General features: G+C 39.2%; 3 protein-coding genes across 3 annotated transcripts; 2 read left to right on the forward strand and 1 right to left on the reverse strand.

Moving 5' to 3' along the window:
• Positions 1-14813: 14813 nt before the first annotated feature.
• Positions 14814-16841, forward strand: LOC113336089 (39S ribosomal protein L23, mitochondrial-like). Its single transcript, XM_026582077.1, has 3 exons — positions 14814-14959; positions 15898-16054; positions 16168-16841. Exons 2-3 carry the CDS (start codon positions 15932-15934, stop codon positions 16615-16617), a joined length of 573 nt encoding a protein of 190 aa, XP_026437862.1. The 5' UTR covers positions 14814-14959; positions 15898-15931; the 3' UTR covers positions 16618-16841.
• A 2-nt stretch (positions 16842-16843) lies between these two features.
• LOC113336090 (BTB/POZ domain-containing protein DOT3-like) lies at positions 16844-20155 on the reverse strand. Its single transcript, XM_026582078.1, has 6 exons — positions 20019-20155; positions 19872-19941; positions 18599-19494; positions 18080-18332; positions 17769-17897; positions 16844-17379 (listed from the first exon to the last, which is right to left on the reverse strand). Exons 1-6 carry the CDS (start codon positions 20111-20113, stop codon positions 16993-16995), a joined length of 1830 nt encoding a protein of 609 aa, XP_026437863.1. The 5' UTR covers positions 20114-20155; the 3' UTR covers positions 16844-16992.
• A 968-nt stretch (positions 20156-21123) lies between these two features.
• Positions 21124-24861, forward strand: LOC113336088 (ras-related protein RABH1e). Its single transcript, XM_026582076.1, has 7 exons — positions 21124-21712; positions 22578-22756; positions 22860-22930; positions 23178-23266; positions 23643-23754; positions 24012-24102; positions 24382-24861. The coding sequence occupies exons 2-7, from the start codon at positions 22640-22642 to the stop codon at positions 24520-24522; spliced, it is 621 nt and encodes a 206-aa protein (XP_026437861.1). The 5' UTR covers positions 21124-21712; positions 22578-22639; the 3' UTR covers positions 24523-24861.
• Positions 24862-51107: the final 26246 nt, after the last annotated feature.

A 51107-nucleotide genomic window follows, 5' to 3' on the forward strand; every position in this document is an offset into this window, starting at 1 on the left:
GTATAATCCTTTCTCCAGTTGGGGTGATAATGACAATACCTATTCCTGCTCCTTCCTTATTTTTAGATCCGTCGACAAATACTTCCCATTGTCTATGACTCGCAGGTTCGAGGATATCCATTGGATCCTTGATTTCTTCCTCGGCTTCTGGTATTCCCTTAATCTCTTCGTCGTTGTCAAGGGGGAGGTCTGCTAAGAAATCTGCCAGCACTTGGGACTTCTGAGAATGTTGAATTTCATGAATGATGCTGAATTGGTCCAGATGGGTGTTCCATTTGGCTATTCGGCCCACTTTTCCCGTGCTTTTGAGGACTGCTTCCAATGGTGCTTTGCATGGTACCCTGACGAGGTGAGTTAGGAAGTAGGTTCTAAGTTTTTGGGTAGCCCATACCAGTGCGAGGATGAGTTGTTCAATCTTAGTATAATTTCTTTCCGCGGAATTGAGTGTCTTGCTGACGTAATAGATAGGCTGTTCTACCTTTGTATTGGTTTTGACTAATACCGCGCTGACTGCGTCCTCCGTTGCTGCTATGTACAGTGCCAAAACTTCATCAGGGTCTGGCTTCTGCAGGATCGGGATTGAAGCTAGATGTTCTTTGATTTTTTTGGAATGCTTCCTCGCATTCGGCGGTCCATTCGAACCTGCTCCCTTTTTTAAGAATATTGAAGAAATGTTTGCATTTGTCCGAAGACCGTGCAATAAATCTGCCCAACGCTGTTATGGACCCATTGAGCTTCTGCACTTCCTTCAGATTCTTTGGGGACGACATCTCTATTATGGCTTGAATCTTCGCTGGGTCTACCTCGATGCCCCTTTTCGTCACCAGATACCCGAGGAACTTCCCCGAGGTGACACCGAAAGTACATTTCTCCGGATTCACTTTCATGTGATGCTGTCTCATTGCTTCGAAGATATTCCTCAGGTCCTGGTGGTGATTTTTACGCAGCTTGCTTTTGACGAGCATGTCGTCCACGTAGACTTCTAGGGTTCCTCCAATCCATGGCTTGAAGATAGCATCGACCATCCTTTGGTATGTTGCCCCTGCGTTTCGGAGCCCGAAAGGCATTCTGGTATAGAAATAAAGGCCATGTGGGGTATAGAACGCTGTGTGTGGCTGATCTTCTTCTGTCAGGGATACTTGGTTGTAACCAGAATATCCGTCCATGAACGACAGCTCTTCGTACCCTTCAACTGCTTCAACCAGTTGATCTATGATCGGCAGGGGATAGCTGTCCTTTGGACATGCCTTGTTGAGATTAGTAAAGTCGATGCATATTCTAACCCCTCCATTTTTCTTAGGAACAATGACCATGTTGGAGATCCAGGTAGGGTACTTGACTTCCTTTATAAATCCTGCATCTAGTAGCTTCCGAAGTTCTGTTTCTACCGCCTCATGATATTCTGGAGCCACTTTTCGTATTTTCTGCCTGAACGGGGGCGTGCCCGGTTTGATGCGTAGTTCATGTTGGATTACTTTTGGGTCAATCCCCGGAATATCTCCTAACTTCCAGGCGAACACATCCGCATATTCCTTAAGTAATTTGGTTAAGGAATGTTCTCTTCCTTCGTCCATGATGGTCCCAATTTTGACCATCTTCGGGTCTTCTTCCGTTCCTATGTTGATTTCCTTTACGGGTTCTACTGGTGTGAACACAGTCTTCGGGTTTCCGAGGACTAGGGCGCTCTTTAATTGCTATTTAGCGTGTTTCTGCTCTTCGCTGGTTGTTGAGGTACTTGTTTCCGAGCCTTGGACATTACCATCTTTCGTCAAGCCTTTTCCTGTAGTTTCCTTAAGGAATAGGTCTACGGCTTTCTCTTTCACGGTTTCTTGATTTCTTACTTTTCGGATTTTTCGCTGCTCTTCTTGCTCATTGTTGATATGATCCTGAGTGGCCTGGCACTCTCGCGTAGCGATTCGATCTCCCTTGATCTCCATTATTCCCTCAGGTGTTGGAAATCTGAGGTATTGGTGGTATGTTGCCGCAACTCCTTTGAGCTTGTGTACCCATTGTCGTCCAATAATGGCGTTGTAGGGGGAAGGGGTGTCCACCACACTGAATCGGGTATCCAGTTTCATGGGCCCTGCGTTAACCTATAACACGATGTCTCCCAAGGGCTTCGTGGCTGCTCCATTGAATCCGTAGATGGTGTGATAAGAGGTCATCAACTGTTCATCATGGAGCTTCATCCGTTTGAATGCATCATAGAATAGGACATTTACAGAGCTTCCCCCGTCTATGATGATCTTTTTGAGGTTACATCCAGCTACTGGTAATGTTAGGACCAAGGGATCGTTATGGTCTTCCATATCTTCTTCGATATCCTCGGCATCGAAGATGATAGGAGATTCCATCCATTCTTCGTGTTCGTCCACCGCTATCCCATCGAACTTATAACTCGCAGCGGTCTTCGAATTGCTTCCGTAACCTTTTTCCAATCTGCGCTGTGAGTGAGGGTCCTGTGGCTTCGGAACACGAGATGGTGTTGATTGTTCGGTTTTCTTCCGGAAGTTGGACTGGTTTGGTTCGTTTGGATCTGTCCTCGGTAACCTCCTTTCGTATGTAATGTTTGAGCTCTCCCGCATCAATTAATTTTTGGATCATTATTTTAAGGTTCTTGCATTTTTCGGTCTGGTGTCCGTTGAAACAGTGATACTCACAGTAATCTTTAGACTTCTCGGATCTCGGGGGCTGCTTTCCCTTAGACCATGGCCACTCTAAGTTTTCCCTCCCTTTGATCTCTCGTAGGATACGAGCATAGCTAGCGTTGAGTTTCGTGTAAACTTGATCTTCGAATTTTCGGTCGCCTGTTCTTCGTTCATCCCTCCGTTCCTTCCTATCTTCGTGAGGTCTCTCATCTGAGCAACCCCTTTTGGCCCCATTGGTTTGTTCCGCTGAATTGGTGCGGTGAGACCTCTGAGGATATGCCCTCTGGTTTTCCCGTTGAATTTCTTCAAGTCGAGCGTGCTTCTCGATAATTATTCGGAGATCTCCTTCTGTCTTGGGCACGCTCCCGTGAATTTCAACAAATAGGGGACTCATTCGGTCTAAGCCCCATTGGTAGCAGTTGATGCTTACCACTGGGTCCACGCTCCCTATGGCTTGGCAGATCTTATGCCATCTGTTTGTGTACTCCCTCGTGGTTTCCTTGTAGCCAATTGCTAGTGAAAAGAGCTTATCCGTCCCGGTGTTTACAGTCTTGTTGTACATGTATGTTCTTAAGAATTTCTCTGCGAGTTGGTCGTATGAGTGGATGGAGTTTGGTGGCAGATTATCAAACCATGATAACGCCGATCCCTTCAATCTTGACGGGAAGTATCTACAGAGTACGACGTCGTTCTGACCCCATCTAGCTAAGACACGGTTGTAGTACCGAACATGTGCAGCAGGGTCGCTGGATCCATCATAGCATTCGAACGTCGGGACAGGGCATTTCAGTGGAATAGGGGTGTTGGCCAAGCGATGCGTTAAGGGCGTGGAGTTAGCTTCTCTCATGACCTCTTCTAACCTTCCCCCACCTTGTTTATTTTTTAATTGCCTGATCTCTGCCATCATCTCATCTCGTAGTTCCTCCATTGCGCGTTGGTGCTCTAAATTCTTCAGCTCATTACCGTCTGACTCTCCATCGTCATAATACGGGTCGGATACGCTACGTCTCCTTGTCGCGTCTTCATTAGCCGCTAGGACGACTCTACAGTCTTGGTTTGGCTCTGGTGCTTTGGAGCTTGCTTCATCAAGTTGTTGGCTGGTCTTCGTGCTTAGAGCAATCCTCTTCTTTAAATCTTGATTTTCTCTGGCCAACAGAGCTACAGCTTCTGCGTAAACCTGCTGGTTCTTCCTCAGTTCCTCAAGCTCAGCCATTAGTCGGTGTGATTGGTTGGACCCCTGATTGGGAGTCCCAGCGCGTGCTGCTACAGCCGTGGTGCCGCCCTCCTCCATGGTCTGTACTAAAGGTGGAAGGGGTTCAGCTTCGGTTGCTGGAGTTTCCAAATTGGAGTGAGCGCCCCTCTGCGGTGCCAGAGCCGCCGGTATGGTTTGATTCTGATTATTTGTTAGCGGCATTCCAAAGGTTAGAAGGTGCGCGGGTTGGAATGTTCTGGATTCATCCACCCTTTCTCTTGGTTGATTAAGTTGACTCATGGCGAAGGTATCGCTAGCCTCCGCAGCCTTCGGGACTACCGCAGCCTCCCCGTACTTTATCGTTGCTGCTCTGAGAGCCGCCGCTGCAACTGAATTAGCGTTCATGGGTGAAGTGATTTCTGCAGTATCTTGCCTTCGATTGGTCATTTTAGCTTTATCTCCTTTCTGCTTGCTTCGGGTGATGATCGGGGTTGTCCTGGGTGTTTCTTTTGACAAAGCTTTGGATTTTCCTGCTTCCTGCGTCTTTTCCATCACGTGCCCTTTTGTTGATAATGAAATCTCGCGTAAACTTGCCTTCTTTACTCACAACACGTTCTCTCTGCATAAGTTATTTCAAACAACAGAAACGGGAATATCCACGTGAAGCGGGTTAGTTGGCGAAATACAATTTTTCAAGAGGGAATTAATACCCGCAGGCTATAAAATACGGGTTAGAGTTTTATTAAAGGAGATCCTTAGTATAAAAACTACGAAAATTGTAAATCCGATGGATTAGAACAATAACCCGCTTAGAACAATAACTCTTATCGAAGACCAGAGGTGGGTTTTTGAACATAATACAGTTAACGAATGATCTATACGGTCCGAGCTGATAAAATCAGAGCAATCATATGCCAAATTAAAATGAAATCACAGGACAAGATAAATCTTTTACCGGGACGAAGTCCCTGTTTCTAGCGCCAAATTGTGAGCACACAAACCACGAGGGGGTCCGAACGCTCACAATCAATCATTATCATCTAAAGAGATTATGATGATGGTACCCTGGTGTTGATTCATTGGCTCAAAACCTTCGGGTTTATCATGGCCTCATCCAACAACTCCATGCGTGGAGTTTGTGCATGGGATATAAGTATTAAGGAAAACAAAACATATAAGTAAACATGCACGGAGCTAAATGAATATAAAGTGCTGAAATGTAAATAAGACCAAGGTTTACGTGGTTCAGCACTAAGGCCTACATCCACGGGGTTTGTTGTTTTACTATGTTCTTCACGGTTACACGAATAGTTGAATGACTTTTGGGGTTTACATCTTTCTCTCCTCTAAGGGATTAACTTACCCTTACTATTTCTCTCTCTCTCTCTCCTTCCTTTCCTCATATTTTCGATCCCCCTTCCTCTTGGTGGAGATTGGGTATTTATAAGGTTAGAACGTGGGACCCATCTCTGAAGACCGTTGGAACCTTATCTTCTTGTGTCCTTGCGTCCATCACGCGGAGGTCTGCGTTTTCCCCTTGATCCCGCAGAGGCATCCTCGCTCGTTCCACAGGTTGGTCGACACGTACACTGCTCAGAGTGTTTAATGTGGGTAGTTGAGGGGTCTGCTCGTGTCAGACAAGTGTCTTCTGCCCCTGTCAGTCCGTGTCAGCTAACTTTCTCTCCACCGTTGATCTTAGCTCCTCTTTTGGGGATGAGATAAAGTAACTCCTCGGGGTTTATTTGGTGTTTCGTGACGCATCATGTTTTGATGTTTTGGCCTGTATGCTTTCCACGTACCTTTTTATATACACGTGTCTGATAGTGAGATATATGTGTACACAATTAGGAACTGAATATTTAACTTTTTTTTAATATTTATTAGGAAACACATTTAACTTTCTGATACTTATCAAAAACATTTTGATGAAGACTATCTCTTAAGACTTGGTTAACAAGCATAAACATTAAATATTCAAATACATTAAGTCTAAGATTCAGTTCATTTAGTTATCCATTTTCTCGAAGATTACATTTCCATTACAATCATATAAAAGTAACATTATGATCAAGTTTTCAATATTTATTTAAATGCTAATAATAATAAAATACCACATACAATTTGCTACAAAGAAAACGATGTAATTATTATCAAATTTTTGGTCTTCTTCGTAGCTTCCGAGATGGGAGGAAAATTGCATGGAGGAGGATGATGAGTGGAAGGTGGTGATGTGACGATCTTTATCTTCAGCCCGAACATGCAATGTCCTTGAGTACGGAAAATTAAATACCTAGTGATCAATGTATCGAGGGTGATGATTGTAGACTTCTGATTATGAATTTTCATCAAATTCTCCAAGTTACACGCCTCATAATCTTGCACACTCACCTCAAGCACATTGTGTATTGGCTGATACACAAATACTGCAATTTGACAAGTATATAATGAAAAGATTAAGAGATTTGATTAATAATGAAATGATTAAGAGTTTTAGGAAATACCTAGTATATCTCCAATAATGAAACTGTGGGAGGATCTCCAAGATTTCATATTAGATTCAAGAGCCCAGCCAGATACTCCACCAACAATAAAATTGGCAGCAGATGTGGGGTTAATCAAAAAACATAATGCAATCATCATTATAACCATTTTTGAAATTGAAATTTGTGTATTCATCTTCATTAGTGGCCTCTGTTGGGTTTTTTTGTTCTGAAATTTATAATATGTGGAAAGGCCTTAACTAGAGTGTAATATATATAGTACCCATTGCAGGTACAAATCACAATAACACGATGAGCGCAAAAGTTCCAGGCACACCCAGTGGAGGGCAAAAGTATGAGTTTGGTACAAAACCAACTTGACTAGAGAAAAAAGCTTATTTTACCGTGGAAATGGTCCCAATGACTCATAGGGGTTGTTTGGTAAATAAAAATGATTACAAATAATCAAAAATCAAAAAGTGATCACTTTTTGAAACTAATGATTATCTTAAAAGAAATAATGATTATAGACTATCAAGAACAGATACTTGAATCAATTCATCTTCCTCTCTGACCTTTCTCCTCAACACGAAAAAAAAAAACAAATTTCATCAGCCATTTTTCCTGTTTAGATTTCCTGCAATACAAACGGGACAATAATGTTAGCAATATCCCCATTCCCATTCATATATAATCCCAAAACTAAAGGAGACTTTCTATCTCTCTCTCTCTTTATTTATATATATATCTTATTCGTCTTTGTTGTTACTCCACTGTCCTATTGAAGCATATAAGTTATTTCAGCATGAACGCCAAATTGATTAGTGAAGATCTCATTTATTTGACTGTAGAAAATCATGTCTATTGGATTGTCTAATAAAACTACAAAGTACAAGGTATAATACAAACTTTTATCTTTATCCATTACAATTATGAATGAGAAATAGCTGGCAGACTTCTTTGAAAGGTTTCCGAGCTCAAGTGTCTGCCGAAGGTGAGTGAAGGTCGACAACTTACGCACTTTATAAATGGAGGAGTTTATTACTTATTTTTTTGAAATGAAAAAAAAAATATTATGAAACAAGAGTAATCTACTGACTTGTGTCTAATCTTAAGCCAAATGGGGAGGGGGAGAATCATGATTCAAACAGTTTGCTCATTAGATTAATGATGTTTTGGAGAAATCAGGATTTTGAATTTTCTTTTCTTTTTCTTTTTTCTGTGTCTTTCAATTTTTCTTTCTTCTCCTTTCAAAAACTATTGTTTTCAAATTATGGCTCTTGGTTAGAAATTATTAGCTATTTGATTGTTGCTAAAAAAAATTTTCCAATAGATTTGAACTATCTTATCTTTGCAATTTTTATGTTGTCTCATCTGTTTTTCTTAAGAATGCTTTTGGCCTTCCTTTTAAGTGGAATCACAGTCAGTTTTTAATTCTTGGAATAGTAAGGTGATTCTTATTTTCTAGGAACTTATCACTGTTTTATAGAAGGTCGGACTAGTAGTTAAGATGTAGATACAGATAAGTGACTTAGGATTAGTATAATTTTTCTGGAGAGGCTGTCCTTCCTTTTGACACATCATTTAGGTGAAAACATAGATTTTCAACATCAAGATGTAACTGATTTAAATGTTTAGTCTTCGAAATTCCAAACTTCCTTACTTAATTAGTACTATGAAATAGAAATTACATCTTTTAACATAATAACTAGATATTGACATACAACTTAATGAGAACTTAGTCTGATTCTTAATTAAAGAAAGAAAAACATAGTTCATAACATCACAATTCTATCTGTGATAGAACTTCGTATCTTCATCCATCGTACCTAGTAATACTTTGCATTCTTCTTAGTGATGAGTTAGATCTGATGAAATTACTCTGCGACTTCTTCCTCCTCCTCCTCCTCGTCCTCCTCCTCTTTCTCTGTTTCTTCATACTGCCCCTTACCTCTTTTGCAGAGATATATTTCTCCCTTCTAACTGCATATGTATAATCCATCCCCGGAGGCATCTATCCAGAAAGATGGAGGCATATATTGGTAAATATTTTTCCAATTTGACCTGAACTAGCCTCTTAGTGACGACGCTTAGCCTTTCTTTGTCTTTCTTCTTCGTGTTACAATAAGATAGAATCTTACACTGTTCAAGGTAAAGAAAGGCCTCTGTATTGCATAATCTGCATAAATAATAGTAAATACGATGCAGGTGATTATCTCTGCATCGCATAACCTTCGTTGAAGTTATTCTTGCATCCTTAGGAACAATTTTGAAGTGAGAACAAGTCTTTCCTTTGATTTTTTTTTTATTTATTTATTGGTTGAGTTTCTTTTTCTGCTATGTTTTCTTTGTATTCTTTGGCTGGCTTAAATAGAAATCTCTAAGATAGCATTTACTTTCCTGCATTTATGTTTCAATGAATTCATACCTATTCTTCTGTTTTTTATTTTCTAGTACGACAAATCTTTTCTTCTTCCCGTCTTTTGAGTTCTTAGTGACTAGTTGCATTGGGTTGCAGTAGAAAATGGGTTTTAGTCCTGCTACACTTCTTGTCTTTAAAACAGAAATTAATCTTACTGCTTAATAATAAGTTTAAGTAAATCCTTGGGGTCATAATAATTGACTTAGTATATTTTTAAGATAAAAATATCGTAAACCTTTCTTTAAATATATTATTTTCTCTGGCCTAGTAAGAAACAAAATTGACTAATATAGATTGATGGTTTCTTTGAGTGAAAATTTTCTTTATGATATCTGTTTTTTAATTTAACAGATTAGTATTCAAACTTGGTCAGTTTATCCACTGCTTCTTGTTAATCTCTCTTCCCAAAATTCTTGTCTTGTCTTTCATCCTTAGCTGCCTATTTGTTAATCTTTCCCCAAATCCCTGCATTGTCACCTTTCCTAGCCAGCTGAATCTTTGATATAATACATTCTTAGAAAGCTTTATAATTGTATTATACTAGGTTGTCGAAAATATATTGGTCCAAATTAGTTAGTATATTTCTCGATTCTTGAGATGATTCACGGGTGTTTTTCTTCCTATATTTAACTTAAATCTGTGCGGTGGTTTTCTCTTCTAAGTTTCTTTCTTGTTTGTTTACCCTCTCTAGAATAACTCTTTTTCTCTGATAATGGGGGATTCTTCAAACCTCTATAGACACCTTAGTGGTCTGTCGTTAATTCAGCGTTATGAAAATCATAGTAATGCTGGACTTCTTCCTACTCCTCCAAACTTTATTAGAGATTATAGGATAGAACAACATAGTTCTTTCTAAGATCTTATCTATTGATGTTCTAACTTCTTGTGAAGTCAGAGGTGTGCTATGTCATTTTTGGGGAGCTAATATGGTCTTTCAGCTACGTGAGGTTGATCCAAACCTTTTTTGTTATTACTTTCTGGTGTAAGGATTTCACCTGGATATCTCTTAATGGTCCTTGGTATCCTTATGTAATGTTTTAGCTGCAACTACAACCTATCAAGGAATGAGTATAACAACTGATGCAGTTAAAGAAATACCTTTCTCTAAGGCAAAACATGAACATAGGGGTCGAGAAATGTTAGGTTTGATTTCTAGTAAACTAGTTCAAGTTCAGAGAGTGTGTACAACTAATGAAGTTTCAGCTAATGATGGTTTACCAAGGGTTCTGATTTGGTTTAACATAAAAAAAACCCTTACCAACACGCTGGTAGTTAAAATGGGAAAATATCCTGTTACAAAATTACATTTTAACTACCTTAATCTACTTTCAAAGTTCCCTACTCATTGCTTAAGGCTAGGTCATAAAGTTACTAGCTGTGTTGTTAAACATGGTCATCCTTTGGAATATATATATGATATGTCAGTGGATTCACCTTTTCCAGGGGATGATATCTTTTGGATAATTGATGAACCAATCCAGATTTGGAATCCAAAAGATAACTTAGATTGTTATAGAGTTACTATACAAGTTGAATTTTACCTGAGCCAGCCTGGTGTGAGAGAAACTTATAATGAATTGTTTGGTTTCTCCGAGCCTATAAATCAAGAACTCCCTGTAACTATCAGCCAACAACAATATGACATTTTAGGGCATGTTTTTATTGATGAAGATATGCCTCAAATGTTTAATTCTGTCTTAGGAAAAAGAAATTTTCCTTTCAATCTGCATGAATATTATATCCCATTCTCTTTGTCTTCAGCCGTTTCTTTCTGATCTGTTATCTCAGAAACACACCAGGTCTTGGAATCGACCCGAGTCTCTGAGCCAGAACACTTAATTGATTCTGGTTTACTCCAAGATATCCCTAAAAAGATAACATATCTAGGTTAGAATTGGTTTCTCCTGTTTCGGGGAGAAGACTTTCTTTCCCCCCAATGAGAATGCTAGGGATTCGTTTAAATACCCTATTTTTGTCTCATCATCTTCTCCTTTGCATTTTTCTTCAATTCTGTCCATGCCTTCGATTGATTCTGAGAATTTTTCTTTAGCTTTTAAAACCCCAATTTCACAACCAAATTCGTCTTTTAAAATCTCAGTTCTTGATTTTCCTTCATCATCTTCATCGTATAATATTTGTACTATCTCCTCCAAGGATGACAATTGATCAATACAACTCTAATTTGCAAGAGCAAGGTATCACAGCTGAATCATATCTCCCAATTCCTTTTCCATCTCTCACCTCATCAAAGCTTCATGAGGAGACACAGGTACTTCACTTAATTATGCCTAAATATTTGTTTCAAATCTTAATTTACATCCTGAAACACAAAACCCTTGCTAAATTAGTCCATGTTTATCTACCATATATTAACTTAGTTTAATCTAGTTCTTAAACCTCTCCTGTGATGAAATCTTTTTAAGTGCTTTCTTAGTGTCAATTGTTTCTAATTGCTTGTTTGACTGTCTGGTTTGCACAATTAGGATTTCTAAATATTGTTCCACTTTTAATTTGAAATTTATCTCCTCTGCTTCTCTTTTATTATGAAAATACTTACTTGGAATGTGCAAGGGTGAAGAAACCCAATAACTCAAAACCACATGAAAAATCTAATTAGTAAGGAAAAGCCTGAGATCTGTTTCTTTCTGAAACTAAAAATCAGAGACCCTTAGTCAAAAAATTAGTATCATCCTATCCTAATTATCATATAGTGGATCCTATAGGTTTAGCAGGAGGTTTAGTTGTGGCTTGGATTGATAATTTTCACTTTGAAATAGTCCATTGGAATATTAATATGATAAATATAATGGTAAACACTTTCTTTGTCACTAAGCAATGGGACTTAACTTGTTTTTATGGTAGTCCCTATCCCTCTTATAGGAACATAGCTTGAGATTTTTTAGAATATGTAAGTGTTCAAAGATCCCAAAAGAGTATGCCTTGGATTGTCATATGGGACTTTAATATGATTTTCAATCAAACTGAAAAACAGGGAGGAATACCTTTTAACAAAGTCGATAGTGGGTATTACTATAAAATTCTTGGAAGAGATGGTTTATATGATCTAGGTTATATTGAATATGATTTTACCTGGGATAACCATAGAGAAGGAAATCAAAATATATAAGAAAGACTTGATAGAGTTATCACTAATGCAGAATGACACTTACAATTCCCAAATGCTTCCTTTTCACATTTAATAGCTGTTGGTTCAAATCATTGTCATATAATTCTAACTCTAGACATCAAAAACTCTAAATCAGATTGGGTTTTTAAATTCTATGATACATGGTTAAAATAATGGCGCCCTAAAAAGAAATCTTGTGTTCGAGTTATTAAAGAAACATGGAAAACTTCATCCGAGGAAGATGCCTCTAATAGTCTAGTTCAAAACTTAAAATCTTTAGGAATTAACTTGTTAGACTGGAAAAAGAATATCTTTGGTTTTCCTGCTAAAAAGATAAACATGCTTATAAAAGAAATTGAAAGGATAAAGACAAACAGAACAACAAAATATCAACATAAAACTAAAGGGAAAATTGAGGGAACTAGAGACCCTTTATGATACTCAAGAAGCAATAGCTAAACAACAATCTAGGGATAATATAATTGAGTTAAGAGAACAAAATACAAAATATTTCTAAGAAAATGGAACCACATAGAAAGTTTGATTAATGAACCGAGTGTAGCTATTAGAGATAAAAAAAGATAAGTACAATGTTAACTTCCTATTTTAAATCTCTCTTCTATGAAAGCTCTAGTGAACATAATATAGCCGACCCTATTTTTGATAATATCTCTTCTACTGATAACTCAAGTATCCTGAATCCCTCTTCTGAAGAGGAAATTTTCTTAGTCCTCAAAAATATGAAGCCTAATAAATCTCCTGGTCCTGATGGCTTCCTAGTTAGTTTCTTTTTACATACACAACTGGGAAATAGTGGAATCACAAGTAACAAACACTATTCAGATTTTTTTTATAAACAAGATAATGAATCTTGATTTAAACAAAAGATATATTTTTTTGATTCCCAAGATAAAACATCGTAAGATTCCATGGATAAGTCAAATATAAAAACTTTTGCACCTATTCTTGAAAGAATGGAATGGAAAGGTTTAGTCCTTGCTGAACCAAGTCGATCTGTTTTAAACAGAGCTGTTTTGTCAAGTATCCCATCTTATCAAATGAGATGCTTCATTGTGCCAAAACAAATAACTAACAAGATCAATGCAATTCAAAGAGATTTCTGGTGGGGGAAATATGCTGGAGGAAAAGGCTTTTATCCTAATTAAATCCTGGCCAAACCTATGTAAACCAATTTTAAAAGGAGGATTAGGATTCAAAGATGCTGGTAAGTTTAATCTAGCAATGATAGCAAAAGTTGCGTGGAGGTTAGTTAAAAGAACCTGATGTCCTATGGGCAAAAACAATGGGTTCAAAGTATTTTAGAAACAAATCTCCATTTAGAATTAAAACCTCAACAAGAGTCTTTTGGACTTGGAATTGTATTAGTCAAGGGCTAGAACTTATTCAAAAATATAGTATATGGGAAGTATGAAATGGTCACAACATTAACATTTGGAATAATAAATGGATACCTGGGCTAGATAATACTATCTTTAATCTTCGTAACTCAAACAATAGTCATTTAGTTTGGGTCTCAGACTTGATTAATCCAGAAACTTGTTCGTGGAATCTCTCACTTATCAACTCTATTTTTCCAGCTGATATTGTACAAAAAATTAGTCGAATATATCTCTTCAAGGATACATGTCAAAATATTAGAAAAGATCAACTTAGATGGATACTAACTAGATCATGAGAATATATAGTGAAATCCATATATGATAAATTAAATGAAACCGAAGTAGACATAGTTATTTTATTCATGCCGGAGTTTTTCTGGAAATCATTGTGTAAATTAAATATCTCGGAAAGAATAAAGTTATTTTTATGGAAATGCTTACAAAATGCACTGCCTACAAATTCTAAACTTTTTTGAAAGGTTAAAAATGTAGTCCCTTATTGTACCATGTGTAAAATAGAAGTAGAAACAACTGAACATCTTCTTTTCCACTGTCCTTATGCTAAAGAGGTATGGAACTCAGCTCCTAATCCCGTTCCCTTATCTTTGGATACTTCTAGTAAGATTTTAGATCTCTTTAAAGATTGGATTAATAACCCCAGTTAAGAAATTTCTATTGAATTACTTTTTACTAAGATGTGGTTTATCTGGAAAGAGAGATGCGATAGGGTTTTTGAAGATAAAGCTAAAACTGCTACTAGCATAGCTCTAGAAATCCAGAGACATATCTCTTTTTGGTCTACAAGAAAGGGTAAAAACCACAAAAACTAAACAGGTACAACTAAAGAAAACATTTCCCATCTGGAAAGCACCAAGTACAGATTCTCTAAAGATCAATGTTGATGCAACATGGATATTTAAATTATTACCATCCAGTTATGCTTTAATTATGAGGAATGATGCAGGAATTTGTGAAGGAGTACGAGCAGGACAATCAGCAGGCGCAGACCCACAAGAAGCAGAGGCTATAGGACTCCAGGTGACAATTTGCGGAAAAGAGAAATATTTTCAGAATTTCAGTATTGAAGGTGACTGTGAAAGTATTTTCAACTTCTTTCATGGGAAGAACTCAAACATTTTTTGGCGTGCTAAAGCTTGTCTCAATGAGGCAACCAGAACAACTAATTTATGCTCTAATTTTTTGGGATTTCATTTTGTTCCTAGATTAGGAAATAAAGTTGCGGATATATTAGCCTAGTTTGTTAGGCCTGTAAACTCGATTTTAGAATGGAAAAACTTACCACCTGTTTGTATTATGAATCGACTTTTAGTAGATAAATCTAATATTGGAAGTTCTCATGATTCCAGATTAGAGAGCTCTACTCCTATTATAACAATATTGGAAGTTCTCATGATTCTAGATTCGATATCTCTACTCCTACGGTAAAAATTACTTCCTAGCCTTTTTAATGAAATATCTTATTTAAATAAAAAAAAATTGGTGCATGGACCTCGACTCCTTGAGCTAAAAAAGAAGTTAACAAGCCGCCGTCCGGTATATCTTTATTTGAAGGGTGTTTTAGTCAATCTCACCGCAATTCTAAAGCTTTTTCTCTTCTCAGAATCGAAATTTCTATTCCCCAAATTTCACAGCGATTCATAGACAGTCCCCGCTGCCTGCAACTGAAGAGGTACCCAAAACTCCATTAACAACTCTCTCTTCCTCTCTATCTCGCTTGATTTCTCTGTGATCCCGTCCTAGTCCTAATAGGATTAAGAATCTAGGGTTAGTTCTGGTTTTGGAAAAAAAGTAAAATGCTTAAGAAACCAGAGAAATCAAGGTTTTTAGGGATTTTTTTCTCTGATTATGCGGATTTTTATGGTATCCCATATTATGAAACTGTAGTTTCAAATGTAATCAGGGTTTTAGGTGGGTTTTTCGTTTGGGTAGACTTGTCTGAGGCGTTAAGCATCTCATTTTGATTGTTTGATAACCATTTTGTTCCATCCTTGTTATGTGTTTGTTAATATTTCTCAAAGAAATAATTATTGTGAAGTGATTTATAGTGTGGTACTTTCAGTAACTTGAAGGCAGTTCTTTGATAATATGGTTGATTATAGTAGTCTTTAATAACATGGTTGATTATAGTCGGTCTTTATCTGTATTGTTAGCATGGGAGATGAGGGTAACGCGGTTAAAGTTTTAGTGAATTGAAATTTTGCTTTACAGGATTTGATAGTTCAGTAGCTGTATTGCTTATCACTTAAATAGCTGATCTGTTAGTTATCAATGAATGTGGATTACTAAATAAAAGAGATTACCACCTTTCATTTTTTAGATTGCTTAACGGACAATAATGTGATTCCATGTGTCTTTCGTAATCCAAAAATCACTTGAGGTAATGACTAGCTCTACTGATAACAGATAGCTCAAACATGTCTATATCTGGTTTGACGTAGACCTGTGTTATAACTTTTCTTATTATTTACTAGCTTTGATATACATTTTGTTACTTTACGTTGTGTTTGATGTCACAGAGATTGTTGAATTGTGATGTTTACGAAAACTTTACTCTACCTTTACTACCACTTATTTTAAAAATTTGATCTAAACATTCTCCTCCTACAGAGACCGCACCGGCAAGCAAACGTATAAATAGAAGATGGGGAGCAGGTTGGGAAAAAGGGTTATTAATTTTACTAATCTCCCCATTAAGCTTCTTATGCCTTCCTCTTTTGATCACATCAAAGAGATTGCACTCAAGACCATTCCTTCAGCTTCAAAGGTACTGCACTGCACTGACTGTCTCTCTCTCTCTCTCTCTTCCGAACTCTGATATTGCGATCTTATAAGAGTAGGTTATATATTTTGAGGGTTTATCTTTTCTATACTGAGCAGATTGAAATCAGAAGGGTTCTTGAGTCTCTTTATGGCTTTGAAGTCGAAGAAGTTCGAACCTTGAACATGGAAGGAAAGAAGAAGAAGAGAGGAGGGATTTTGATTGCAAAACCTGATTACAAGAAGGCATATGTGACTCTGAAACACCCATTGTCTTTATCTCAAGACTTGTTCCCAATCCGTATGATCCAAGAAGATAAGAAAGCTACGGATAAGCAACCAAAATCAAGCATTGTAGAGGAGGGAGGAGAGGTGAAGTCACATTGGCTTGATGGACAGGGAACTAAGAGATATATTAGGCCAGGGAAGCAAGGCTATGCTAGAGACACCAATCCCAACTTCAAAGAGAGGCGATCCAACTATAGAGGTGGCCAGGGAAGTCGGGGCGAACAAGAAGCCACAAGCAAGTTCCCATGGAGCAACATGCGAAGTGCTTCTCCTTCGAAGTAGCTCTTCGTGCAACTCGATCAGATAACTCTTATTCAGTTACAGTTTAGGTTTCCAAGGAAAGAAGACTTGTCAGAGTTTATTCTGTGCTGTTTGTAAGGATTTGCGAATGCAACTTTTCAAGTTTGTCGACACTGTTTTTGTCTCTGATCCTGGTTCTTAGTCTTATTCAGAAAACTCAGAAAGAAGCTACCAGATATTAATGAATTACATTTTATCTTACTGTTGCCATTTGAATCTTGCAAGCTACAAGAACTTGATGAAAGTTCATTAGAGAAACGAATACCGGCATGGGAATTATACCTCAGTTTCATGGGATAATCTTGTATTTCACTTTTATCTTGTATTTTACAGAGACTGCCGTGTTTAATTGAGCTCTTAAGAAATGGAAAACCTTCTTCGACTTCCAGTGCCAGTACTCTTACCGCCTTGTGTCTGCTGTGAAGTTTCGTCGCTGCTCAGGGTAACATGACTATCCATCCTTGATTGAAAGAACGAGTTTTTTATTTTCTTCCATCCTGAATTCCAACCAGATGCATGTTTTTGCTTGTTACTTAGCTTCTCGAATTCCTGCTGCAAGTCATAGTAATCATTTTGTAACTCACTCATTTTCGTCTTGACCATGTCTAGTTCTGCTTTGATATCTTTAATCTCTTTATTGGTATATAATAAGTTGTTGCCATGCTCAATTGCACTTCCTGTGGGTAGGATCATCTCCTTAGTATTGATTGCCGCCCTCATCTTAACTTGTTCTGATAGCAACACCTGATTAATAAAAATGTATGGTAGTAAGTAGCCTAATCTTTTCCTATGTATCCATGGTTAGTCAAGAAGTTCGATACCGTTGTAATAAACTAGCTCAATGTGGTAGATCCTGTAATTGTTTCATGAAAAATGATCTGTATCATGGTGATGGTCTGTCATGTGTCTGAGAAAGAAAAATCTAAAAGCAAAGTATAGTTAGTTAACAATCTACAATTTGAGTCAAATTTGACTAGATTAACCTAGAGCCTTGGAACTTGCTAGATGATGTGGCTGGTCGACTGGTCTATGGAATATGGTTTTGTATTCTGGCTATTAGGTAACTGGGGTTCAGGGTTCAACAGTTGACCTCTATTGGGAAAAAAAGTAAAAACAACAGTTGTTGATATTACCTGCATTACAGTTCGAAGCGGCAATCGCTCATTCTGTGCAGCGTGAAGGCATGCGTCGAGTGACAGCTTCTCATTGTTCATTACTTTGCACAATCTTCTTTTGTCATGTTCCATCAGGTCTGGATGACTCTGAGAAATAATTATCAAATGTTAGGACATTGTCGTCCTCAATAAAATAGTTTAATATAGACAGAGCTACCAAATTAAACTCCACTTTACTAATTCATGATCATTATTTGTAAATTGCAGACATCCCTCTTTTCGTTGCACGGAGAAGCAGAAGTTAGATACTACATCGAGATTATATTTACCTTCAGATAGGTGTCTATTGCTCTGTAAAGACCGTCATGGCAGTTTCGAGCTTTTTCAGTCAAGACCTCTGCAAGAATTTGAAACTTCGCAATGGTAAGATGCGGATCCCTTGCAATCTCTGCTAGATAACCATCTAACAACTTCACTATGTTTAGTTTCTCGTATGATGTTTCTTGTTGCTGCTGTTGTTCATGCATTATGAAATACTCAACAATTCGGTGTACCATGTCTACATCGTGTATGGTGTTGTCTCTGAAAGAAAAACTTTTTTCAAATTTGGAAGAACCATTTACAGCATTTTAACCAAAACACATCTATTAGACAGAGGGGTTTGAGTGAACTAGATTCCTATAAATCCTTAATTTTTAAGCAGTAGTCGTAGTAAGTAATGTGATATGGACCACATTAGCTGTCTAAGAAGAGAGAAAAATAAAGACTCAATCTACTAAGGAGCTTTAGAGATTAGTGAAACTCATAGACAGTAGAAAGAAAGAGAATACTAGGGTTGGGATACTCACTCTTTTAATTTCCCTTGATCAATTGCATTCTTGTAACTAGGTATCAGAAGATCATTCACATCTGCATCTTTCAGAACCATCCCCACTCTCTTTTCGAGTTCCGAAATTAATGCTGGTGAAGCCGAATACACCACAGCCATCTTCAACAACCATAACAAGAACTTACAGGAAACAGCTTCTCTTTGAGGAGGCAGAATACTGACTATGCTCTCTATCAACAATTTTTTCTCTTTATTTTCTCCGCCACTAATCCCTTCTTTTTTCCCACTCGAGATACTCAGCCGCAACTCGTTTGTTCCATGATACCCTAAGAAGCCTCCTTCAAAATTCTTCACATCTACCTGGATGGGTAACCATTTTTCAGCATACTTCACAATGCAACCACCTAGAATTTCAGCTCCCACTCCTTTTGCTCTGATTCCTGTTATAATTCGAACAAAATGTTCAATACGAAGAGTCAAAACATCGTTGAACCACCATCCTTCATCGTGTACACTTTTTGACGAATTTGAGACCATCCATGCTGTGGAATCACAACATCTTCTGACAATCTGTAGATTTTCTACCCATGGGGAAAGAAATTCACAGGATTTCAGAACTGTTATTGTATCTTTCCAGGAAGATAGAACTACAAATGTGAGAAAAGCTTCTGTTTTTGAAATTAAGTTTCCTTCGTCATACTTTTCGGTCATTTGTAGGTATTCCGATGCACATTTCAATGGAGCTACATTTGCCGGGGTTAGTTCTATAGGTAGACCATAACAAAACTTTAGAACACTCTCGAACGTGTCTGATCCACCAGGGAAGTTATCAAGCTTTAGATCATAGCTGAGATCCGAGTCTGGAGTCTGAATGTTGATCCGACTGAAGTACTCACATCGTGATATCAGTATATACTGCATAATAAACAAATATCGATTGACTGAATGCATAACAGCTATGAGTTCAATGACAGCTTGATGTAAATGTTTTTGCTGAACTCTTTTGTATGGTTTCATATTCTGGTTAAACACCATGGTTAAACTATCAATTTTGTGTCTAAATATCGTTTATGATGATTCAAAGTAAACTTTAATAAGTGGATGTAGAACATTGATTAACCGGCTAGGTTCAGCTAAGCATCCAGCAGGTACGTACTTTCGATCTTTGCGATAGTCAGGGTTAAATATGCTGATATTGCAGTTAAATGGTTCATAATTAAATCTACTTCTGGAACTATTGGGTTTAGTCATTAGTGGTTGATAGACGCCATCTCTCTCCTAGTATACAATACCTTGTGCACATAAAAGCTGATGCCTTCCACTTGAAGGATTAGATCTGTAGGGAGATGAGAATCAGCAAACCTGCATAAGCAAATAAAAAGGTTAATAGTAACTACTATAAACTAACCCAAACTGTGCTTAAATTTTTCTGTACTTACCAACAGTGATCCTTGTTTATGAAACTCTCCTCAGTGGTCGTTGTAAATCTGTCGAAAACGATTGAACTATTACAGGGTACATGATCAGGCGTCATATCATCACCACTGCTGAGGCTTTCTGGATTACTGTCAAATATGAAGTTGTTCATGATGATATTATGTTTATCTTGATACTTCGTATGATAACTTAGTTTCTTAAAATTCCCATTTTAAGAAATGAGACAATTTGTAGTGTTTGAAACTTGAATTTTTTTAGTAGAAAGTGCAGAGAGAAACATGTGTGGACCTAGTTAGAATAAATGTTGTGAAAGGTTAGTGTGTGGTTGTGGTAATAACACCATTGATTAGGGTTGTTGGATTGATGGATAGGTATATAAGTGGGGACGGTCAGTTAATATTCCTCGTAAGTGTGTTTGTTATCTCAGATATATGGTAATGCTGAAGGAGAGAGATGTATCATGAGAATGCCTGCAGGGGTCAAAGAGTAATGTCTTTGGGTAACAATGAATGAATATGCATAAATCGCTAACGATAAAGAGATATCTGATCTTAACCAGTAGCTGCATTTTGTGGTTTATGATTTTTTCATGACTTCATTGCATAACATAATTGATGATTTTGCTTTTGGTGTCGGTCATTTACTGATGTATCTTTCTTTACTCAGGTACTCATCGCTTTGACCTGGGATTAGGTGCAGTCCCTCCACAGTAATGATTTTTCATCCAGGTGATAAAAAAACAATCGAACTCAACCTCTCAACAGTTAGCACTCGCTAATGTTTGTCTGAACCTTTGTTGGTCATTAGCAGATTACTATTGAGCAATGGTATTGCCTTTATTGTCAAACAATATCCTGAGTTTCCAGGGTACAGGAACAACTAGCTAGACATCTCCCTGTGTAGACGGAAAAATAGTACTCCTATGCTTGTTTCTCACCGATAATGTGAGATTCTATACTTATTTCTGCAACCCAAATCTTAGATTCACATGATTTTCCGAGTAATTAACAGGTGGCAGGCAAGGTTCAAACTGACTATTTGATATTGAGTCTGTAGATTTTCATCTAACACATGACTGATGAGACTTACTGCTAGTTAGAAACAGTCTTACTGCAATATATTCAAGAAATACTTAGTACCTACTTTCTTCAACTATACATTTTTAGAAATGAGACAATTTACGGTATTTGAAACTTAAGTGTTTGTACTAGATATGAGAATCAAGGGTGGACCTTGTCAGAATAAATATTTTGAAAGGTTCGTGTGTGGTTGTGACTGGAAACACCATTAAATAGGGTTGTTGGAGTGCTGGATAGGTATATAAACTGGGGATGGTTTGATATTCTTCGTAACTGTGTTCGTTATCTCAGATATATAGTCGTGCTGAAGGATAGAGATGTATTGTGAGAACGTCTGCAGGGGGACAAAGAGTAATGTCTGTGGGTAACAATGAATAAAATGTATAATTGATCAAACAATAAAGTGATATCTGACAATAATCGTGTACGTAGTTGTGTAATCCACCAGTGGCTGCAATTTGTGGTTTATCCGATATTTTCGTCACTTCATTGCATAATTGATGGTTTTGCAGCTCATAGGTTGTTTATTCACTAATGTATCTTTCTTCACTCAGGTTTCCGTTGCTTTGACCTGGGATTTGGTGCAGTCTCGCTGCTAGGAATAATTTTTCATCCAGGTGATAAAGAATCAAAACTCAGCCTCTTAGAAAGTTAACATGTTTCTCTGAACCTTTGTTGGTTAATAGCAAATTACAGTATTGAGCAATGGTCCCTCCTTTGATTGTCAAACAATGTCCTGAGATTTCCTGGGTACAGAAACAACTAGCAAAACTTCTCGGTAAGCAGATGATAAAACAGAACGCTTAGGTTTGTTTCTCACCGACAATTTGCGATTCTATTCTTTCTGCAGCCCAAGCCTCTTTTGGCATGATTCGCCCAGTAATTAAGAGGCGTCCCGAAAGTTTCAGACAGAGTACTATAGCCTGTGTGCCTTGTGGCACTAGTCACTAGACTGCTAGTTGATAAATGAACTAAGGTGCATGCCCATGTGGTTTGTGGACACCTTAATCACTTTAAAGTTGAAAACACTCCGTGTTGTGGGCTTGTCTGGAAATGAACAGTTGAAAACACTCAGTGTCACTATCAGCCAGCAAACGGCATGTTCTCAGGCGTTTTTGTAAGTCGATCAATGGAGTCATTAAAATTTCTCAACACCCAGTTGGCCACTTATGAGCACTAAGTAACAAAAAATCACCCAAATCCAGCGGTTCAAATAGTTTCACCAACATAAACGGCTATCTGATGGTTGTAACAATCACCTACGTTAATAAGTAGGTGAACAAATACATGGTCAAACCGTTGGATAAAACAAAAGACCAATTGTCAATATTTTAATCCGCAAGGACAAAGTCGTCTAAAAAATATTGACTTTGCCGCCTTCATCGTGCTTAGCGGTTACTCTGTCTCTTCTCCTCTCTTTACATAAAAAACAGAAAAACGCCATTTCTGAAAATTTCTCTTCTTCTTCGTTTTCTCTTATAGGGTTTCAGATCTGTAAATTTCTCTCCCGCCATTAGAAAGAGAGTAATAATAAAGAGAATTTGATGGCAGTTGTATCTCCTTTAGCTAAGTATAAGCTTGTTTTCTTGGGCGATCAATCTGTTGGGAAAACGAGTATCATTACTCGTTTCATGTATGACAAGTTCGATACTACGTATCAGGTGCGTGTGCACGGATATTCTTCGAATTTGCATAATGTTTTTCTCAATGTAATTGGTGTTGGTAGAAAATATTCATCTAATTTTGTTGAGGGTTGGATTGTAGGCGACAATTGGGATTGATTTTCTTTCGAAGACGATGTATCTTGAGGATCGGACAATTCGTTTGCAGCTTTGGTAGGAGTCTTTCTTTTTCTGGTTAGTCAATTAATCGTTTTATGTTTTATTATACACAGTCTTGGTGTTGCTGATGGGGGACATTGTTTTTGTAGCTGCATAAATTCAATTACAATGTTTGATAGATGGAATTAGGGGATTTTTATGCAATTAAAATTTTGATGTTCTTATGTTGATGGTTTTGGTTGCCCTTATCGGTTGACATTTAAGAAGTATATGTTTTAAACTTTTGCAAATTTGTATGCAGGGACACTGCTGGACAGGAGAGATTTAGGAGTCTCATTCCGAGTTATATTAGGGACTCTTCTGTTGCGGTAATTGTTTATGACGTATCGAGTGAGTACCATTGTAACTTATTTTCTTGTCAATGTCTATCTATACACATATATATATATCTGAACCTATTAAAAATTGAAAAAACATCAAATACAAGAATGAAATCTAATACTATGTTAGTTTCTGAGCTTACTATGTGCAACTTAGAGACTTCAAAAACATCCAAAAGGAAATAGATACTATGTGCTCCCAGAAACTTGTGTGCATACCTGGATTCTACAAAGACCTCTGCCCTCCATAAGGATTAGAAAGAATCGAGAATAAGAAATATGCCGGATGTTTACCCTTGAGATGCCAAATGCCATCAAATTTCATGTCTCAAATTTCCTTGTAGGTTCATGTGATGCTGAAAATTATTTAATCTGATGTGATGCAGACCGACAGTCATTTCTGAACACTGCCAAGTGGGTTGAGGAGGTGCGGACAGAACGAGGAAGTGATGTCATTATCGTCCTTGTAGGCAATAAAACTGATCTTGTTGATAAAAGGTGGGTTACTAACAAACAGCTAATGTTGGACCAAGTATCTTAGGTATTGGATCACTCTATAGAATCAGTTCCAAAATTGATTTCAAATACTTCTCCATTTGTATATGGTTTTGGGAATCTTGAGACCAGCATGTCTATTATTTTGTTGAAAGATTACGACTTGATGTCCATTGAGGCCTTCAGTTTACATGAGTTTTCCCATTTCTGGATAAACAGTTGTACTCAAGAGTCTATTGTTTTTGTGGTTGAATTTATAGGCAAGTTTCAATAGAGGAGGGAGATGCTAAGTCACGCGAAGATGGTGTTATGTTTATAGAAACAAGCGCTAAAGCAGGATTTAATATCAAGGTAAAACTCCTATTCATAAATTTCGTGACAAGGTAGTCACATGTCTATAAATGATACATGAAGGAGCAAATGAATTGGGTATTTTGGGCCCTGGCAATGAGTCAACCCCTGAAATTTACAGAAGTGGTTATTTGCTCGTTTTTTACATATAAAGTGTGGAATGGGGACATATGGATCTCATGAATGTTTATTAGCTTAGCAAAGGATGTCCTGTTGCTAGTGATTGTCTTTCACAAATTTTGAATCCATTTCTCATGAAGTACAAATACACTTTTGCAGCCTCTATTCCGCAAAATTGCTTCTGCCTTGCCAGGGATGGAAACCTTTTCCTCCACGAAACAAGAAGATATGGTAGACGTTAACCTGAAACCTACCTCAAATGTATCCCAGGAACAACAGGGGGGTGGCTGTGCATGTTAATGAAGTATACATCCATAATAGGAGATGAAGCGATCAGAATAATTATACTGTGCGAGCAGACTCAATTCAGCAAGTAATATTGAGTTTGATAAGCATGAAAGCTTATTGAGAAATGGTTGGTCGATAATCATATGAACAGCATATTTTTTTTTCTTGTAGCTGGACCTGATTGATTAAACGTTTTGTAGTGGTTGCTGATGCAAATTTCTCGTCCTACATTGTGTTGCAAAGCCGTCCCATTCTGTTTATGTTTTTGATTACCTTCTCTTCTTCTTGTTTTCGTGCTAATATTTTCTATTTAGATTCACTAAAGAAGCAATTTGTTTCATTTCTATCTCATCATGCAAGTTGATGTGGTGATGTTCATGTTTTAAATCCATACTTGCGCGCTTGTATATATGGTTCTGATGGAAGACTGCGTTTCCTTGAAGAATGCTATGTCCTATATATATATATATATATATATATATATATATATGACAGTACTATTACTGCCCTAGTTATACAACATATTGTGTTTTATTGCGAAGTGTAAATTTTTAATGCAAGTGGTAACTCCAAAACCTAGCTAGCAGCAAGTAAAGGGAAATCAACCTGAAAGCGAACAGACTTTTTTTACCAGGCGCCTCATGAGAAAGAGTGAGAGAGCAGGAATGGCAATCAGAGCAATTTCAGAGAAGAAACTAAGAAGCATTTGTTATTTTCTCTCTCCGTTTTCTAAAAAAGAGTTACTATCACTTTTTCTATTTGACCTATTTTAAGCTAAAATGAAAAATTGATGGTACCTCTTTTCTGGAAACAGGTACCATACTCCTAGTACTGCAGAAACATCACCTTGGATTAAAACTACGATGGCTTCACAAGGGCATCGAGGAGAAACTAGAGGTGATGATCAAGTTGACTGCATTGCATTAGGTTTTGATCCAACAAGAAGGAAACATAAAGTCGCTTTTCAACTGCATTAAAGAAAACATCTGGTGAAAACTATACATCTGATGCGATGGTTGTTGAAGTCCTGACTATTTACAGGAAAAGTTTACGTGTTTGTTAAATCGTCAGAAAAAACTCTTGTTTGGACTGCTAACCCTAATGATCTTCCATTGCACAAACCATCTCCAATTCTATTCACCAACGACGGGAAGTTGATGCTGCGGATTATGCCAGATAATGAAGAGAAACTTTTGCTGCCCGATGTACCCGAACCAGTGTCCTACGCAAAGATGCATGATAATGGAAACTTTGTTTTATATGGTTCAGATGATCAAATTATCTGGCAAAGTTTCGATTATCCTACGACACGCGGTCAAAAGTTAAGACCTGGAATTGATCTTATATCCGGTGAATACAGGTTATCAGTTAGAAAGACTGATGGTTTAGTTGGTATATATGAAACCTATGATTATGGAGATGGAGAGAGTGTATCTGTAATGTCATATTCGCTCGAGGGTTCACCAAGTAGGCCAATAATCCTTAGTTTAGACGTTGTTCTGCTTTCTTTCTACAAAGATTTCCGAACAAAAAAGTAGTTTCTGATTCTACAAAGATCGAGGAGAATTGGGGGAAATCGATCCAGGACAAGTTTTACAAGAATAAAAAGACTGTAGAGCTTTTCAATAACCATGTTGTTTGTTTGTACAAGTTGTCACAGGAATTTAATGAAAATGAGCAGCAGAGATTCCTAGAAGGATTTCAATAGACATGCTTGATATTATATTTGCATCGTGCAGGATTTCGAACTCGGAAATTAGTATCTATGAAGTCTGATCATAATACTAGTGTTGGTGGAAATGAAATTGTAGGAGGTCTGCATGGAGGTATTATCGAATTCCCCACTACTCCTTCCTTTGATATAAGGTCACACAAGGTAGTAAAAGGCTAGTATTGCATCATGGTGCTCCTTATGGGTTACCTAGACAAATTGTCAATGGTTTGGTATGTATTACTGCCTGGAATAAAGAAGCATTCGTCCTATATAATCCTAGTACCGGAGAAACATCGCCTTGGATTAAAACTACTACGGCTTCACAAGGGTATCGAGGTGAAACTAGACGTGATCAAGTTGACTGCATTGCATTATGTTTTGATCCAACAAGAAAAAAACATAAAGTCGTTTGTACGATGTAATTCCTCGTGCCAGTTGGGACGATGGAGTTAGGTGTTATTTGGTGGATCCTTCTGTTCATGTATTTATGTAAATGGTTCAATTTATTGGTCAGTCCGGCGTATATATTGGGGATAGAGGAGCACATATCTGATACATAGAGGAGCAAATGAATTGGGGATTTTGGGCCCTGGATATGTGTCCACACTGAAATTTACAAATGTGGTTACTTGCTCGTTTTTGCATATACAGTTTGGGATAAGGAATAGTTGCAAACCTATGGATCTCAAGGATGTCCCGTAGCTAGTGACTGTCTTTCACAACTTTTGCATCCATTTCTGCCAGGGATGGAAACTTTTCCCTCCACGAAACAAGAAGAGATATGGTAGACGTTAATGTTAAAGTATGGGGGCATCCAACTCAAAACCAATTAGCAATGAGTGGAGCGACCGAAACTAGGGATGTGGGGCCCTTCCATGTTATATTTTAAGTTCATTATGCGGAAAGTAGGGATGTGGGACTATTTGTCCTTTCACACCCTCCGCACGTGTGGGTCTTGGGTGTGCAGGTGACATCGGTCACGGTCCACCCCACGTACAGGTCATACGATTGACCAGTCATTCGGTCACGGGTGTACATGTGCCCATTCGGGTCACGAGTGCTACTAATTCGGCCTACACCCCGCATATGGGACCTAGCTCTGATACCATGTTAAAGTTTGGGGGCATCCAACTCAAAACCAATTGGCAATAAGTGGAGCGGCCCTTCCATATTATATTTTAAGTTCATTATGCGGAAACTAGGGATGTGGGACTATTTGTCCTTTCACAGTTAGCCTGAAACCTACCTCAAATGCATCCCAGGAACAACAGGGAGGTGGCTGTGCATGCTAATGAAGTATACATCCATAATTGGAGATGAATCGATCAAAAGAATAATTATACTGTGCGGGCAGTCTTAATTCGTGATATTGAGTTTGGTATGCATGAAAGCTTATTGAGAAATGGATGGTTGATGATTATATGAACAACATATTCTTCTTTTTTTCTCTTGTAGATGGACCTGATTGATTAATCGTTTTGTAGTGGTTGCTGATGCAAATATCTCGTCCTACATTGTGTTTCAAAGCCGTCCCATTCTGTTTATCTTTTTGATTACCTTCCCTTGTGTGTGTTTTCGGGCTGATATTTTCTATTTAGATTTACTAATGTAGGGGCGAAGTATCGCACAAGACTTAATTACAACATTGCTTCGTCATAAATCACCTTAAACACGAAGAAGCAATAATTACTAACAAGTATGGCGAAGGATGATCACGCGAGCGATAGAAAAGAGCCCGAAAAATAGAAACACGGCAGAACTAAGGCGACAACTACCCCAAGATAAGAAGGACGCGAAGAAGAAAGCATCAGGGCGACTTGACAGGGACAGTTCTCAAAAGCCTGACGAATAAGACAAAATGAGAAGAAATCCCTCAATCAGAGATCTTGCACGTGAACATGGTTGTCATCTACCAACATATTTATCTGTATAAGAATTCAAATGGTAAAGAAAGAGGGGGGATGCAGTGAGTAAGTAGGTAAACCACCGAGAGACGAACACCTTTGTATTCTACTTTCATCTTGTATCTCTCCATTGTTGTATGATAGCTCACCTTGAATATCTTGTAAGAACATCATATAATCAATATAATGTGTTTGTGAAGATCATACTAGTGTCAAAGTGGTGCATAATATCATTAATGTTCGAGTTGATTCTAATGACTTAGACTTTGTGTTATTATCATTACAACTGTGTAGTTGTGGGATTACCCGCAACTACATTTTGGCGTTAGAAACATGGAGGATTCATCCTCACCTGCAAAGTTGTTAAGAAGAATATCATCTTAGTTCATCACTGTTTCAACCTCCTACTGAAGAAACTTCGTAAAAGATACATCATTAAACAGAAAATGGTGAGATTTGCACCAGAAAATGGTTATCAAACAGCGTCGCAAAGAAAAAATGTTAAATGGAGAAGGAGAGAAGAAGTAGTCGAAAGAACCTTTACCGGAAGAAACCAGCAATGGGTCAGAAGAAGTAACAAAGAAAGATCCGGGCAAATCCCAGTATCAGATGACAGAGGAAGCACGAGCTTCAACATACAAGAATACAAAGAAAGGCTCGCTGGGCGCTAATTGCAGAACGAGTAGATCTCGCGGTCAAGAATGGACGACTCTGGATAGAAAATCATAACCTAAGAAGAAAGATACAGGAGTACGAATGGGAAATAAAATATGGAGAAAGCTACAGAGATATCGCAAAGAGAGAGAAATTGATGAAAGAATACAAAGGGAAACCAGGTTGAACGGACAAGTGTGGACCAATGCGCGAAGATACGAGGAGGAAAGAAGACGTCTAGAAGTAAGGAGGACGAGAAATTCCGTAATAACCCTTTTAACCAAATGATTTCACAAGTTGTGGAAGCCAAAGCACGATATTCTGCTTCGGCTGAAGAACGAGAAATTGTGGTTTGTTTCTTCGTTTTCCAAGATATAGGAGAACCCCCGAGAAAGATAAAGTGTGCCGTGAGTGAACGTCGACTAAGTGGACAGCTAGCCCAATCTGCATCACAATAAGCATCAAGAACTAACTTGGAATCAGCACGAAGTAAAATACCTTGCCCCGGGCTAGATTTCAAATAACGCACAACTCGAAGTGCAGCATCCCAATGTGGTTGAGTTGGATGTTGTAAAAACTGGGAAAGAATATGAACAGAATAACACAGATCCGGCCGTGTAAGATTAAGATAAATCAATTTCCCTACCAACCTTCTGTCACGAGCAGGATCAGTCATAGGTTGGTCTGAGGCAAGAGCCAGCCTATGATTTTCTTCCATGGGAGTATTAGCTGGTTTTGAACCAAGAAGACCTGTTTCTGTCAATATATCTAGAGCATATTTGCGCTGACAAAGGAAAATTCCTTTGGAACTTCTAGCTACCTCAATGCCTAGAAAGTATTTTAATTTTCCCAAATTCTTCATGTGAAAACATCTGCCTAGATATTCCTGAAATTTTCGAATAGCAGCTGTGTTGTTACCAGCAATAACAAGATCGTCCACATATACAAGAATATACATGATAATATTCCCATGACGATAAAGAAATAACGAGTGATCAGAAGCACTGGTAGAAAACCCATATGTACGCAAAGCAGCTGCTAGCTTAGCATACCAACACCGTGGAGCCTGACGTAGACCATACAATGACTTACGAAGTCTACAAACCTTGCCAGATAAACCATTACTAAAACCAGGAGGAAGTCGCATATAGACTTCTTCATTTAAATCCCCATGAAGAAAAGCATTGTGCACATCCATCTGAACTAACTCCCAGTTTTTTATTGCAGCAACCGCAAGAAGAGTTCGTACAATGACCATCTTTACTGTTGGAGCAAAAGTTTCAGTGAAATTAATTCCTTCCTGTTGATGATTTCCAAAAACAACTAATCTGGCTTTGTAACGCTCAACAGAGCCATCAGATTTTCGCTTAATGCGAAAAACCCACATGCAACCAATTGCAGACTTGTTGGCAGGCAAATCTTCAATTGTCCATGTACCATTGTAAATAAGTGCAACAATTTCATCCTGCATTGCCTGACGCCATCGTGGATCAGCCATTGCCTCTTTAAATGATTTTGGTTCAACATCATTTGAAATGGCTGCAACAAAAAAACGATGTGAAGTAGAAAATGCATCACAATTCACAAAATGAGTTATAGGATAGGGAGTACCTGAGGACTTGACTGGTATAGGTGAAGCTGCAGGGGAAACCAAGGTCGTGTTAGATTGTTTTGAAACACCCTGCCATTGGACAAAATCCTTGTGCCTAACGTTCTCAAATTTTGTACGTTTACCCCGGCCAGGTTCCTCGTCTGAAACTATATCACGATGATCTCGACTATCCGTATTTTCCGTGAGAGAAGAAGTAACAACTTCTGTACCAGACGCAGGCACAGCAGAAGAAGAAGCAGGTGCTGAATCAATATGTGCATCATTCTCAGCAGTATGAGCTGTGTGTTGTACATCATCCAAGTAGACTGACGGACTATGAGAACTAGTCTGTGGTGGTGCAGAGTCAACAGGCGAGAGAGTAGCAGCGGAAGAAGAACCACCAGATACATGTGCATTATTGGAGTCAGCTGCAAAATGATCGTCAGACAAAGTTCTAGTAACTGAATCACTGACCGCATCAGAATACAGTGAGTGCAGTTTCAGAAGCTCATCATTGTCTGCCAACGGGAAAGTATCTTCAATAAAATGTACGTCTCGAGACTGAAAGTAATGACCTGTGTCAAGATCAAATAGATGCCAGGCCTTCTTTCCAAATGGATAGCCGAGAAATATGCAACGACGACTGCGACTGTCAAATTTATCACCAGGAGTGAGGTTTTTTGCGTAACAGAGACATCCAAAAACCCTGAGAGAGTGAATAGGTGGAGCCTAACCATAAAGAAGATCATAAGGCGTCTTGAAGTGAAGAACACGAGAAGGGGTTCGATTAATTAAGTAGGCAGCAGTAAGAACACATTCTCCCCAAAAGTCGATTGGTAAGGATGCTTGAAAACGTAGCGCACGAGCAACATTGAGAATGTGACGATGCTTTCTTTCCACCCTAGCATTTTGCTGTGGTGTCTTAACGACAGAGGTTTGATGAATAATGCCATTTTTTCGAAAATAAGGAACGAGACCTTTGAACTCAGTTCCATTATCACTACGTAAAGTCTTAACCTTTCTAGTAAACTGTCTTTCAACTAGTGCGAAGAAGTTTGTTAACAAGGTAGGCACCTCATCTTTGGTTTTCATCAAATACACCCAAACACATCTAGAAAAATCATCAACAATGGTTAAAAAATATCTTGAGTTACAGGCACGATTTGGATGATAAGGCCCCCAAACGTCGCAATGAATTAACTCAAATAAATCAACTGCCCTACTATTACTCAATGGAAACGAAGTACGAGTTTGCTTGGCTCTATGACAGATATCGCAAGCATGAAAATCTAACTGACTATCAACGCAACCAATCTGAGGTAGAAACTTCAAGACTTGGATAGACGGATGACCAAGCCGTTTGTGCCATAATTCTGTTGCAGTCTTCTCTAACACAACGTTGACACGAGCTGGTTTCCCCATCAAGCAATACAGCCCATCCATGAGCTTACCCATACCAATCCTCGTCCTCAAAGTATGGTCCTGTATAACACATTCAGAGTTAGTGAATTGAACACTTATATTATTCTTCTGTGCATGAGTAGCATGGGATGAAGATAAAAGTTGAGAAACTGAGAGAAGATTGCATGTGAATTGAGGAACAAACAGCACATTGTGCAATATGAGAAAATCATTTAACTGCACAATGCCAATTTTGGTTGCTTGTACGCTGACACCATTAGGCAGGCCAACCTGAAGAGGACTAATATTATCACAGGATGCAAACACAGTGTCATCACAACAAACATGATTGGAGGCTCCTGTGTCAACAATCCAGATTTGACCACGCTTACCAGAGAGACGAACATGATTTGTATTTGGCATCTCACCAACGACAGCGTTTGCCTTAGCTGCTGGTTGAGTACGTTGAACTGGTGACTCGGTTTTGAGATAAGCAGCAGGTGGACGTCTGGGCTGGCGACCATCTGGATACCCATGCTTCTCCCAACATCGATCCTCAATATGTCCATTATGACCACAATAGGTGCACTTCAACGGAGTTTTGACAGATCCTGATTTCGATCCTTGTGGCTTATTGTCGTGAGCAAGAAAAGCCATTGGAGAAACGATAGCCTCCTTCGGCTGAGTATAAGATCGAACCTCTTCCTCTTGAATGAGACGAGAATACACAGTGTGCAGAGACGGAAGTGGTTCGGTGCCCAAAATACTAGAACGAACATTAGCATAATAGGGTATAAGACCCATTAAAAATTCGCGTACCTGATCATTGTTACGTCGAGTACGTAGAGTGAGATTAAGATCACAGGTACAACCGGAGAACTTACATGAAGGTAAGGCATCAAAGTCATTGATGTCATCCCAGAGTTTCTTCAACCTCCCATAATAGTCTTGGATAGACTCTCCATCTTTTTGTTTGCAACCGGCGACATCAGATTTAAGTTGAAAATTTTTTATTCCATTCCCAAGAGAAAAACGAAGCCTGATATCTTCCCATAAATCAAAAGCGGTGTCACGATAAGAAATTGAGGAGCGAAGAACTGGATCAATGGTGTTAAAAATCCAGGCAACGATCATGTAGTTTATAGTCTACCAGTCATCCAGGTCAGAAGAATCATCAGAAGGTTTCGAGAGTTTACCGTTAATGAAACCCAGCTTGCGTTTCGCACCCAAAGAAATACGAAACCCTTTAGCCCATTCTTCATAGTTTGATCCTTTGAGAACTACATGTATGATGATAGTTCCTGGTCCATCATTAGAAGCGAGAGTATATATAGAGGACTGTTTGTTTGGTGAAGAGGAAGTTGAAGTTAAAATACTAGACATTGTTACCGGACTCTGATACCATGAAGGTTTCTATAACCTAAGACAAGACGAGATAACTTGAAGAACAAAACGAGAGAGATGATTCAATTGTGTTTTCATTGATAACAAAGACTCCTATATAAAGGAGTTAGGGTTACAACCAATATTCTAAAGATATTCTAAAAGAGGTGAATATCTTCTTAAGACAAGTAAGTGAATATATGCAAATATACAAGAATGTACCTAATACCCCCCCTCAAGTTGGAGCATGAAGAGTCGAAATGCCCATCTTGAGAAGAAGAGTTTGAAACTGCTGACGTCCCAAGGCTTTAGTCAGAATATCAGCTAGTTGAGAGGTAGTATGAATATAGGATGGACGAATAGTACCTCGAAGTATTTCGTCACGCACAAAGTGACAGTCAATCTCGATATGCTTTGTTCGTTCATGAAAGACAGGATTATTAGCAATATGTAACGCTGCTTGACTATCACAATGAATAGAGACTGGTTTTGTATGTCCTAAACCAAAATTCCGTAATAACCCTTTTAACCAAATGATTTCACAAGTTGTGGAAGCCAAAGCACGATATTCTGCTTCGGCTGAAGAACGAGAAATTGTGGTTTGTTTCTTCGTTTTCCAAGATATAGGAGAACCCCCGAGAAAGATAAAGTGTGCCGTGAGTGAACGTCGACTAAGTGGACAGCTAGCCCAATCTGCATCACAATAAGCATCAAGAACTAACTTGGAATCAGCACGAAGTAAAATACCTTGCCCCGGGCTAGATTTCAAATAACGCACAACTCGAAGTGCAGCATCCCAATGTGATTGAGTTGGATGTTGTAAAAACTGGGAAAGAATATGAACAGAATAACACAGATCCGGCCGTGTAAGATTAAGATAAATCAATTTCCCTACCAACCTTCTGTCACGAGCAGGATCAGTCATAGGTTGGTCTGAGGCAAGAGCCAGCCTATGATTTTCTTCCATGGGAGTATTAGCTGGTTTTGAACCAAGAAGACCTGTTTCTGTCAATATATCTAGAGCATATTTGCGCTGACAAAGGAAAATTCCTTTGGAACTTCTAGCTACCTCAATGCCTAGAAAGTATTTTAATTTTCCCAAATTCTTCATGTGAAAACATCTGCCTAGATATTCCTGAAATTTTCGAATAACAGCTGTGTTGTTACCAGCAATAACAAGATCGTCCACATATACAAGAATATACATGATAATATTCCCATGACGATAAAGAAATAACGAGTGATCAGAAGCACTGGTAGAAAACCCATATGTACGCAAAGCATCTGCTAGCTTAGCATACCAACACCGTGGAGCCTGACGTAGACCATACAATGACTTACGAAGTCTACAAACCTTGCCAGATAAACCCTTACTAAAACCAGGAGGAAGTCGCATATAGACTTCTTCATTTAAATCCCCATGAAGAAAAGCATTGTGCACATCCATCTGAACTAACTCCCAGTTTTTTATTGCAGCAACCGCAAGAAGAGTTCGTACAATGACCATCTTTACTGTTGGAGCAAAAGTTTCAGTGAAATTAATTCCTTCCTGTTGATGATTTCCAAAAACAACTAATCTGGCTTTGTAACGCTCAACAGAGCCATCAGATTTTCGCTTAATGCGAAAAACCCACATGCAACCAATTGCAGACTTGTTGGCAGGCAAATCTTCAATTGTCCATGTACCATTGGAAATAAGTGCAACAATTTCATCTTGCATTGCCTGACGCCATCGTGGATCAGCCATTGCCTCTTTAAATGATTTTGGTTCAACATCATTTGAAATGGCTGCAACAAAAAAACGATGTGCAGTAGAAAATGCATCACAATTCACAAAATGAGTTATAGGATAGGGAGTACCTGAGGACTTGACTGGTATAGGTGAAGCTGCAGGGGAAACCAAGGTCGTGTTAGATTGTTTTGAAACACCCTGCCATTGGACAAAATCCTTGTGCCTAACGTTCTCAAATTTTGTACGTTTACCCCGGCCAAGTTCCTAGTCTGCAACTATATCACGATGATCTCGACTATCCGTATTTTCCGTGAGAGAAGAAGTAACAACTTCTGTACCAGACGCAGGCACAGCAGAAGAAGAAGCAGGTGCTGAATCAATATGTGCATCATTCTCAGCAGTATGAGCTGTGTGTTGTACATCATCCAAGTAGACTGACGGACTATGAGAACTAGTCTGTGGTGGTGCAGAGTCAACAGGCGAGAGATAGCAGCGGAAGAAGAACCACCAGATACATGTGCATTATTGGAGTCAGCTGCAAAATGATCGTCAGACAAAGTTCTAGTAACTGAATCACTGACCGCATCAGAATACAGTGAGTGCAGTTTCAGAAGCTCATCATTGTCTGCCAACGGGAAAGTATCTTCAATAAAATGTACGTCTCGAGACTGAAAGTAATGACCTGTGCCAAGATCAAATAGATGCCAGGCCTTCTTTCCAAATGGATAGCCGAGAAATATGCAACGACGACTGCGACTGTCAAATTTATCACCAGGAGTGAGGTTTTTTGCGTAACAGAGACATCCAAAAACCCTGAGAGAGTGAATAGGTGGAGCCTAACCATAAAGAAGATCATAAGGCGTCTTGAAGTGAAGAACACGAGAAGGGGTTCGATTAATTAAGTAGGCAGCAGTAAGAACACATTCTCCCCAAAAGTCGATTGGTAAGGATGCTTGAAAACGTAGCGCACGAGCAACATTGAGAATGTGACGATGCTTCTTTCCACCCTAGCATTTTGCTGTGGTGTCTTAACGACAGAGGTTTGATGAATAATGCCATTTTTTCGAAAATAAGGAACGAGACCTTTGAACTCAGTTCCATTATCACTACGTAAAGTCTTAACCTTTCTAGTAAACTGTCTTTCAACTAGTGCGAAGAAGTTTGTTAACAAGGTAGGCACCTCATCTTTGGTTTTCATCAAATACACCCAAACACATCTAGAAAAATCATCAACAATGGTTAAAAAATATCTTGAGTTACAGGCACGATTTGGATGATAAGGCCCCCAAACGTCGCAATGAATTAACTCAAATAAATCAACTGCCCTACTATTACTCAATGGAAACGAAGTACGAGTTTGCTTGGCTCTATGACAGATATCGCAAGCATGAAAATCTAACTGACTATCAACGCAACCAATCTGAGGTAGAAACTTCAAGACTTGGATAGACGGATGACCAAGCCGTTTGTGCCATAATTCTGTTGCAGTCTTCTCTAACACAACGTTGACACGAGCTGGTTTCCCCATCAAGCAATACAGCCCATCCATGAGCTTACCCATACCAATCCTCGTCCTCAAAGTATGGTCCTGTATAACACATTCAGAGTTAGTGAATTGAACACTTATATTATTCTTCTGTGCATGAGTAGCATGGGATGAAGATAAAAGTTGAGAAACTGAGAGAAGATTGCATGTGAATTGAGGAACAAACAGCACATTGTGCAATATGAGAAAATCATTTAACTGCACAATGCCAATTTTGGTTGCTTGTACGCTGACACCATTAGGCAGGCCAACCTGAAGAGGACTAATATTATCACAGGATGCAAACACAGTGTCATCACAACAAACATGATTGGAGGCTCCTGTGTCAACAATCCAGATTTGACCACGCTTACCAGAGAGACGAACATGATTTGTATTTGGCATCTCACCAACGACAGCGTTTGCCTTAGCTGCTGGTTGAGTACGTTGAACTGGTGACTCGGTTTTGAGATAAGCAGCAGGTGGACGTCTGGGCTGGCGACCATCTGGATACCCATGCTTCTCCCAACATCGATCCTCAAGATGTCCATTATGACCACAATAGGTGCACTTCAATGGAGTTTTGACATCTCCTGATTTCGATCCTTGTGGCTTATTGCCGTGAGCAAGAAAAGCCATTGGAGAAACGATATCCTCCTTCGGCTGAGTATAAGATCGAACCTCTTCCTCTTGAATGAGACGAGAATACACAGTGTGCAGAGACGGAAGTGGTTCGGTGCCCAAAATACTTGAACGAACATTAGCATAATAGGGTATAAGACCCATTAAAAATTCGCGTACCTGATCATTGTTACGTCGAGTACGTAGAGTGAGATTAAGATCACAGGTACAACCGGAGCACTTACACGAAGGTAAAGCATCAAAGTCATTGATGTCATCCCAGAGTTTCTTCAACCTCCCATAATAGTCTTGAATAGACTCTCCATCTTTTTGTTTGCAACTGGCGACATCAGATTTAAGTTGAAATATTTTTATTCCATTCCCAAGAGAAAAACGAAGCCTGATATCTTCCCATAAATCAAAGGCGGTGTCACGATAAGAAATTGAGGATCGAAGAACTGGATCAATGGTGTTAAAAATCCAGGCAACGATCATGTAGTTTATAGTCCACCAGTCATCCAGGTCAGAAGAATCATCAGAAGGTTTCGAGAGGTTACCGTTAATGAAACCCAGCTTGCGTTTCGCACCCAAAGAAATACGAAACCCTTTAGCCCATTCTTCATAGTTTGATCCTTTGAGAACTACATGTGTGATGATAGTTCCTGGTCCATCATTAGAAGCTAGAGTATATATAGAAGACTGTTTGTTTGGCGAAGAGGAAGTTGAAGTTAAAATACTAGACATTGTTACCGGATTCACGATACCATGAAGGTTTCTATAACCTAAGACAAGACGAGATAACTTGAAGAACAAAACGAGAGATGATTCAATTGTGTTTTCATTGATAACAAAGACTCCTATATATAGGAGTTAGGGTTACAACCAATATTCTAAATACATTCTAAAAGAGGTGAATATCTTCTTAAGACAAGTAAGTGAATATATGCAAATATACAAGAATATACCCAATACCCCCCCTCAAGTTGGAGCCTGAAGAGTCGAAATGCCCATCTTGAGAAGAAGAGTTTGAAACTGCTGACGTCCCAAGGCTTTTGTCAAAATATCAGCTAGTTGAGAGGTAGTATGAATATAGGATGGACGAATAGTACCTCGAAGTATTTCGTCACGCACAAAGTGACAGTCAATCTCGATATGCTTTGTTCGTTCATGAAAGACAGGATTATTAGCAATATGTAACGCTGCTTGACTATCACAATGAATAGAGACTGGTTTTGTATGTCCTATACCAAAATTCCGTAATAACCCTTTTAACCAAATGATTTCACAAGTTGTGGAAGCCAAAGCACGATATTCTGCTTCAGCTGAAGAACGAGAAACTGTGGTTTGTTTCTTCGTTTTCCAAGATATAGGAGAACCCCCGAGAAAGATAAAATGTGCCGTGAGTGAACGTCGGCTAAGTGGACAGCTAGCCCAATCTGCATCACAATAAGCATCAAGAACTAACTTGGAATCAGCACGAAGTAAAATACCTTGCCCCGGGCTAGATTTCAAATAACGCACAACTCGAAGTGCAACATCCCAATGTAATTGAGTTGGATGTTGTAAAAACTGGGAAAGAATATGAACAGAATAACACAGATCGGCCGTGTAAGATTAAGATAAATCAGTTTTCCTACCAACCTTCTGTAACGAGCAGGATCTGTCATAGGTTGGTCTGAGGCAAGAGCCAGCCTATGATTTTCTTCCATGGGAGTATTAACTGGTTTTGAGCCAAGAAGACCTGTTTCTGTCAATATATCTAGAGCATATTTGCGCTGACAAAGGAAAATTCCTTTGGAACTTCTAGCTACTTCAATGCCTAGAAAGTATTTTAATTTTCCCAAATTCTTCATGTGAAAACATCTGCCTAGATATTCCTGAAATTTTCGAATAGCAGCTGTGTTGTTACCAGCAATAACAAGATCGTCCACATATACAAGAATATACATGATAATATTCCCATGACGATAAAGAAATAACGAGTGATCAGAAGCACTGGTAGAAAACCCATATGTACGCAAAGCATCTGCTAGCTTAGCATACCAACACCGTGGAGCCTGACGTAGACCATACAATGACTTACGAAGTCTACAAACCTTGCCAGATAAACCCTTACTAAAACCAGGAGGAAGTCGCATATAGACTTCTTCATTTAAATCCCCATGAAGAAAAGCATTGTGCACATCCATCTGAACTAACTCCCAGTTTTTTATTGCAGCAACCGCAAGAAGAGTTCGTACAATGACCATCTTTACTGTTGGAGCAAAAGTTTCAGTGAAATTAATTCCTTCCTGTTGATGATTTCCAAAAACAACTAATCTGGCTTTGTAACGCTCAACAGAGCCATCAGATTTTCGCTTAATGCGAAAAACCCACATGCAACCAATTGCAGACTTGTTGGCAGGCAAATCTTCAATTGTCCATGTACCATTGGAAATAAGTGCAACAATTTCATCTTGCATTGCCTGACGCCATCGTGGATCAGCCATTGCCTCTTTAAATGATTTTGGTTCAACATCATTTGAAATGGCTGCAACAAAAAAACGATGTGCAGTAGAAAATGCATCACAATTCACAAAATGAGTTATAGGATAGGGAGTACCTGAGGACTTGACTGGTATAGGTGAAGCTGCAGGGGAAACCAAGGTCGTGTTAGATTGTTTTGAAACACCCTGCCATTGGACAAAATCCTTGTGCCTAACGTTCTCAAATTTTGTACGTTTACCCCGGCCAAGTTCCTAGTCTGCAACTATATCACGATGATCTCGACTATCCGTATTTTCCGTGAGAGAAGAAGTAACAACTTCTGTACCAGACGCAGGCACAGCAGAAGAAGAAGCAGGTGCTGAATCAATATGTGCATCATTCTCAGCAGTATGAGCTGTGTGTTGTACATCATCCAAGTAGACTGACGGACTATGAGAACTAGTCTGTGGTGGTGCAGAGTCAACAGGCGAGAGATAGCAGCGGAAGAAGAACCACCAGATACATGTGCATTATTGGAGTCAGCTGCAAAATGATCGTCAGACAAAGTTCTAGTAACTGAATCACTGACCGCATCAGAATACAGTGAGTGCAGTTTCAGAAGCTCATCATTGTCTGCCAACGGGAAAGTATCTTCAATAAAATGTACGTCTCGAGACTGAAAGTAATGACCTGTGCCAAGATCAAATAGATGCCAGGCCTTCTTTCCAAATGGATAGCCGAGAAATATGCAACGACGACTGCGACTGTCAAATTTATCACCAGGAGTGAGGTTTTTTGCGTAACAGAGACATCCAAAAACCCTGAGAGAGTGAATAGGTGGAGCCTAACCATAAAGAAGATCATAAGGCGTCTTGAAGTGAAGAACACGAGAAGGGGTTCGATTAATTAAGTAGGCAGCAGTAAGAACACATTCTCCCCAAAAGTCGATTGGTAAGGATGCTTGAAAACGTAGCGCACGAGCAACATTGAGAATGTGACGATGCTTCTTTCCACCCTAGCATTTTGCTGTGGTGTCTTAACGACAGAGGTTTGATGAATAATGCCATTTTTTCGAAAATAAGGAACGAGACCTTTGAACTCAGTTCCATTATCACTACGTAAAGTCTTAACCTTTCTAGTAAACTGTCTTTCAACTAGTGCGAAGAAGTTTGTTAACAAGGTAGGCACCTCATCTTTGGTTTTCATCAAATACACCCAAACACATCTAGAAAAATCATCAACAATGGTTAAAAAATATCTTGAGTTACAGGCACGATTTGGATGATAAGGCCCCCAAACGTCGCAATGAATTAACTCAAATAAATCAACTGCCCTACTATTACTCAATGGAAACGAAGTACGAGTTTGCTTGGCTCTATGACAGATATCGCAAGCATGAAAATCTAACTGACTATCAACACAACCAATCTGAGGTAGAAACTTCAAGGCCTGGATAGACGGATGACCAAGCCGTTTGTGCCATAAATCTGTTGCAGTTTTCTCTAACACAACGTTGACACGAGCTGGTTTCCCCATCAAGCAATACAGCCCATCCATGAGCTTACCCATACCAATCCTCGTCCTCAAAGTATGGTCCTGTATAACACATTCAGAGTTAGTGAATTGAACACTTATATTATTCTTCGGTGCATGAGTAGCATGGGATGAAGATAAAAGTTGAGAAACTGAAAGAAGATTGCATGTGAATTGAGGAACAAACAGCACATTGTGCAATATGAGAAAATCATTTATCTGCACAATGCCAATTTTGGTTGCTTGTATGCTGACACCATTAGGCAGGCCAACCTGAAGAGGACTAATATTATCACAGGATGCAAACACAGTGTCATCACAACAAACATGATTGGAAGCTCCTGTGTCAACAATCCAGATTTGACCACGCTTACCAGAGAGACGAACATGATTTGGAGTTGGCATCTCACCAACGACAGCGTTTGCCTTAGCCGCTGGTTGAGTACGTTGAACTGGTGACTCGGTTTTGAGATAAGCAGCAGGTGGACGTCTGGGCTGGCGACCATCTGGATACCCATGCTTCTCCCAACATCGATCCTCAAGATGTCCATTATGACCACAATAGGTGCACTTCAACGGAGTTTTGACAGCTCCTGATTTCGATCCTTGTGGCTTATTGCCGTGAGCAAGAAAAGCCATTGGAGAAACGATATCCTCCTTCGGCTGAGTATAAGATCGAACCTCTTCCTCTTGAATGAGACGAGAATACACAGTGTGCAGAGACGGAAGTGGTTCGGTGCCCAAAATACTAGAACGAACATTAGCATAATAGGGTATAAGACCCATTAAAAATTCGCGTACCTGATCATTGTTACGTCGAGTACGTAGAGTGAGATTAAGATCACAGGTACAACCGGAGCATTTACACGAAGGTAAGGCATCAAAGTCATTGATGTCATCCCAGAGTTTCTTCAACCTCCCATAATAGTCTTGGATAGACTCTCCATCTTTTTGTTTGCAACCGGCGACATCAGATTTAAGTTGAAAATTTTTTATTCCATTCCCAAGAGAAAAACGAAGCCTGATATCTTCCCATAAATCAAAAGCGGTGTCACGATAAGAAATTGAGGAGCGAAGAACTGGATCAATGGTGTTAAAAATCCAGGCAACGATCATGTAGTTTATAGTCTACCAGTCATCCAGGTCAGAAGAATCATCAGAAGGTTTCGAGAGTTTACCGTTAATGAAACCCAGCTTGCGTTTCGCACCCAAAGAAATACGAAACCCTTTAGCCCATTCTTCATAGTTTGATCCTTTGAGAACTACATGTATGATGATAGTTCCTGGTCCATCATTAGAAGCGAGAGTATATATAGAGGACTGTTTGTTTGGTGAAGAGGAAGTTGAAGTTAAAATACTAGACATTGTTACCGGACTCTGATACCATGAAGGTTTCTATAACCTAAGACAAGACGAGATAACTTGAAGAACAAAACGAGAGAGATGATTCAATTGTGTTTTCATTGATAACAAAGACTCCTATATAAAGGAGTTAGGGTTACAACCAATATTCTAAAGATATTCTAAAAGAGGTGAATATCTTCTTAAGACAAGTAAGTGAATATATGCAAATATACAAGAATGTACCTAATACCCCCCCTCAAGTTGGAGCATGAAGAGTCGAAATGCCCATCTTGAGAAGAAGAGTTTGAAACTGCTGACGTCCCAAGGCTTTAGTCAGAATATCAGCTAGTTGAGAGGTAGTATGAATATAGGATGGACGAATAGTACCTCGAAGTATTTCGTCACGCACAAAGTGACAGTCAATCTCGATATGCTTTGTTCGTTCATGAAAGACAGGATTATTAGCAATATGTAACGCTGCTTGACTATCACAATGAATAGAGACTGGTTTTGTATGTCCTAAACCAAAATTCCGTAATAACCCTTTTAACCAAATGATTTCACAAGTTGTGGAAGCCAAAACACGATATTCTGCTTCGGCTGAAGAACGAGAAATTGTGGTTTGTTTCTTCGTTTTCCAAGATATAGGAGAACCCCCGAGAAAGATAAAGTGTGCCGTGAGTGAACGTCGACTAAGTGGACAGCTAGCCCAATCTGCATCACAATAAGCATCAAGAACTAACTTGGAATCAGCACGAAGTAAAATACCTTGCCCCGGGCTAGATTTCAAATAACGCACAACTCGAAGTGCAGCATCCCAATGTGATTGAGTTGGATGTTGTAAAAACTGGGAAAGAATATGAACAGAATAACACAGATCCGGCCGTGTAAGATTAAGATAAATCAATTTCCCTACCAACCTTCTGTCACGAGCAGGATCAGTCATAGGTTGGTCTGAGGCAAGAGCCAGCCTATGATTTTCTTCCATGGGAGTATTAGCTGGTTTTGAACCAAGAAGACCTGTTTCTGTCAATATATCTAGAGCATATTTGCGCTGACAAAGGAAAATTCCTTTGGAACTTCTAGCTACCTCAATGCCTAGAAAGTATTTTAATTTTCCCAAATTCTTCATGTGAAAACATCTGCCTAGATATTCCTGAAATTTTCGAATAACAGCTGTGTTGTTACCAGCAATAACAAGATCGTCCACATATACAAGAATATACATGATAATATTCCCATGACGATAAAGAAATAACGAGTGATCAGAAGCACTGGTAGAAAACCCATATGTACGCAAAGCATCTGCTAGCTTAGCATACCAACACCGTGGAGCCTGACGTAGACCATACAATGACTTACGAAGTCTACAAACCTTGCCAGATAAACCCTTACTAAAACCAGGAGGAAGTCGCATATAGACTTCTTCATTTAAATCCCCATGAAGAAAAGCATTGTGCACATCCATCTGAACTAACTCCCAGTTTTTTATTGCAGCAACCGCAAGAAGAGTTCGTACAATGACCATCTTTACTGTTGGAGCAAAAGTTTCAGTGAAATTAATTCCTTCCTGTTGATGATTTCCAAAAACAACTAATCTGGCTTTGTAACGCTCAACAGAGCCATCAGATTTTCGCTTAATGCGAAAAACCCACATGCAACCAATTGCAGACTTGTTGGCAGGCAAATCTTCAATTGTCCATGTACCATTGGAAATAAGTGCAACAATTTCATCTTGCATTGCCTGACGCCATCGTGGATCAGCCATTGCCTCTTTAAATGATTTTGGTTCAACATCATTTGAAATGGCTGCAACAAAAAAACGATGTGCAGTAGAAAATGCATCACAATTCACAAAATGAGTTATAGGATAGGGAGTACCTGAGGACTTGACTGGTATAGGTGAAGCTGCAGGGGAAACCAAGGTCGTGTTAGATTGTTTTGAAACACCCTGCCATTGGACAAAATCCTTGTGCCTAACGTTCTCAAATTTTGTACGTTTACCCCGGCCAAGTTCCTAGTCTGCAACTATATCACGATGATCTCGACTATCCGTATTTTTCGTGAGAGAAGAAGTAACAACTTCTGTACCAGACGCAGGCACAGCAGAAGAAGAAGCAGGTGCTGAATCAATATGTGCATCATTCTCAGCAGTATGAGCTGTGTGTTGTACATCATCCAAGTAGACTGACGGACTATGAGAACTAGTCTGTGGTGGTGCAGAGTCAACAGGCGAGAGATAGCAGCGGAAGAAGAACCACCAGATACATGTGCATTATTGGAGTCAGCTGCAAAATGATCGTCAGACAAAGTTCTAGTAACTGAATCACTGACCGCATCAGAATACAGTGAGTGCAGTTTCAGAAGCTCATCATTGTCTGCCAACGGGAAAGTATCTTCAATAAAATGTACGTCTCGAGACTGAAAGTAATGACCTGTGTCAAGATCAAATAGATGCCAGGCCTTCTTTCCAAATGGATAGCCGAGAAATATGCAACGACGACTGCGACTGTCAAATTTATCACCAGGAGTGAGGTTTTTTGCGTAACAGAGACATCCAAAAACCCTGAGAGAGTGAATAGGTGGAGCCTAACCATAAAGAAGATCATAAGGCGTCTTGAAGTGAAGAACACGAGAAGGGGTTCGATTAATTAAGTAGGCAGCAGTAAGAACACATTCTCCCCAAAAGTCGATTGGTAAGGATGCTTGAAAACGTAGCGCACGAGCAACATTGAGAATGTGACGATGCTTTCTTTCCACCCTAGCATTTTGCTGTGGTGTCTTAACGACAGAGGTTTGATGAATAATGCCATTTTTTCGAAAATAAGGAACGAGACCTTTGAACTCAGTTCCATTATCACTACGTAAAGTCTTAACCTTTCTAGTAAACTGTCTTTCAACTAGTGCGAAGAAGTTTGTTAACAAGGTAGGCACCTCATCTTTGGTTTTCATCAAATACACCCAAACACATCTAGAAAAATCATCAACAATGGTTAAAAAATATCTTGAGTTACAGGCACGATTTGGATGATAAGGCCCCCAAACGTCGCAATGAATTAACTCAAATAAATCAACTGCCCTACTATTACTCAATGGAAACGAAGTACGAGTTTGCTTGGCTCTATGACAGATATCGCAAGCATGAAAATCTAACTGACTATCAACGCAACCAATCTGAGGTAGAAACTTCAAGACTTGGATAGACGGATGACCAAGCCGTTTGTGCCATAATTCTGTTGCAGTCTTCTCTAACACAACGTTGACACGAGCTGGTTTCCCCATCAAGCAATACAGCCCATCCATGAGCTTACCCATACCAATCCTCGTCCTCAAAGTATGGTCCTGTATAACACATTCAGAGTTAGTGAATTGAACACTTATATTATTCTTCTGTGCATGAGTAGCATGGGATGAAGATAAAAGTTGAGAAACTGAGAGAAGATTGCATGTGAATTGAGGAACAAACAGCACATTGTGCAATATGAGAAAATCATTTAACTGCACAATGCCAATTTTGGTTGCTTGTACGCTGACACCATTAGGCAGGCCAACCTGAAGAGGACTAATATTATCACAGGATGCAAACACAGTGTCATCACAACAAACATGATTGGAGGCTCCTGTGTCAACAATCCAGATTTGACCACGCTTACCAGAGAGACGAACATGATTTGTATTTGGCATCTCACCAACGACAGCGTTTGCCTTAGCTGCTGGTTGAGTACGTTGAACTGGTGACTCGGTTTTGAGATAAGCAGCAGGTGGACGTCTGGGCTGGCGACCATCTGGATACCCATGCTTCTCCCAACATCGATCCTCAAGATGTCCATTATGACCACAATAGGTGCACTTCAACGGAGTTTTGACAGCTCCTGATTTCGATCCTTGTGGCTTATTGTCGTGAGCAAGAAAAGCCATTGGAGAAACGATAGCCTCCTTCGGCTGAGTATAAGATCGAACCTCTTCCTCTTGAATGAGACGAGAATACACAGTGTGCAGAGACGGAAGTGGTTCGGTGCCCAAAATACTAGAACGAACATTAGCATAATAGGGTATAAGACCCATTAAAAATTCGCGTACCTGATCATTGTTACGTCGAGTACGTAGAGTGAGATTAAGATCACAGGTACAACCGGAGCACTTACATGAAGGTAAGGCATCAAAGTCATTGATGTCATCCTAGAGTTTCTTCAACCTCCCATAATAGTCTTGGATAGACTCTCCATCTTTTTGTTTGCAACCGGCGACATCAGATTTAAGTTGAAAATTTTTTATTCCATTCCCAAGAGAAAAACGAAGCCTGATATCTTCCCATAAATCAAAAGCGGTGTCACGATAAGAAATTGAGGAGCGAAGAACTGGATCAATGGTGTTAAAAATCCAGGCAACGATCATGTAGTTTATAGTCCACCAGTCATCCAGGTCAGAAGAATCATCAGAAGGTTTCGAGAGTTTACCGTTAATGAAAACCAGCTTGCGTTTCGCACCCAAAGAAATACGAAACCCTTTAGCCCATTCTTCATAGTTTGATCCTTTGAGAACTACATGTGTGATGATAGTTCCTGGTCCATCATTAGAAGCGAGAGTATATATAGAGGACTGTTTGTTTGGTGAAGAGGAAGTTGAAGTTAAAATACTAGACATTGTTACCGGACTCTGATACCATGAAGGTTTCTATAACCTAAGACAAGACGAGATAACTTGAAGAACAAAACGAGAGAGATGATTCAATTGTGTTTTCATTGATAACAAAGACTCCTATATAAAGGAGTTAGGGTTACAACCAATATTCTAAAGATATTCTAAAAGAGGTGAATATCTTCTTAAGACAAGTAAGTGAATATATGCAAATATACAAGAATGTACCTAATACCCCCCCTCAAGTTGGAGCATGAAGAGTCGAAATGCCCATCTTGAGAAGAAGAGTTTGAAACTGCTGACGTCCCAAGGCTTTAGTCAGAATATCAGCTAGTTGAGAGGTAGTATGAATATAGGATGGACGAATAGTACCTCGAAGTATTTCGTCACGCACAAAGTGACAGTCAATCTCGATATGCTTTGTTCGTTCATGAAAGACAGGATTATTAGCAATATGTAACGCTGCTTGACTATCACAATGAATAGAGACTGGTTTTGTATGTCCTAAACCAAAATTCCGTAATAACCCTTTTAACCAAATGATTTCACAAGTTGTGGAAGCCAAAACACGATATTCTGCTTCGGCTGAAGAACGAGAAATTGTGGTTTGTTTCTTCGTTTTCCAAGATATAGGAGAACCCCCGAGAAAGATAAAGTGTGCCGTGAGTGAACGTCGACTAAGTGGACAGCTAGCCCAATCTGCATCACAATAAGCATCAAGAACTAACTTGGAATCAGCACGAAGTAAAATACCTTGCCCCGGGCTAGATTTCAAATAACGCACAACTCGAAGTGCAGCATCCCAATGTGATTGAGTTGGATGTTGTAAAAACTGGGAAAGAATATGAACAGAATAACACAGATCCGGCCGTGTAAGATTAAGATAAATCAATTTCCCTACCAACCTTCTGTCACGAGCAGGATCAGTCATAGGTTGGTCTGAGGCAAGAGCCAGCCTATGATTTTCTTCCATGGGAGTATTAGCTGGTTTTGAACCAAGAAGACCTGTTTCTGTCAATATATCTAGAGCATATTTGCGCTGACAAAGGAAAATTCCTTTGGAACTTCTAGCTACCTCAATGCCTAGAAAGTATTTTAATTTTCCCAAATTCTTCATGTGAAAACATCTGCCTAGATATTCCTGAAATTTTCGAATAGCAGCTGTGTTGTTACCAGCAATAACAAGATCGTCCACATATACAAGAATATACATGATAATATTCCCATGACGATAAAGAAATAACGAGTGATCAGAAGCACTGGTAGAAAACCCATATGTACGCAAAGCATCTGCTAGCTTAGCATACCAACACCGTGGAGCCTGATGTAGACCATACAATGACTTACGAAGTCTACAAACCTTGCCAGATAAACCCTTACTAAAACCAGGAGGAAGTCGCATATAGACTTCTTCATTTAAATCCCCATGAAGAAAAGCATTGTGCACATCCATCTGAACTAACTCCCAGTTTTTTATTGCAGCAACCGCAAGAAGAGTTCGTACAATGACCATCTTTACTGTTGGAGCAAAAGTTTCAGTGAAATTAATTCCTTCCTGTTGATGATTTCCAAAAAAAACTAATCTGGCTTTGTAACGCTCAACAAAGCCATCAGATTTTCGCTTAATGCGAAAAACCCACATGCAACCAATTGCAGACTTGTTGGCAGGCAAATCTTCAATTGTCCATGTACCATTGGAAATAAGTGCAACAATTTCATCCTGCATTGCCTGACGCCATCGTGGATCAGCCATTGCCTCTTTAAATGATTTTGGTTCAACATCATTTGAAATGGCTGCAACAAAAAAACGATGTGCAGTAGAAAATGCATCACAATTCACAAAATGAGTTATAGGATAGGGAGTACCTGAGGACTTGACTGGTATAGGTGAAGCTGCATGGGAAACCAAGGTCGTGTTAGATTGTTTTGAAACACCCTGCCATTGGACAAAATCCTTGTGCCTAACGTTCTCAAATTTTGTACGTTTACCCCGGCCAAGTTCCTAGTCTGCAACTATATCACGATGATCTCGACTATCCGTATTTTCCGTGAGAGAAGAAGTAACAACTTCTGTACCAGACGCAGGCACAGCAGAAGAAGAAGCAGGTGCTGAATCAATATGTGCATCATTCTCAGCAGTATGAGCTGTGTGTTGTACATCATCCAAGTAGACTGACGGACTATGAGAACTAGTCTGTGGTGGTGCAGAGTCAACAGGCGAGAGATAGCAGCGGAAGAAGAACCACCAGATACATGTGCATTATTGGAGTCAGCTGCAAAATGATCGTCAGACAAAGTTCTAGTAACTGAATCACTGACCGCATCAGAATACAGTGAGTGCAGTTTCAGAAGCTCATCATTGTCTGCCAACGGGAAAGTATCTTCAATAAAATGTACGTCTCGAGACTGAAAGTAATGACCTGTGCCAAGATCAAATAGATGCCAGGCCTTCTTTCCAAATGGATAGCCGAGAAATATGCAACGACGACTGCGACTGTCAAATTTATCACCAGGAGTGAGGTTTTTTGCGTAACAGAGACATCCAAAAACCCTGAGAGAGTGAATAGGTGGAGCCTAACCATAAAGAAGATCATAAGGCGTCTTGAAGTGAAGAACACGAGAAGGGGTTCGATTAATTAAGTAGGCAGCAGTAAGAACACATTCTCCCCAAAAGTCGATTGGTAAGGATGCTTGAAAACGTAGCGCACGAGCAACATTGAGAATGTGACGATGCTTCTTTCCACCCTAGCATTTTGCTGTGGTGTCTTAACGACAGAGGTTTGATGAATAATGCCATTTTTTCGAAAATAAGGAACGAGACCTTTGAACTCAGTTCCATTATCACTACGTAAAGTCTTAACCTTTCTAGTAAACTGTCTTTCAACTAGTGCGAAGAAGTTTGTTAACAAGGTAGGCACCTCATCTTTGGTTTTCATCAAATACACCCAAACACATCTAGAAAAATCATCAACAATGGTTAAAAAATATCTTGAGTTACAGGCACGATTTGGATGATAAGGCCCCCAAACGTCGCAATGAATTAACTCAAATAAATCAACTGCCCTACTATTACTCAATGGAAACGAAGTACGAGTTTGCTTGGCTCTATGACAGATATCGCAAGCATGAAAATCTAACTGACTATCAACGCAACCAATCTGAGGTAGAAACTTCAAGACTTGGATAGACGGATGACCAAGCCGTTTGTGCCATAATTCTGTTGCAGTCTTCTCTAACACAACGTTGACACGAGCTGGTTTCCCCATCAAGCAATACAGCCCATCCATGAGCTTACCCATACCAATCCTCGTCCTCAAAGTATGGTCCTGTATAACACATTCAGAGTTAGTGAATTGAACACTTATATTATTCTTCTGTGCATGAGTAGCATGGGATGAAGATAAAAGTTGAGAAACTGAGAGAAGATTGCATGTGAATTGAGGAACAAACAGCACATTGTGCAATATGAGAAAATCATTTAACTGCACAATGCCAATTTTGGTTGCTTGTACGCTGACACCATTAGGCAGGCCAACCTGAAGAGGACTAATATTATCACAGGATGCAAACACAGTGTCATCACAACAAACATGATTGGAGGCTCCTGTGTCAACAATCCAGATTTGACCACGCTTACCAGAGAGACGAACATGATTTGTATTTGGCATCTCACCAACGACAGCGTTTGCCTTAGCTGCTGGTTGAGTACGTTGAACTGGTGACTCGGTTTTGAGATAAGCAGCAGGTGGACGTCTGGGCTGGCGACCATCTGGATACCCATGCTTCTCCCAACATCGATCCTCAAGATGTCCATTATGACCACAATAGGTGCACTTCAACGGAGTTTTGACAGCTCCTGATTTCGATCCTTGTGGCTTATTGCCGTGAGCAAGAAAAGCCATTGGAGAAACGATATCCTCCTTCGGCTGAGTATAAGATCGAACCTCTTCCTCTTGAATGAGACGAGAATACACAGTGTGCAGAGACGGAAGTGGTTCGGTGCCCAAAATACTAGAACGAACATTAGCATAATAGGGTATAAGACCCATTAAAAATTCGCGTACCTGATCATTGTTACGTCGAGTACGTAG

Source organism: Papaver somniferum, unplaced genomic scaffold (genome assembly GCF_003573695.1).
Source record: "Papaver somniferum cultivar HN1 unplaced genomic scaffold, ASM357369v1 unplaced-scaffold_150, whole genome shotgun sequence".
NCBI classification, from domain to species: Eukaryota; Viridiplantae; Streptophyta; class Magnoliopsida; order Ranunculales; family Papaveraceae; genus Papaver; species Papaver somniferum.

Coding starts and splice junctions, on each gene's coding strand:
- LOC113336088 (XM_026582076.1), top strand. CDS start 22,640: ATGGCAGTTGTATCTCCTTTAGCTAAGTATAAGCTTGTTTTCTTGGGC. Junction 22,757..22,859: donor AGTTCGATACTACGTATCAG/GTGCGTGTGCAC, acceptor GTTGGATTGTAG/GCGACAATTGGGATTGATTT. Junction 23,267..23,642: donor AATTGTTTATGACGTATCGA/GTGAGTACCATT, acceptor GATGTGATGCAG/ACCGACAGTCATTTCTGAAC.
- LOC113336089 (XM_026582077.1), top strand. CDS start 15,932: ATGGGGAGCAGGTTGGGAAAAAGGGTTATTAATTTTACTAATCTCCCC. Junction 16,055..16,167: donor CCATTCCTTCAGCTTCAAAG/GTACTGCACTGC, acceptor TATACTGAGCAG/ATTGAAATCAGAAGGGTTCT.
- LOC113336090 (XM_026582078.1), bottom strand. CDS start 20,113: ATGACGCCTGATCATGTACCCTGTAATAGTTCAATCGTTTTCGACAGA. Junction 18,333..18,598: donor GATCAAGGGAAATTAAAAGA/GTGAGTATCCCA, acceptor TTTTTCTTTCAG/AGACAACACCATACACGATG. Junction 17,380..17,768: donor CGCTTCGAACTGTAATGCAG/GTAATATCAACA, acceptor TTTATTAATCAG/GTGTTGCTATCAGAACAAGT.